The sequence below is a fragment of the Somniosus microcephalus genome, chromosome 20 (assembly GCF_052327205.1).
Source record: "Somniosus microcephalus isolate GS21.2 chromosome 20, FLI_Smic_1.0, whole genome shotgun sequence".
In the NCBI taxonomy this organism is placed as follows: Eukaryota; Metazoa; Chordata; class Chondrichthyes; order Squaliformes; family Somniosidae; genus Somniosus; species Somniosus microcephalus.
In genome coordinates, this window is record NC_141006.1 from 10472683 (window position 1) to 10542273 (window position 69591).

General features: G+C 51.7%; 1 protein-coding gene across 1 annotated transcript; it reads left to right on the forward strand.

Moving 5' to 3' along the window:
- The first annotated feature begins 8049 nt into the window (after positions 1-8049).
- On the forward strand, positions 8050-60743 carry nipal3 (NIPA like domain containing 3). Its single transcript, XM_085962326.1, has 11 exons — positions 8050-8153; positions 20697-20765; positions 29376-29547; positions 30244-30303; positions 31390-31535; positions 32329-32425; positions 36176-36311; positions 40207-40295; positions 41013-41076; positions 47376-47467; positions 59976-60743. The coding sequence occupies exons 1-11, from the start codon at positions 8109-8111 to the stop codon at positions 60149-60151; spliced, it is 1146 nt and encodes a 381-aa protein (XP_085818452.1). The 5' UTR covers positions 8050-8108; the 3' UTR covers positions 60152-60743.
- Positions 60744-69591: the final 8848 nt, after the last annotated feature.

The following is a 69591-nucleotide window of genomic DNA, read 5'->3' on the forward strand; positions in this document are numbered from 1 at the left end:
TGAAGATGGAATTGGACACTGGATCGGCATTGACGGTCATGAATAAGCAAGATTACAAAAGGTTATTCTCACACATTCCCCTGAGGGATACGGAGATTGTATTGAAAACATACATGGGGCAAAGAGTATACCCCATCGGAAAGATAAAGGTAAATGTGGTCTACAATGGTAAAGAAAGTCAGGAAATGGACTTGTATGTGTTACCTGAGGGAGGTCCGCCACTACTGGGACAGGAATGGATCCGGAGAATAAATGTGGACTGGCATTCCATACAAGCACTAACTGTAGATTCCTGTAAAGAGGACGACGTCAAACCTAAACGACTGTCCAAAATATTGGACGATGCTAAGGAGGTGTTCCAACAGGGACTGGGAACACTGAAAGGAATTACGGCAAACATCAAGGTTGAAGAACATGCAAACCCAAAATTTTTCAAAGCCAGACCGGTACCTTATGCGATACGACCTACTGTGGAAGCAGAGCTGGAAGGGCTAGAACGTTCAGGAGTACTGTCAAAGGTGGACTGGAGCGAATGGGCCACACCCATTGTTCCCGTCATGAAGCGTTCGTTGAGCAACAAGCCGGGGGAACCTGGGAAGGTTCGCATCTGTGGCGATTTCAAGATCACTGTTAATCCGGTTCATCACGCGGTGCAATATCCGCTTCCGCAGATTGAAGATATCTTCGCTTCGCTGTCTGGCGGGAAACACTTCACCAAGATAGACCTGGCGCAGGCGTACCTACAGATGGAAGTTGATGAAGCGTCACGCCAGTATCTCACGATCAACACACATAAGGGCTTATATCGGTATGATAGACTGGTTTTTGGAGTGGCATCGGCTCCAGCGATTTGGCAAAGGGCCATGGAGCAGGTATTGCAGGGAATTCCAGGCACACAATGCTACCTGGACGACATTCTGATTACAGGAGATGATGATAAGGAGCACCTCGCGAATTTGGAGCAGGTGCTCACCAGATTGAAAGAATATGGACTCAGAGTTAATCGCCAGAAATGTGAGTTCTTTCAAAAGCGAATCTCGTACTGCGGCCACGTCATTGACCAGGAGGGGCTCCATAAGTCACCTGACAAGATCGAAGCTGTTGTGAAAGCTCCCGCTCCGGAAAATGTATCCCAGTTGAGGTCGTTCCTTAGGTTGGTTAACTATTACCACAAGTTTCTTCCAAATTTATCCATGGTGTTACACCCGCTGAACACTCTTTTGCAAATGGGAGTACCATGGAAGTGGAGCGAGGATTGTAAGCGGGCTTTTCAAAAAAGCAAGGCACTGATCACCTCTAAGGAAGTGTTGGCTCACTTTAACCCAACGCTGCCTATTCGCTTAGCTTGTGATGCTTCTCCATATGGTATCGGGGCAGTGCTCTCACATAAGTTGCCAAATGGCTTGGAAAGGCCAGTCGCGTTCGCATCCAGATCATTGACCTCCGCAGAGCGCAACTATGCTCAGATAGATAGGGAGGCTCTCAGCCTCGTGTGGGGAGTTAAGAAATTTAACCATTACCTGCAAGGCCAAAAGTTTACGCTGCTGACAGATCACCAGCCGTTGGTTTCCATTTTTAACCCTAAGAAGGGTGTTCCGGTTATGACGGCGCAGAGGCTTCAGAGATGGTCCCTTTTCCTAGGGGCACATCAATATGATATCGAATTCAAAGGTACAAAGCAACATGGTAATGCTGATGGGCTGTCGCGCCTGCCACTACCTACAGCGGAAGAGGCACCGGCAGTTGACCCTGTCGAGATATTTCACTCGACCATCATCGAATGCTTACCAGTCACCAATGCGAGTATTGAGAGAGAGACCCGAAACGACCCGACACTGTCTCGGGTCTACGATTTGACAGTGAAGGGATGGCCAGCACATGGCGACCCACTGTTACCAGCATTCTCAGCCAGACGAGAACAGCTGTCCGTCTGTCAAGGAACATTGATGTATGGAACAAGGGTGATTATTCCTCCTAAATTAAGGGAGAGAGTTCTGAAGGAACTGCATGAAGGTCATCTGGGGGGAGTCAAGATGAAAAGCCTTGCTAGGGCTTATGTGTGGTGGCCAGGTAGCGACAAACAAATAGAGGATCTGACTAAAAGCTGCTCAGGGTGCCAAAAAGTTCAAAACGCACCTCCAATTGCACCACTGCATCCGTGGGAATGGCCTTCAACCCCATGGCAACGTGTGCATATCGACTTTGCAGGTCCATTCATGGATTCCATGTTTTTGATAGCGGTAGACGCACATTCTAAATGGCCAGAAGTGATTAAGATGTCGACCACTACCTCTGAAAAGACGATCGCAGTTCTAAGAACCATATTTGCAAGGAATAGGTTGCCAGAACAAATATGTTCAGACAACGGACCACAGTTCGTGTCAGAAGAATTCCAGAAATTCATGAAAAAGAATGGGGTGAAACACTATACATCTGCCCCATATCATCCGGCTACCAATGGGTTGGCCGAGAGATTTGTACAAACGCTCAAAAAGGCGATAAAGGCCATGAGCGAAGACCATATTCCACTACAACACAAGGTGGACAATTTCCTGATGGCATATCGAAACACCACGCATGCAGTGACAAATCAAAGCCCTGCCATAATGTTCTATAACAGGAGGTTGCGGTCCCGGTTGGATTTGTTAAAACCCAATGTGCGTTGGGAAGTCGAAAACAAGCAATTCCAGCACGTAAATAACAAGGCCACTCGGAGTTTTGAAATAGGACAACCAGTGTTGGCCAGGGACTATAGGAATGATAAATGGCAATCCGGAACAATTCGTGCCCGACAAGGACCCTTGATGTACACGGTAGACGTTGGAGAGAACGTAATACGACGTCATGCTGACCAACTTGTGGAATCAAGAACAAGGGTCGACCCCATGTCTACGGCAGAGACACCAGTTGAAGAAGTTATTGAGCCTGTAGCATCTACCTCAGACTCGAACGTACATGATGATGTTCAATCCATAGGAGATCAAATGGATGAGTCACCCCAGCAACGAGAACCAGAGACCCCTGAAAGGCGTTATCCGGCCCGGATCAGGAGGCCTCCTCAGAGACTGAATCTTTGAACAGTTTTGTGTGAAAGTTGTATATATGTTATCCATGTAATGTTTAAATTGGGGTGTACACTGTTAAGCTAAAAGGGGAGGAATTGTAGTGTATGTAACCTGTACCACCTTAAGAGGATACCTTAAGGTGATGGACTACTTTTTGATGGCTCCTGTACATTGTAGTACCGGTGGTGACCACACCGGTATATAAACCCTGTGGAGCAAAGTGTATTCCAGTTCAGCCCTGACCCTCAGTTACTAAAGACCTGTTTAAGTATTTCTGTAGTCTGTGTCCAGTTATTCAGCATAACTATATTTGAAAGCACAGACTCAACAATATTAGCATGGATAGAAAATTGGCTAACTAACAAAAAGCAGAGGGTTGGGATAAATGGGTCACTTTCTGGTTGGCAAACGGTAACTAGTGGGGTGCCACAGGGATCAGTGCTGCGGCCTCAACTATTTACAATCTACATTAATGACTTGGATGAAGGGATCGAGTGTAATGTAGCCAAGTTTGTGGATGATACAAAGATGGGTGGGAAAGCAAGTTGTGCAGAGGACTCAAAGAATCTGCAAAGGAATCTGCTAAGTGAGTGGGCAAACATTTGGCAGGTGGAGTATAATGTGGGAAAGTGTGAGGTTATCCACTTTGGCAGGAAAAATAAAAAAGCGAACTATTATTTAAATGGAGAGAGATGCTACAGTTCAGAGGGACCTGGGGGTCTTTCTGCATGAAACACAAAAAGTTAGCATGCAGGTACAGCAAGTAATCAAAAAGGCAAATGGAATGTTGGCCTTTATTTCAAGGGGGTTGGAGTATAAAAGCAGGAAGTCCTGCTACAACTGTACAGGGTATTGGTGAGACCACACCTTGAGTACTGTGTACAGTTTTGGTCTCCTTACTTAAGGAAGGGTATACTTGCATTGGAGGCAGTTCAGAGACGATTCACTAGGTTAATAAGGGAGTGAAGGGTTATGGGGAGCGGGCTGGGAAGTGGCTTTGAGCCCTAGATGAGCCAAGATCTTATTGAATGGCGGGGCAGGCTCGAAGGGCCAGGTGGCCTACTCCTGCTCCTATTTCTTATGTTCTTATGTCAGTGTACTGGGGGCCAGGAGCCAGGGTACTGGGGCTGAGGGCCAAGGGTCAGTGTACTGGGGCCGGGGGGTCAAGGGTCAGTGTACTGGGCCTGGGGGCAGGAGTCAGAGTACTGGGGCTGAGGGTCAGGGGTCATTGTACTGAGGCTGAGGGCCAAGGGTCAGTGTACTGGGGCCGGGGGGTCAGGGGTCATTGTACTGGGGTTGAGGGACAGGGACAGGGGTCATTGTACTGGGGCTGAGGGCCAGGGGTCATTGTACTGGGGCCGGGGGGTCAGGGGTCAGTGTACTGGGCCTGGGGGCAGGAGTCAGAGTACTGGGGCTGAGGGCCAGGGGTCAGTGTACTGGGGCCGGGGATCAGGGGTCAGTGTACTGGGGTTGAGGGCCAGAGGTTGAGGATATAGAATGCAAAATATGGTAACAACTTGCTTCGCGTAGCCAAGGACCCTGTCAATCTAAAATGGAGGATCCTGTCAGCATAAAATGTCGACATCGCTGAGTCACTTGCATATTGTAAGAAATGATCATGTTAACTCAAGAAACTGTGAAGGCAGCAGGAAGTAAAATAAAAGAAGCTAAACTGATCTGTGGCTGCTAATATGGCTGGCACCCACGATGTCACACCTTGCTGGTGGAAACAGTGTAGGGCGGAGTGCAGAGGTTATACAGACAATAGGCGATCAGAAAACACATTACCATGATTGCAAACGCATTACCATAATGATTAGGTGATCGTGAAACCATTACCAGGATATTTACTTAACTATAAACCATTCAGTGAAATGTGACTTCTTTGTTTCATACTGCCAGGCCAGGAAATCAAATTAAATGTATACGTGTACAGCTCGGGATTGGTGCAGACTGTACGATGTGTTAATGTCTTCTCAAATGCAAGTATAATAATGTGGCACACTGTATGAAAGATTGCTTGCTCTGGTTTAACCTGTCGGATTCTTCTGGAGTCAGGACTGTGCTGTATCAGAGTAAGTCTCCCGGGATGACGGAATAAAAACTGTTGAACTCAACCAGTATTCGACTCAGTGTTTGTACTGAACCAGATTGAGGACCAAAAGAATGCGTTTCAACAAGGTCAGCATACTGGGGCTGAGGGTCAGGGGTCAGTGTACTGGGGCTGAGGGTCAGGAGTCAGTGTACTGTGGCCAAGGGTCAGGGGTCAGTGTACTGGGGCTGGGGGTCAGGGGTCAATGTACTGGAGTCGAGGGTCAGTGTACTGGGGCTGTGGGTCAGGGGTCAGTGCACTGTGGCTGGGGGTCAGTGTAATGGAGCCGGGGCATCAGGGTTCAATGTAATGGGGCGGGGGGTCAGGGTTCAGTGTATTGGGGCCGGGGGCCAGTGTACTGGGGTTGAGGGCCAGAGGTCAGCATACTGGGGCCGGGTGTCAGGGGTTAGTGTAAAGTGGCCGGGTGTCAGGGGTCAGTGTATAGTGAACGGGTGTCAGCGGTCAGTGTACAGTGGCCGGGTGTCAGCGGTCAGTGTACAGTGGCCGTGTGTTAGGAGTCAGTGTACTGTGGCCGGGTGTCAGGGGTCAGTGTACAGTGGCCGGGTGTAAGGGGTCAGTGTACTGTGGCCGGGTGTCAGGGGTCAGTGTACTGTGGCCGGGTGTCAGGGGTCAATGTACTGTGGCCGGGTCTCAGGGGTCAGTGTACAGTGGCTGGGTGTCAGCGGTCAGTGTAAAGTGAGCGGGTGTCAGGGGTCAGTGTACAGTGGCCGGGTGTCAGCGGCCAATGTACAGTGGCTGGGTGTCAGGGGTCAGTGTACAGTGGCCGGGTGTCAGGGGTCTGTGTACAGTGTCCGGGTGTCAGGGGTTAGTGTACAGTGGCCGGGTGTCAGGGGTTAGTGTACAGTGGCCGGGTGTCAGGGATCAGTGTACAGTGGCCGGGTGTCAGGGGTTAGTGTAAAGTGGCCGGGTGTCAGGGATCAGTGTACAGTGGCCGGGTGTCAGGGGTCAGTGTACTGTGGCCGGGTGTCAGGGGTTAGTGTACAGTGGCCGGGTGTCAGGGATCAGTGTACAGTGGCCGGGTGTCAGGGGTTAGTGTAAAGTGGCCGGGTGTCAGGGATCAGTGTACAGTGGCCGGGTGTCAGGGGTCAGTGTACTGTGGCCGGGTCTCAGGGGTCAGTGTACAGTGGCTGGGTGTCAGGGTCAGTGTAAAGTGAGCGGGTGTCAGGGGTCAGTGTACAGTGGCCGGGTGTCAGCGGTCAGTGTACAGTGGCCGTGTGTTAGGAGTCAGTGTACTGTGGCCGGGTGTCAGGGGTCAGTGTACTGAGGCCGGGAGCCAGAGGTCAGTGTACAGTGGCCAGGTGTCAGGGGTCAGTGTACTGTGGCCGTGTGTCAGAGGTCAGTGTACTGTGGCCACGTGTTAGGAGTCAGTGTATTGTGGCCGGGTGTCAGGGGTCAGTGTACTGAGGCCGGGGGCCAGAGGTCAGTGTACAGTGGCCAGGTGTCAGGGGTCAGTGTACTGTGGCCGTGTGTCAGAGGTCAGTGTACTGTGGCCGCGTGTCAGGGGTCAATGTAATGTGGCCAGGTGTCAGGGGTCAGTGTACAGTGGCCAGGTGTCAGGGGTCAGTGTACAGTGGCCGGGTGTAAGGGGTCAGTGTACTGTGGCCGGGTGTCAGGGGTCAGTGTACTGTGGCCAGGTGTCAGTGTACAGTGGCTGGGTGCCAGGGGTCAGTGTACAGTGGCCGGGTGTCAGGGGTCAGTGTACTGTGGCCGGGTCTCAGGGGTCAGTGTACAGTGGCTGGGTGTCAGGGGTCAGTGTAAAGTGAGCGGGTGTCAGGGGTCAGTGTACAGTGGCCGGGTGTCAGCGGTCAATATACAGTGGCTGGGTGTCAGGGGTCAGTGTACAGTGGCTGGGTGTCAGGGGTCAGTGTAAAGTGAGCGGGTGTCAGGGGTCAGTGTACAGTGGCCGGGTGTCAGCGGTCAATATACAGTGGCTGGGTGTCAGGGGTCAGTGTACTGTGGCCGGGTGTCAGGGGTCAGTGTACTGAGGCTGGGAGTCAGGGGTCTGTGTACAGTGGCCGGGTGTCAGGGGTTAGTGTACAGTGGCCGGGTGTCAGGGGTCAGTGTATAGTGAACGGGTGTCAGCGGTCAGTGTACAGTGGCCGGGTGTTAGGAGTCAGTGTATAGTGGCCGGGTGTTAGGAGTCAGTGTACTGTGGCCGGGTGTCAGGGGTCAGTGTACTGAGGCTGGGTGTCAGGGGTCTGTGTACAGTGGCCGGGTGTCAGGGGTTAGTGTACAGTGGCCGGGTGTCAGGGATCAGTGTACAGTGGCCGGGTGTCAGGGGTCAGTGTACAGTGGCCGGGTGTCAGGGGTCAGTGTACAGTGGCCGTGTGTTAGGAGTCAGTGTACTGTGGCCGGGTGTCAGGGGTTAGAGTACAGTGGCCGGGTGTCAGGGGTCAGTGTACAGTGGCTGGGGGTCAGGGGTCAGTGTATAGTGGCCCGGTGTCAGGGGTCAGTGTACTGTGGCCGGGTGTCAGGGGTTAGAGTACAGTGGCCGGGTGTCAGGGGTCAGTGTACAGTGGCTGGGGGTCAGGGGTCAGTGTACAGTGGCCGGGTGTCAGGGGTCAGTGTACTGTGGCCGGGTGTCAGGGGTTAGAGTACAGTGGCCGGGTGTCAGGGGTCAGTGTACAGTGGCCGGGTGTCAGGGGTCAGTGTACAGTGGCTGGGGGTCAGGGGTCAGTGTATAGTGGCCCGGTGTCAGGGGTCCGTGTACTGGGGTCGGGGTCAGTGTACTGGGGCTGAGAACCCGGCTCACTTTCTGGGTAAACAGGTATTGCAGACCCGCCCCCGCGCTCTCTGATTGGCGGGTCAGTGCGCTGCGCTCTCCCCATTGGTCCGTTCCTCCGTGAATCCGCTCGCCCCAGTGGGCGGGGTTTGCGAGCCGATCGTTGATTGGCGGAGAGGTGGTGAGGCCCGGACCGGGGATCGGGACCATGGAGCGGGACAGCGGCGGGCCGCGTATCGACATCTCCTACAAGGTAAGCCCGGGCTGGGGACCGGGAATCGCCACCGGCTCTTCGTAATTCCAGGTCTGCCCGCTCGGTGACCGCGGGGGAGAGAAGCGGGAGAGGGAGAGGTGGTCCTGGCTCTGGCTCTGGGGCACCCTCTCAGTAAAGCTCCCTCTACACTGTCCCCATCAAACACTCCCAGAGCAGGTACAGCACGGGTTAGATACAGAGTAAAGCTCCCTATACACTGCCCCATCAAACACTCCCGGGGCAGGTACAACACGGGTTAGATACAGAGTAAAGCTCCCTCTACACTGTCCCATCAAACACTCCCAGAGCAGGTACAGCACGGGTTAGATACAGAGTAAAGCTCCCTCTACACTGTCCCATCAAACACTCCCAGGGCAGTTACAGCACGGGGTTAGATACAGAGTAAAGCTCCCTCTACACTGTCCCATCAAACACTCCCAGGGCAGGTACAGCACGGGTTAGATACAGAGTAAAGCCCCCTCTCCACTGTCCCATCAAACACTCCCAGGGCAGGTACAACACGGGTTAGATACAGAGTAAAGCCCCCTCTCCACTGTCCCATCAAACACTCCCAGGGCAGGTACAGCACGGGTTAGATACAGAGTAAAGCTCCCTCTACACTGTCCCATCAAACCCTCCCAGGGCAGGTACAACACGGGTTAGATACAGAGTAAAGCTGCCTCTACACTGTCCCATCAAACCCTCCCAGGGCAGGTACAACACGGGTTAGGTACAGAGTAAAACTCCCTCTACACTGTCCCATCAAACACTCCCAGGGCAGGTACAGCACGGGTTAGATACAGAGTAAAGCTCCCTCTACACTGTCCCATCAAACACTCCCAGGGCAGGTACAGCACGGGTTAGATACAGAGTGAAGCTCCCTCTACACTGTCCCATCAAACACTCCCAGGGCAGTTACAGCACGGGTTAGATACAGAGCAAAGCTCCCTCTACACTGACCCATCAAACACTCCCAGGGCAGGTACAGCACGGGTTAGATACAGAGTAAAGCCCCCTCTCCACTGTCCCATCAAACACTCCCAGGGCAGGTACAGCACGGGTTAGATACAGAGTAAAGCCCCCTCTACACTGCCCCATCAAACACTCCCAGGGCAGGTACAGCACAGGTTAGATACAGAGTAAAGCTCCCTCTACACTGTCCCATCAAACACTCCCAGGGCAGGTACAGCATGGGGTCAGATACAGAGTAAAGCTCCCTCTACACTGTCCCATCAAACACTCCCAGGGCAGGTACAGCATGGGGTCAGATACAGAGTAAAGCTCCCTCTACACTGTCCCATCAAACACTCCCAGGGCAGGTACAGCACGGGTTAGATACAGAGTAAAGCTGCCTCTACACTGTCCCATCAAACCCTCCCAGGGCAGGTACAACACGGGTTAGATACAGAGTAAAACTCCCTCTACACTGTCCCATCAAACACTCCCAGGGCAGGTACAGCACGGGTTAGATACAGAGTAACGCTCCCTCTACACTGTCCCATCAAACACACCCAGGGCAGGTACAGCACGGGTTAGATACAGAGTAAAGCTCCCTCTACACTGTCCCATCAAACCCTCCCAGGGCAGGTACAGCACGGGTTAGATACAGAGTAAAGCTCCCTCTACACTGTCCCATCAAACACTCCCAGGGCAGGTACAGCACGGGTTAGATACAGAGTAAAGCTCCCTCTACACTGTCCCATCAAACACTCCCAGGGCAGGTACAGCATGGGTTAGATACAGAGTAAAGCTCCCTCTACACTGTCCCATCAAACACTCCCAGGGCAGGTACAGCATGGGTTAGATACAGAGTAAAGCTCCCTCTACACTGTCCCATCACACACTCCCGGGGCAGGTACCGCATGGGTTAGATACAGAGTAAAGCTCCCTCTACACTGTCCCATCACACACTCCCGGGGCAGGTACAGCATGGGTTAGATACAGAGTAAAGCTCCCTCTACACTGTCCCATCAAACACTCCCGGGGCAGGTACAGCACGGGTTAGATATAGAGTAAAGCTCCCTCTACACTGTCCCATCAAACACTCCCGGGGCAGGTACAGCACGGGTTAGATACAGAGTAAAGCTCCCTCTACACTGTCCCATCAAACACTCCCGGGGCAGGTACAGCACGGGTTAGATACAGAGTAAAGCTCCCTCTACACTGTCCCATCAAACACTCCCAGGGCAGGTACAGCATGGGTTAGATACAGAGTAAAGCTCCCTCTACACTGTCCCATCAAACACTCCCAGGGCAGGTATAGCATGGGTTAGATACAGAGTAAAGCTCCCTCTACACTGTCCCATCAAACACTCCCAGGGCAGGTACAGCATGGGTTAGATACAGAGTAAAGCTCCCTCTGCACTGTCCCATCACACACTCCCAGGGCAGTTACAGCACGGGGTTAGATACAGAGTAAAGCTCCCTCTACACTGTCCCATCAAACACTCCCAGGGCAGGTACAGCACAGGTTAGATACAGAGTAAAGCTCCCTCTACACTGTCCCATCAAACACTCCCAGGGCAGGTACAGCACGGGTTAGATACAGAGTAAAGCTCCCTCTACACTGTCCCATCAAACACTCCCAGGGCAGGTCCAGCACGGGTTAGATACAGAGTAAAGCTCCCTCTGCACTGTCCCATCAAACACTCCCAGGGCAGGTACAGCACGGGTTAGATACAGAGTAAAGCTCCCTATACACTGCCCCATCAAACACTCCCAGGGCAGGTACAGCATGGGTTAGATACAGAGTAAAGCTCCCTCTACACTGTCCCATCAAACACTCCCAGGGCAGGTACAGCATGGGTTAGATACAGAGTAAAGCTCCCTCTACACTGTCCCATCACACACTCCCAGGGTAGTTACAGCACGGGGTTAGATACAGAGTAAAGCTCCCTCTACACTGTCCCATCAAACACTCCCAGGGCAGGTACAGCACAGGTTAGATACAGAGTAAAGCTCCCTCTACACTGTCCCCATCAAACACTCCCAGGGCAGGTACAGTACGGGTTAGATACAGAGTAAAGCTCCCTCTTCACTGTCCCATCAAACACTCCCAGGGCAGGTACAGCACGGGTTAGATACAGAGTAAAGCTCCCTCTACACTGTCCCATCAAACACTCCCAGGGCAGGTACAGCACGGGTTAGATACAGAGTAAAGCTCCCTCTACACTGTCCCATCGAACACTCCCAGAGCAGGTACAGCACGGGTTAGATACAGGGTAAAGCTCCCTCTGCACTGTCCCATCAAACACTCCCAGGGCAGGTACAGCACGGGTTAGATACAGAGTAAAGCTCCCTCTACACTGTCCCATCACACACTCCCAGGGCAGGTACAGCACGGGTTAGATACAGAGTAAAGCTCCCTCTTCACTGTCCCATCAAACACTCCCAGGGCAGGTACAGCACGGGTTAGATACAGAGTAAAGCTCCCTCTACACTGTCCCCATCAAACACTCCCAGGGCAGGTACAGTACGGGTTAGATACAGAGTAAAGCTCCCTCTTCACTGTCCCATCAAACACTCCCAGGGCAGGTACAGCACGGGTTAGATACAGAGTAAAGCTCCCTCTACACTGTCCCATCAAACACTCCCAGGGCAGGTACAGCACGGGTTAGATACAGAGTAAAGCTCCCTCTACACTGTCCCATCGAACACTCCCAGAGCAGGTACAGCACGGGTTAGATACAGGGTAAAGCTCCCTCTGCACTGTCCCATCAAACACTCCCAGGGCAGGTACAGCACGGGTTAGATACAGAGTAAAGCTCCCTCTACACTGTCCCATCACACACTCCCAGGGCAGGTACAGCACGGGTTAGATACAGAGTAAAGCTCCCTCGACACTGTCCCATCAAACACTCCCAGGGCAGGTAGAGCACGGGTTAGATACAGAGTAAAGCTCCCTCTACACTGTCCCATCACACACTCCCAGGGCAGGTACAGCACGGGTTAGATACAGAGTAAAGCTCCCTCTACACTGTCCCATCAAACGCTCCCAGGGCAGGTACAGCACGGGTTAGATACAGAGTAAAGCTCCCTCTACACTGTCCCATCACACACTCCCAGGGCAGGTACAGCACGGGTTAGATACAGAGTAAAGCTGACTCTTCTCACTTACAGCTAACTCCTAACTGCCTGGCCTTTTACTGTCTATTCCTGCAGCGGTTGATTTTCTCACTCACTCCCTCGCCTGCACCCCTGATGCCCTCGTCCCTTGCGATACCACTTGTTATTCTCCCAGGTCTGGCACTATCCTCGCTCCCTCAAATGCAAGGTGTGCAGACTCGAGCATGCACTCTGGCTTAGTATTCATCGTCTGAACCGGTGAGATTTGATGGAGCTCTGTCTGGCCTCAGTCTCCTGTAACAGTACCCGTTATTCCAGGCTCATCCTGGAGAGCAAAGATAACTTTTATCAGCCGTCTCCCTAAACCCCTCTCCCTGCCCACTCCACCGTCCTGTGCAAGGAAGATTTCCTTCATCACCAAGGCAGAGACTAGGTAGAGACTACCCGTTCATCTGCTGCTTTCCCTTGCCCACCAATCCACCACCTCCCTCAGCCTGTCCACTGCCTCTGTGTTGTCACACTGCTTGAGGTCATCCAAAACTCGGCTGCCTGTGTCCTAACTCACACCCAGTCCCGTTCACCCATCACCCCCTGTGCTCACTGCCCCGTGTCCTAACTCACGCCCAGTCCCGTTCACCCATCACCCCCTGTGCTCACTGCCCCGTGTCCTAACTCGCACCCAGTCCCGTTCACCCATCACCCCCTGTGCTCACTGCCCCGTGTCCTAACTCGCACCCAGTCCCGTTCACCCATCACCCCCTGTGCTCACTGCCCCGTGTCCTAACACACACCCAGTCCCGTTCACCCATCACCCCCTGTGCTCACTGCCCCGTGTCCTAACTCGCACCCAGTCCCGCTCACCCATCACCCCCTGTGCTCACTGCCCCGTGTCCTAACTCGCACCCAGTCCCGTTCACCCATCACCCCCTGTGCTCACTGCCCCGTGTCCTAACTCACACCCAGTCCCGTTCACCCATCACCCCCTGTGCTCACTGCCCCGTGTCCTAACACACACCCAGTCCCGTTCACCCATCACCCCCTGTGCTCACTGCCCCGTGTCCTAACTCACACCCAGTCCCGTTCACCCATCACCCCCTGTGCTCACTGCCCCGTGTCCTAACTCGCACCCAGTCCCGTTCACCCATCACCCCCTGTGTTCACTGCCCCGTGTCCTAACTCACACCCAGCCCCGTTCACCCATCACCCCCTGTGCTCACTGCCCCGTGTCCTAACTCACACCCAGTCCCGTTCACCCATCACCCCCTGTGCTCACTGCCCCGTGTCCTAACTCGCACCCAGTCCCGTTCACCCATCACTCCCTGTGCTCACTGCCCCGTGTCCTAACTCACACCCAGTCCCGTTCACCCATCACCCCCTGTGCTCACTGCCCCGTGTCCTAACTCACACCCAGTCCCGTTCACCCATCACCCCCTGTGCTCACTGCCCCGTGTCCTAACTCGCACCCAGTCCCGTTCACCCATCACTCCCTGTGCTCACTGCCCCGTGTCCTAACTCACACCCAGTCCCGTTCACCCATCACCCCCTGTGCTCACTGCCCCGTCTCCTAACTCACACCCAGTCCCGTTCACCCATCACCCCCTGTGCTCACTGCCCCGTGTCCTAACTCACACCCAGTCCCGTTCACCCATCACCCCCTGTGCTCACTGCCCTGTGTCCTAACTCACACCCAGTCCCGTTCACCCATCACCCGCTGTGCTCACTGCCCCGTGTCCTAACTCACACCAAGTCCCGTTCACCCATCACCCCCTGTGCTCACTGCCCCGTGTCCTAACTCACACCCAGTCCCGTTCACCCATCACCCCCTGTGCTCACTGCCCCGTGTCCTAACTCACACCCAGTCCCGTTCACTCATCACCCCCTGTGCTCACTGCCCCGTGTCCTAACTCACACCCAGTCCCGTTCACCCATCACCCCCTGTGCTCACTGCCCCGTGTCCTAACTCGCACCCAGTCCCGTTCACCCATCACTCCCTGTGCTCACTGCCCCGTGTCCTAACTCACACCCAGTCCCGTTCACCCATCACCCCCTGTGCTCACTGCCCCGTGTCATAACTCACACCCAGTCCTGTTCACCCATCACCCGCTGTGCTCACTGCCCCGTGTCCTAACTCGCCCCCAGTCCCGTTCACCCATCACCCCCTGTGCTCACTGCCCCGTGTCCTAACTCACACCCAGCCCCGTTCACCCATCACTCCCTGTGCTCACTGCCCCGTGTCCTAACTCACACCCAGTCCCGTTCACCCATCACCCGCTGTGCTCACTGCCCCGTGTCCTAACTCACACCAAGTCCCGTTCACCCATCACCCCCTGTGCTCACTGCCCCGTGTCCTAACTCACACCCAGTCCCGTTCACCCATCACCCCCTGTGCTCACTGCCCCGTGTCCTAACTCACACCCAGTCCCGTTCACCCATCACCCCCTGTGCTCACTGCCCCGTGTCCTAACTCGCACCCAGTCCCGTTCACCCATCACCCACTGTGCTCACTGCCCTGTGTCCTAACTCACACCAAGTCCCGTTCACCCATCACCCTTGTGCTCGCTGCCCTACATTGGCTCCCAGTCCAGCAACACCTCGATTTCAAAATTCTCATCCTTGTATTCCAATTAAGAAGGCAAATGGTATGTTGGCCTTCGTAGCAAGAGGGTTCGAGTACAGGAACAAGGATGTCTTGCTGCAGTTGTACAGGGCCTTGGTGAGACCACACCTTGAGCATTGTGTGCAGTTTTGGTCGCCTTATCTGAGGAAGGATGTTCTTGCCATGGAGGGAGTGCAGCGAAGATTCACCAGGCTGATACCTGGGATGGCAGGAATGACGTATGAGGAAAGATTGGGTCGATTGGGCTTATACTTGCTGGAGTTTAGAAGAATGAGAGGGGATCTCATTGAAACTTATAAAATTCTGACAGGACTGGACAGACTAGATGCAGGAAGAATGTTCCTGATGGCCGGGGAGTCCAGAACCAGGGGTCACAGTCTAAGGATAAGGGGTAAGTCATTTAGGACATAGATGAGGAGGAATTTCTTCACCCAGAGAGTGGTGAACCTGTGGAATTCTCTACCACAGAAGTGGAGGCCAATTCATTAAATATATTCAAGAAGGAGTTAGATATATTTCTTAAGGCGAAAGGGATCAAGGGATATGGGGAGAAGGCAGGGACAGGGTACTGAAGCCATGATCTCATAGAATGGCGGAGCAGGCTCGAGGGGCCGAATGGCCTACTCCTGCTCCTATCTTTTATGTTTCTATCCCTCCATAGCCTGACCCCTCCCTATCTCTGTAATCTCCTTCAGCTCCACAACCCACCCCCTTCTCCCTCCCCGAAATCTCTGCGCTCCCCTAATTCTGCCCTCTTGAGCATCCCTGATTATAATCGTTCCACCATTGGTGGCCATGCCTTCAGCTGCCTGGGCCCGAAGCTCTGGAATTCCCTGCCTAAACCTCTCCACCTCTCTTTCCTCCTTTAAGACGCTCCTTAAAACCTACCTCTTTGACCAAGCTTTTGGTCACCTACCCTAATTTCACCTTATTTGGTTTGGTGTCGGATTTTTTTGTCTTATGATACACCCGTGAAGCGCCTTGGGATGTTTTGTTACGTTAAAGGTGCTATATAAATACAAGTTGTTGTTGTTGTTGCTTGTCTGACATCCAGTCCTGATGAGCCGCAGTTTATTCCACTTGTATATCGGGAAGATCAAAGCCATTGTCTGCTCTCTCTATTACTTGAAGATTGAGAGAGAGAGTAGATAAAAATAATGCAGTAGATGTAATTTATCTGGATTTTCAAAGGGCTTTCGATAAGGTACCCAATAATAGACTGATGAACAAGGTCAGAGAATGCAGAGTCAGGGGACAAGTAGCAGAATGGATTCTGTTCTGACGAAGGGTTTGACCTGAAACGTTGACTCTGGTTTTCTCTCCTCGATGCTGCCTGACCTGCCGAGTGATTCCAGCTCTTTCTGTTGTTGTTTCAGGTTTCCAGCATTCGCAGTATTTTTGGATAGCTAGTTGGCTTCAAGACAGAAAGCAGAGAGTAGGAGTAAAGGGTAGCTATTCACAGTGGCAGATGGTAGGTAGTGGTGTTCCACAAGGATCAGTGCTAAGACCACTGCTGTTCACAATTTACATTAACGATTTAGCCTTTGGAATCAAAAACACAATTTCTAAATTTGTGGATGATACCAAATTGGGGGGATAGTCAATACTGAGGAGGACTGCAACAAGTTACAGGAGGACATTAATAAAGTTGCAGAATTGGCATATAATTGGCAAATGAAGTCCAACACAGATAAATGTCTGCTATAACATTTCGGTAGGAAGAATAGGGAGGTCACTGATCACTTGGAGGGTGCGAGTCTAGGTGGGGTAGAGGAACAAAGGGATCTCGGAGCACAAATCACTAAAAGTTGCGACACAGATTAGCAAGGCCATAAAAAAGCAAACCAAGCACTAGGGTTTATTTCTAGAGGGATAGAATTGAAAAGTAGGGAAGTTATGCTAAACCTGTATCGAACCTTGGTTAGACCACACTTGGAGTACTGTGTAGAATTCTGGTCGCCATATTATAAAAAGCATATAGAGGCACTGGAGAGGGTGCAGAGAAGATTTACAAGGATGATTCCAGAAATGCGAGGGTGTATCTATCAGGAAAGGATGAACAGGCTGGGGCACTTTTCTCTTGGAAAAAGAAGGCTGAGGGTGACCTAATAGAGGTCTTTAAAACTATGAAAGGTTTTGATCGAGTGGATAGAGAGAGAATGTTTCCACTTGTGGGGAAGAGCATAACTAGAGGCCATCAATATAAGATAGTCACCAAGAAATCCAATAGGGAATTCAGAAGAAACTTCTTTACCCAAAGAGTCATGAGACTGTGGGACTCGCTAACACGGAGGGCTAAAAATTCAGTTAGGGGCGCCCAGCTCGCCTGGGCGCTGGAATTACCGCTGCGCGCGGAGCCACTTGCGCCATCGGGATATTCAGTTTCAGCGCCCCAAGTGGAAGCCGGCCGCTAAACAAGGCTTTCGGCGCCCCGCTTGGGGCGCTGAAACTGAATATCGGCGTGTAAAGTGCCGCAGCGCCACCCGCTGCGGCACGGCAGCCTGCGGTACTGCAGGCCTTCCTCCCACTGTTAAGGGGGAGGTGCCTGCAACAGCGCAATCCCCGCTCGCGAGTGCCGGCAAATGAGCCCGGCACCAAGGAGAAGTGCCGGGCTCTCGGGGAAACAGCCGGCAATGCCGCGGGGGGGGGGTGTAGGAGGCCGGGGACGGAGGTGTGGGCAGGCGGCCGCCGAAAAACCGGCCGGCCGCACCTCCACCTTAACTCGCCCCACTACCGCCACAGGTAGGCCCCGTGTACCGGTCGCTGTTTGCGGCCGGCGCGGAAGAGGCGGCAGCGACCAAATATGGCCAGCGGGGTGATAGTGGGGCGTTGCGCACACCGATGACATCATCGGTGGCGGCGCAGCGCTACAGGCTAACGCCGCCATTAGCGCCCCGCTAAATATCGCGGTGGTTGTGGCCAGAGGCGCAAAAGCCCTCTTTGGGCGCAAACTGGTGGCGCAGGGCACTGAATTTCTAGGCCGGAGTGTTTGAGGTGAATAGTATCGATGCATTTAAGGGGAGGCTGGGCAACCATATGAGGGAGAAGGGAATAGTGGGTTACACTGATAGAGTTAGATGAGTAAAGACAGGAGGAGGCTCAAGCGGAGCATAAACGCCGAATGGTCTGTTTCTGTGTCATATATCCTATGTAATCCTGTGTAAAGCCATTGGCCCAGAAATTCGGGTCGGGGGGTTCCCGTGGGTGGAAGCCTCCGACCTGCACTTACCTCGCGCGCCGGCCGTTGAGCTGTGGGCCCGCGTGAGATTCCGATCCTGGGCCTGCTCCAACTGCCGGCGCACAGTGCTTGTGTATCCCAGGGGCGCAGTTAGTTCGAAACGTCCCCTGGGATCACGTGGGCCATGGAGAGCCAATCGGAGCAGGGAATGCTCCATTCATAAGTTTGACAGGAAGTGCTGTCAAACTTAAAAATACTATAAGCCCCAAAACATCACTAAATCTTCAAATACATTTTTAAAAAAGTCATATTTTTAAAAATAAATGATAAATTATATGAAATAACTATTTTAAACAATAATTTAAACTTTTGAATTTTTTTTTAAAATTTTCTAATGGGGCTAAAAATAAACTTACCTTTCTTTAAAGTATTTAAAAATAATAAACCTGTGGAAAAAATGTTTTAATTTTAATTAATTCACCATTTACCTTGTAAAAAGCGGGCCTTACGCCTGCTTTTTAAATGTCTAACTCCTGCAGACTTGCCCTCCCGGAGAAATCTGCAAAAAAAATGTAAGTTCGATGCGTACGCGCTGCCTCTCCTGCGCACGCGTTCAACCTTTGAACCCCTTCTTTCAGGGGAACGGAAGTGCCGGTTTCCTGTGCATGCAGGAAACCGGCACTTCCATTGGGCCTACAGGTGAGTACCCCATGCGTACTCACCCGTGGAGACCCGAAGTTCTGGGCCAATGTCTTGAGCCCCTGCTACAAACTCCGATGCAGGGGGAGGGGGGTGTGGGTGTATTGGGGGGGAGGGGCAGTAGATTGGGCCTATATTCTCCGGAGTTTAGAAGAATGAGAGGTGATCTCTTTGAAATGTATAATATTCTTAGTGGCCTCCGTTTCAGAAGGTTGTGGGTTCAAGTCCCACTCCAGACACAGCTCAAAAATCTAGGCTGACACTCCATTGCAATACTGATGGAACACTGTCGGATGGGACGTTAAACCGAGGCCCCGTCTGCTCTCTCAGGTGGACGTAAAAGGTCCCATGACACTATTTCGAAGAAGAGCAGGGGCGTTATCTTTGGGGTCCTAGCCAATATTAGTCCCTCAATCAACATAACAAAAACAGATTATCTGGTCATTATCACATTGTGGGAGCTTGCTGTGCGCAATTGGCTGCTGCGTTTCCTACATTACAACAGTGATTACACTTCAAAAGTACTTCGTTCACTGTGAAGCGTATTGGGACATCCCGAGGTGGTGAAAGGTGCTATACAAATGTAAGTTCTTTCTTCGATGCTGAGCAGCTGTTTCCCCTGCCTGGGGAGTGTAGCACTCGTGGGCAAAGTCTCAGGGTAAGGGATCGGCAATTTAGAACTGAGATGAGGAGAAATTTCTTTATTCAGAGGGTTGTGAATCTTTGGAATTCTCTACCCGAGAGGACTGTGGATGCTGAGTCGTTGAGTATATTCAAGGCTGAGATTGATAGATAAGGGAATTCAGGGCGATGAAGATAGGGGGAAAGTGGAATTGAGGGAGATGGAGATAGGGGGAAAGTGGAATTGAGGGAGATGAAGATAGGGGGGAAAGTGGAATTGAGGGAGATGAAGATAGGGGGAAAGTGGAATTGAGGGAGAGGAAGATAGGGGGGAAAGTGGAATTGAGGGAGATGAAGATAGGGGAAAGTGGAATTGAGGGAGATGAAGATAGGGGGAAAGTGGAATTGAGGGAGATGAAGATAGGGGGAAAGTGGAATTGAGGGAGATGAAGATAGGGGGAAAGTGGAATTGAGGGAGATGAAGATAGGGGAAAGTGGAATTGAGGGAGATGAAGATAGGGGGAAAGTGGAATTGAGGGAGATGAAGATAGGGGGAAAGTGGAATTGAGGGAGATGAAGATAGGGGGGAAAGTGGAATTGAGGGAGATGAAGATAGGGGGAAAGTGGAATTGAGGGAGATGAAGATAGGGGGGAAAGTGGAATTGAGGGAGATGAAGATGGGGGGAAAGTGGAATTGAGGGAGATGAAGATAGGGGGAAAGTGGAATTGAGGGAGATGAAGATAGGGGGGAAAGTGGAATTGAGGGAGATGAAGATAGGGGGGAAAGTGGAATTGAGGGAGATGAAGATAGGGGGAAAGTGGAATTGAGGGAGATGAAGATAGGGGGAAAGTGGAATTGAGGGAGATGAAGATGGGGGAAAGTGGAATTGAGGGAGATGAAGATGGGGGGAAAGTGGAATTGAGGGAGATGAAGATAGGGGGGAAAGTGGAATTGAGGGAGATGAAGATAGGGGGGAAAGTGGAATTGAGGGAGATGAAGATAGGGGGAAAGTGGAATTGAGGGAGATGAAGATAGGGGGGAAAGTGGAATTGAGGGAGATGAAGATAGGGGGAAAGTGGAATTGAGGGAGATGAAGATAGGGGGAAAGTGGAATTGAGGGAGATGAAGATAGGGGGAAAGTGGAATTGAGGGAGATGATCAGCATGATTTTGTTGAATGGCGAAGCAGGCTTGAGGGGCTGTATGGCCTCCTCCTGCTCTTATTTAGGTTCTCGTGTGTGGGTGGGGGCTCGGGGTGGGGGGAGGAAGTTTCTGTGGCTAGTTTTCATTCTGAGCACTGTGCTTGGTGTTGGAGCTGGTTTTCTGCTGTGATTTGCTAACTGCATTTTGTTTTTATTAACAGGAGAATCTGATTGGAACTCTGCTGGCCATCTTTGGAAATCTTGTCATCAGTATCTCTCTCAATGTGCAGGTGAGCTTCTGACGGGAGGGAGGAGGGGTTCCGACTGGAGCTGGAGCGAGGGTCTGGTTCTGACAGGAGGGAGGAGGGGTTCAGGTTGGAGCTGGAGCGAGGGTCTGGTTCTGACAGGAGGGAGGAGGGGTTCAGGTTGGAGCTGGAGCGAGGGTCTGGTTCTGACAGGAGGGAGGAGGAGTTCCGACTGGAGCTGGAGCGAGGGCCTGGTTCTGGCGGGAGGGAGGGGGGGTTCAGGTTGGAGCGAGGTTCTGGCGGGAGGGAGGGGGGGTTCAGGTTGGAGCGAGGGTCTGGTTCTGGCGGGAGGGAGGAGGGGTTCCGGTTGGAGCGAAGGTCTGGTTCCGACGGGGGGGGGAGGGGTTCAGGTTGGAGCGAGGGTCTGGTTCTGGCGGGAGGGAGGAGGGGTTCCGGTTGGAGCGAGGGTCTGGTTCCGACAGGAGGGAGGAGGGGTTCCGGTTGGAGTGAGGGTCTGGTTCTGGCGGGAGGGAGGAGGGGTTCAGGTTGGAGCGAGGGTCTGGTTCTGGCGGGAGGGAGGAGGGGTTCCGGTTGGAGTGAGGGTCTGGTTCTGGCGGGAGGGAGGAGGGGTTCCGGTTGGAGCGAGGGTCTGGTTCTGACGGGAGGGAGGAGGGGTTCCGGTTGGAGTGAGGGTCTGGTTCTGGCGGGAGGGAGGAGGGGTTCCGGTTGGAGCGAGGGTCTGGTTCCGACGGGAGGGAGGGGGGGTTCAGGTTGGAGCGAGGGTCTGGTTCTGACGGGAGGGAGGGGGGGTTCAGGTTGGAGTGAGGGTCTGGTTCTGACAGGAGGGAGGAGGGGTTCAGGTTGGAGCGAGGGTCTGGTTCCAACAGGAGGGAGGAGGGGTTCCGGTTGGAGCGAGGGTCTGGTTCTGGCGGGAGGGAGGAGGGGTTCAGGTTGGAGTGAGGGTCTGGTTCTGACGGGAGGGAGGAGGGGTTCCGGTTGGAGTGAGGGTCTGGTTCTGGCGGGAGGGAGGAGGGGTTCCGGTTGGAGTGAGGGTCTGGTTCTGGCGGGAGGGAGGAGGGGTTCCGGTTGGAGTGAGGGTCTGGTTCTGGCGGGAGGGAGGGGGGGTTCAGGTTGGAGTGAGGGTCTGGTTGTGGCGGGAGGGAGGAGGGGTTCAGGTTGGAGCGAGGGTCTGGTTCTGGCGGGAGGGAGGAGGGGTTCAGGTTGGAGCGAGGGTCTGGTTCTGGCGGGAGGGAGGAGGGGTTCAGGTTGGAGCGAGGGTCTGGTTCTGGCGGGAGGGAGGAGGGGTTCAGGTTGGAGCGAGGGTCTGGTTCTGGCGGGAGGGAGGAGGGGTTCAGGTTGGAGTGAGGGTCTGGTTCTGACGGGAGGGAGGAGGGGTTCCGGTTGGAGCGAGGGTCTGGTTCTGACAGGAGGGAGGAGGGGTTCCGGTTGGAGCGAGGGTCTGGTTCTGGCGGGAGGGAGGAGGGGTTCCGATTGGAGCGAGGGTCTGGTTCTGACAGGAGGGAGGAGGGGTTCCGGTTGGAGCGAGGGTCTGGTTCTGGCGGGAGGGAGGAGGGGTTCCGGTTGGAGTGAGGGTCTGGTTCTGATAGGAGGGAGGCGGGTCAGCAGGCAGCGATGGTTGTGCCTTCTGCTGTGCTTTTGTTGTCTGAACACCCAATATGTGTTGGTGCTTGCAGTGAATCCAGCAAACAAGGAACTCACACAGCACAAGCAGCCACACCCAGTGGGTTAACGTGTCGCAGCCAGTTAAAGCATCTTTCATTTGATGAGTGGGAGGAAGTGTTGAGAATGGCAATTTCTGAGAATGCATAACAGCACAAGGCAGAAAACAATATAACTGTAGCACCAATACAAATATAGAATCATAGAGCTTTACAATGGTTTATGAATTGAATAACGGATACCCAGGAGTGAGTTACTAGCTAGAATCTTCGAGGGGTTCAGGGAACTTATTTATAGAATAACGGATACCCGGGAGTGAGTTATAGGCTGGAATCTAATCTCCCTCAACGTCCAGCTGGTGTGTGACCATAGACAGCGCATCACGCACGTCAGTGCCCGGTATCCTGGCAGCAGTCTTTATGCATTCCGTCTGCGGCAGTCCTCTGTGCCAGCTGTATTTCAACCACCAAAGGGTGGCCAGGGCTATCCACTGAGATATGGCTCATGACTCCGGTTTGCACCCCATGCACATGTGGGCAGCAGGCATACAATGAGTGCCATGCTGCCACAGGAAATGCGATAGAGCAGACCATTGGCGTGCTGAAGCAACGATTCCGCTGCCTGGACTGCTCTGGAGGAGCCCTGTAGTACTCGGCTGGGCGGGTCTCAGGATTTGTGGTGATGTGCTGCACAATCTTGCCATCATGAGGGGACCGTCCTTGCCACCACCTGTCAGGCAAGAAGCAGAGACCGAGGAAGACGAGGAGGTGGAGAAAGAGAAAAGGAGACGGCATCCTAGACAGTCCCTTTCTGCCCGGGCTGTATGTGAACAACTGATTTGTGCGATACCAGTAACCTGAACCCCAATTTTCCATTCACCACCAGCCCCACACTCCTTACCTTCCTCATCACTGACCACCACATCCTCCTCTTGGCCACAATGCAAAAATAAAAGCCAACAAAAAATACACAATCCAATCCAAATTTATAAATTAACTCGTGATATTGCATACAAAAGTAAACAAATCACCCTTGTGCATTCCCTTCGTGCCAATTTAGAGTGTGCCTTCGCCTGACCTTGTGCTCCTATGAGGTGCACCCCCACTGGCTGCAGCATGGCTGGTGGAAGGCTGCTGACTTTCAGTGGGGGACACTGCAGATGGCCTTGGAGGACGGCCTCGAGCAGCTCTGGGCCTAGAAGGCCCGGCTTCAGACTGCACTATCTCAGCCTGGGCGGCAGCAGTCTGGGCTGGCTGGCTGACAGACAATAAGCAATGGCGCTGGCGGAGTGGCAGGGGTGCAAGCACAAAAGCTGGCATCCTGATCGAGGACAGCAGGTTCGTGCTCCATCGAGCCACTGCCATTCCCCCTGGGGCGGCGCCTCAGCAATCCTAGTGATTTGTTGGACTGTTGTGACACCCTGGAAACCCCTTGGAACACTGGTATCCAGAGCCACGATGGCAGCAGCCTGAGCTTCCGCTGCAGCACTCAGACGTTGGGTGGCTGCTGCTTGTGCTGCAATGGAAGCTGTGACATCAGCCATCGGATGGTGCATGATGGTTAGTTCCACAAGTGTGTTGAGGGAGTTGGCCATCAGTTCCATGCAGGAATGGATGGGCTCCGAGCTCTGCGCAAAACCCTGCGCCAAATTGGTGACGGATTCCTCCATGCTCCTTGACATTGAACGCAGGCTTTCTGGCAAGCTTCCCAATGCACCAAGCATTTTGTTGTGTACACCCATCAGCCTTTTTCTGTAGCCTGGCCGATCGAAGTCCTCATCTATGTCCTCTGTAGCAGAACACAGGCATGCTGGCACTTGCGCTACTTTCCCCCTGTCCTGGCTGCAGCACACTTGTGCCTGGTGTCTCACCACGTGCAGATCCCGCCTCTTAACATATCCTGTAAATTACATGCAGTGTCAGTATCTGAGCAGGTAGCTGCAAGAGCGAAATCGAGTGACGGTGTTTCTTCTCCATCACTGTCTTCCTGCTCTTCCACCACTGCCCGGGCAGGCTGCTGTTCTTGGGTATCTGAAATGAAAAAGGGACAAGGGTTGGGTTGTGAGGGGTGAGGAGAAATAAGATGTGCATGCTTGCACCATCTGCAGCTTGTAAGTCGGAAGAGCGTTAGGGATGAGGGAGAAGTGAGATGCGAGGAGGAGGATTAGGTATGAGGATACCATCATCTTCATGGCTTCAGCCCCGCTGGTGGCCGCGGCCTCAGCAATGGCCCTTCTCATAATGGCCAACACTGTTAGAACATGCAGGCGCGCCTCTCCCCCTCCGGTTAGCTCCTGCTGCCTCTGGTTGTGCGCAACCTTCTCCTGCAAGAGAGAGGGAAGTGTGTCAGTGACTGTGGTGCAATATGTTTGGGTAATGTGGCTGTCCTGGTTGAATAGCTGGCAGTGTGTGCAAGCTGTGAGATGTGGGTGTGAAGCTTGCAACTGTGCTAAGTGTCGCTTATGTTAGGTATGAGTCTTGACTGAGAGATTGTTGATAGGTGAGTGATGGGGGTGTGATGAATTGAGCAGTGGCTGAGGCTAGTGGTTCAGTTGGTAGGGGATGCATTCACTGACCTTGACCACTATTGTGAGGTCATTAAACTCCTTGCAGCACTGCACCCAGGTTCTTGGCGTTAAACTCCTGGCATTGACCTCTGCGGCTATCTGTTCCCACTGCCGTCTCATCATGTGTCTGGTGGGTGTCCTGGCCCCCCTGAGGAGACAGGACATCTCTCCTCTTTTCTAACTCCTTCACCAAGACTTCCGGTGCAGCGTCTGGAGCCTGGGAGCCTGCTCTCTCCCATGGTCAGCCATTCTTCACTCTTTCCCAGGTCAGATTCAGTTGCAGAACGACTCCCAGCACCTGCTCCAGCCACAATGCACTTCCCCTTTGAAGGGCAGGCTAGCTTTAAGTAGTGCAAGTTTGTAATGATATTGGGCCCCCTGCTGATGCATGCAGCCAATGAACAGCGCGGTTAGTGCTGGCTGCAGCTGAATTCATTATAATGAGCAGGCAGCAGGAAGTTTTTTTTTATTCGTTCCTGGGATGTGGGCGTCGCTGGCAAGGCCAGCATTTATTGCCCATCCCTAGATTCCCTCGAGAAGGTGGTGGTGAGCCGCCGCCTTGAACCGCTGCAGTCCGTGTGGTGAAGGTACTCCCACAGTGCTGTTAGGGAGGGAGTTCCAGGATTTTGACCCAGTGACGATGAAGGATCGGCCGATATACTTCTAAGTCAGGATGGTGTGTGACTTGGAGGTGGTGGTGTTCCCATGTGCCTGCTGCCCTTGTCCTTTTTAGGTGGCAGAGGTCGCGGGTTTGGGAGGTGCTGCCGAAGAAGCCTTGGCGAGTTGCTGCAGTGCATCTTGTAGATGGAACACACTGCAGCCACGGTGCGCCGGTGGTGGAGGGAGTGAATGTTTAAGGTGGTGGATGGGGTGCCAATCAAGCGGGCTGCTTTGTCCTGGATGGTGTGGAGCTTCTTGAGTGTTGTTGGAGCTGCACTCATCCAGGCAGGTGGAGAGTATTCCATCACACTCCTGACTTGTGCCTTGTAGATGGTGGAAAGGCTTTGGGAAGTCAGGAGGTGAGACACTTGCCGCAGAATTCCCAGCCTCTGGCCTGCTCTTGTAGCCACAGTATTTATGTGGCTGGTCCAGTTAAGTTTCTGGTCAATGGTGACACCAGGATGTTGATGGTGGGGGATTTGGCGATGGTAATGCCGTTGAATGTCAAGGGGCGGTGGTTAGACTCTCGCTCGTTGGAGATAGTCATTGCCTGGCACTTGTATGGCGTGAATGTTACCTGCCACTTATCAGCCCAAGTCTGAATGTTGTCCAGGTCTTGCTGCATGCGGGCATGGACTGCGTCATTATCGGAGGAGTTGTGAATGGCACTGAACACTGTGCCATCACCAGGGAACATCCCCACTCCTGATCTTATGATGGAGGGAAGGCCATTGAAGCAGCTGAAGATGGCTGGGCCTAGGACACTGCCTGCATTCCACTGAGGGGGCATGGATTAATCGAGCATCCCGATCCCTGGGCCCGTTTTTGGGGGGCTATCCAATATAACCCCCAATGTTTCCACTTGTAGGAGATTCCAAAACTAGGGGCCATAAATACAAAATAGTTAATAATAAAGCCAATAGGGAAATAAGGAGAAATGTCTTTACTCAGAGTGGTTAGAATGTGGAACTTACTACCACAGGAAGCGGTTGAGGCAGATAGCTTGGATGCTATCAACAGGAAACTAGACAAGCACATGAGAGAAAAGGAAATCGAAAGATATGCTGATAGGCTGAGATGAGGTAGATGGAATGGGAGGAGACTCGTGTAGAGTATAAACACCAGCAGAGACTGGTTGGGCCGAATGGCCTGTTTCTGTGCTGTAGATTCTATGTAATAATAGATACCCGGGAGTGAGTTACAGGCTGGAATCTAATCGAGGGGTTCGGGGGGTTATATATCGAATAACAGATACCCGGGAGTGAGTTACAGGCTGGAATCTAATCGAGGGGTTCGGGGGGTTTATATATAGAATAACGGATACCCGGGAGTGAGTTACAGGCTGGAATCTAATCGAGGGGTTCGGGGGGTTTATATATAGAATAACGGATACCCGGGAGTGAGTTACAGGCTGGAATCTAATCGAGGGGTTCGGGGGGTTTATATATAGAATAACAGATACCCGGGAGTGAGTTACAGGCTGGAATCTAATCGAGGGATTCGGGGGGTTTATATATAGACTAACGGATACCCGGGAGTGAGTTACAGGCTGGAATCTAATCGAGGGGTTCGGGGGGTTATATATCGAATAACAGATACCTGGGAGCGAGTTACAGGCTGGAATCTAATCGAGGGGTTCGGGGGGTTTATATATAGAATAACAGATACCCGGGAGTGAGTTACAGGCTGGAATCTAATCGAGGGGTTCGGGGGGTTATATATCGAATAACAGATACCTGGGAGCGAGTTACAGGCTGGAATCTAATCGAGGGGTTCGGGGGGTTTATATATAGAATAACAGATACCCAGGAGTGAGTTACAGGCTGGAATCTAATCGAGGGGTTCAGGGGGTTATATATCGAATAACAGATACCTGGGAGCGAGTTACAGGCTGGAATCTAATCGAGGGGTTCGGGGGGTTTATATATAGAATAACAGATACCCGGGAGTGAGTTACAGGCTGGAATCTAATCGAAGGGTTCGGGGGGTTTATATATAGAATAACAGATACCCGGGAGTGAGTTACAGGCTGGAATCTAATCGAAGGGTTCGGGGGGTTTATATATAGAATAACAGATACCCGGGAGTGAGTTACAGGCTGGAATCTAATCGAGGGATTCGGGGGGTTTATATATAGACTAATGGATACCCGGGAGTGAGTTACAGGCTGGAATCTAATCGAGGGGTTCGGGGGGTTATATATCGAATAACAGATACCTGGGAGTGAGTTACAGGCTGGAATCTAATCGAGGGGTTCGGGGGGTTTATATATCGAATAACGGATACCCGGGAGTGAGTCACAGGCTGGAATCTAATCGAGGGGTTCGGGGGGTTATATATCGAATAACAGATACCTGGGAGTGAGTTACAGGCTGGAGTCTAATCGAGGGGTTCAGGGGGTTTATATATAGAATAACAGATACCCGGGAGTGAGTGACAGGCTGGAATCTAATCGAGGGGTTCGGGGGGTTATATATCGAATAACGTACCCGGGAGTGAGTTACAGGCTGGAATCTAATCGAGGGGTTCGGGGGGTTATATATCGAATAACAGATACCCGGGAGTGAGTTACAGGCTGGAATCTAATCGAGGGGTTCGGGGGGTTTATATATCGAATAACGGATACCCGGGAGTGAGTTACAGGCAGGAATCTAATCAAAGGGTTCGGGGGTTATATATCGAATAACAGATACCCGGGAGTGAGTTACAGGCTGGAATCTAATCGAGGGGTTCGGGGGGTTTATATATCGAATAACAGATACCCAGGAGTGAGTTCCAGGCTGGAATCTAATCGAGGGGTTCGGGGGGTTATATATCGAATAACAGATACCCGGGTGTGAGTTACAGGCTGGAATCTAATCGAGGGGTTTGGGGGGTTATATATCGAATAACAGATACCCGGGAGTGAGTTACAGGCTGGAATCTAATCGAGGGGTTTTGTGGGGTTATATATCGAATAACAGATACCCAGGAGTGAGTTACAGGCTGGAACCTAATCGAGGGATTCGGGGGGTTTATATATAGAATAACAGATACCCAGGAGTGAGTTACAGGCTGGAATCTAATCGAGGGGTTCGGGGGGGTTATATATCGAATAACAGATACCCGGGAGTGAGTTACAGGCTGGATTCTAATCGAGGGGTTCGGGGCGTTTATATATCGAATAACAGATACCCGGGAGTGAGTTACAGGCTGGAATCTAATCGTGGGATTCGGGGGGGTTATATATCGAATAACAGATACCCGGGAGTGAGTTACAGGCTGGAATCTAATCGAGGGATTCGGGGGGTTTATATATCGAATAACAGATACCCGGGAGTTGTTTCCGTTGTGTTGAGCCAATATTTATCCCTCAATCAACATCACTAGAACAGATGATCTCATTGCTGTTGGTGAGACCTTCCTGTCTGCAAACTGGCTGCCCGTGTCCCTACATTACAACAGGGTGTGAAAAGCGCTATATAAATGTGTAGTTTTCGTTCCTTATTTCCTATTTACAATCCCTATGTAAGATCACCTCTTGGATATTTCCAATCCAGGCCCCCCTCCCCCCCCACTCATTAATATATATATCAAAAAGTGCAGTGGTCCCAACATCGACCCTTGGGGAGCACCACTGTATACCTTCCTCCAGTTCACAGCCATCTTCAGCCAGAAATGCCGAATGGGTGATCCATCTCGTCCCCCTGAGGTCCCCAGCCTCACTTCACTGTCGTATCCTTGTAACGTTCTTCCACCCCCTGTTGCAGAAGTACAGCCATGTGAAGTTATCGGGCACCAAAGACCCTCGATCGTACTTTCGGACGAAGACGTGGTGGTTGGGGCTGGTGCTGATGTTACTGGGGGAGCTGGGAGTCTTCACCTCGTATGCCTACGCCCCACTGTCGCTCGTCACACCGCTGAGTGCTGTCTCCATAGTCGGTACGAAAATGTCCTCGTGTCTCAGAGATTCGCAGAGTGCAGGGCGTCTTGGGTACCGCGATGGGGGGAGAGGAAGATCCCCTGGGGGTGGGGCAGACCCCAGAGGGAGGGAGGGTCCCGTGGGGAGGGGGAGGGAGGGTAGGTCCTGCGGTGGAGGGTGCCAGGGTGGTGGGGGGGGGGGGGGGACGGAGGGTCCTGCAGTTGGGGGAGGGGGCCGAGGGAGGGAGGATCCTGCGGGTAGGGGCTGGGGGACGGGGGCGTGTACTGCGCGGAGGGAGGGTCCTGCAGGGGTGGGGGGGGGGCAGGTGTTGGGGAGGGAGGATCCCACTGGGAGGGGGGGAGCGTCCTGCGGGTAGGGGACGGGGGAGGGTCCTGCGAGGGTTGGGGGGGCGGGTGTTGGGGAGGGAGGATCCCACTGGGAGGGGGGGAGCGTCCTGCGGGTAGGGGACGGGGGAGGGTCCTGCGAGGGTTGGGGGGGCGGGTGTTGGGGAGGGAGGATCCCACTGGGAGCGGGGGAGCGTCCCGCGGGTAGGGGACGGGGGAGGGTCCTGCGAGGGTTGGGGGGGCGGGTGTTGGGGAGGGAGGATCCCACTGGGTGGGGGGAGGGAGGCGGGTCCTGAGGGGGTGGGGCTGCGTGTGTGAGTTGATGGAAACTGAGCTTTATACCTTTTTATATTTGTATTTTTTTCTCGTCAGCCAGCTCAATTATAGGAATCATATTCCTGAGGGACAAGTGGAAGCCCAAAGAATTTTTACGTAAGTTTTTATCAAGTGAGAAAATGTCTCCGTACTTCAGAACCCGAGCTCTTGGTCAGTAAATGTTGGTGAGTTTTTGATATCCATTAAGGACGTGGACAGGGCACAATTTTGAAATTTGCAAATGACACGAAACTTGGAAGTGCAGTAAACAGTGAGGAAGATAGTAACAGACTTCAGGAGGACATAGACAGGCTGGTGGAATGGGCGGACACGTGGCAGATGGAATTCAACACGGTAAAGTGTGAGGTGATACATTTTGTTTGGGAGAATGAGGAGAGACTGTACACACTAAATGGTACAATTTTAAAGGGGGTGAAGAACAGAGAGACCTGGGGGTGTTTGTGAACAAATCTCTGAAGCTGGCAGGACAGGTTAACAAAGCAGTTAATAAAGCATCTGGGATCCTGGGCTTTATAACTAGAGGCACAGAGTACAACAGTCAGGAAGTTATACTGAACCTTTATAAATCACTAGCTCGGCCCCAGCTGGAGCATTGTGTCCAATTCTGGGCACCACTTTAGGAAGGACGGGAAGGCTTTGGAGAGCGATTTACTGGAATGGTTCCAGGGATGAGGGATTACAGTTACGTGGAGAAGCTGGGGTTGTCCTCCTAAGAGGAGATTTGATCGAGGTGTTTAAAATCATGAAGGGTCTGGACAGAGTAAATAAAGAGAAACTGTTTCCAGTGGCTGAAGGGTCGATAACCAGAGGGCCCAGATTTAAGGTGATTAGCCAAAGAACCAGAGGCGACATGAGGAAAACCTTTTTACGCAGCGAGTGGTTAGGATTTGGAATGCGCTGCCTGATAGGGAATTGGATAAATATTTGGAGGAGAAAAAATTGCAGGGATCTGGGGAAAGAGGGGGAGTGGGACTAACTGGATTGCTCTTCGAAGGAGCCGGCACAGACTCGATGGGCCAAATGGCCTCCTTCTGTGCTGTACTATTCCCTGATTCTATGAGTTGGTGTTCCTTCGCCCAGTAGTGCCTGTTCTTTTTGTGTAAGCAGTAATTTAGAGGAGGTTTGCAGCCTGTGTACTGCATGTCTGAGCAGCTGACTGTGTTCTCCTGTCCTGTCCTGCAGGGCGCTACGTGCTGTCGTTCCTCGGCTGCGGTTTGACGGTGATCGGCATCTATCTGCTGGTCACGTTTGGACCAAATGCTCACGAGAAGCTCTCTGGGAGGAACCTGATCCTGCACCTTCTGGGGTGGCCGTTCCTCCTCTACCTGGTAAGGACCGGGGTGGAGGTGGGGGAGAGAGAGGGTCGGGGTGGGGGGAGAGGAGAGGGAAGGGAAGGGGTGGGGGGGAGAGGGAGGGTCAGGGGTGAGGGTGGAGGGAGAGGGAAGGGCAGGGGGTGGGGGGAGAGGAGAGGGAAGGGGTGAGGGGGAGAGGGAGGGTCAGGGGTGAGGGTGGAGAGAGAGGGAAGGGTGGGGGGAGAGGAGAGGGAAGGGGTGGGGTGGGGGTGAGAGGGAGGGTCGGGTGGGGGGAGAGGAGAGGGAAGGGCAGGAGGTGGGAGGAGAGGAGAGGGGTGGGGTGGGGGTGAGAGGGAGGGTCGGGTGGGGGGAGAGGAGAGGGAAGGAGTGGGGGGGGAGAGGGAAGAGGGTGAGGGGGAGAGGGAGGGTCGGGGGGTGAGGGGGAGGAGGGAGAGGGAAAGGGTGGGGATGAGGGGGAGAGGGAAGGGAAGGGGGTGGGGGGCAGAGGGAGAGGGAAGGGGTGAGGGGGAGAGGGAAGGTTGGGGTGGGGAGAGGGGCAGGGGGGAGAAGGAAGGGCAGGGACTGGGGGGGAGAGGGAGGGTCAGGGCGTGGGGAGAGTGAGGGAGTGGCGGAGGGGAGATGGAGCGGGGCAGAGCCCGGGGGTGTGGGGCGAGCCAGGGATTTGGGTGAGGATGGTGTGTGCGTGTGAGAGAGAGTGCCTGTCTGTATCGCTGCTATCAGTGGTCGGAGTGGACAGCGTGTTTTGGGAATGGTTCTTGTTTAAATGTTCCACTTTAATGGCACTGACCTGTTCCTTTCTTTATCCCAGCTTGTGGTGATCATCATCTTCTGCCTTCTGCTGTATTTCTATAAAAGACGGAAGATGGCCTACCTTGTCATTACTCTGCTGCTGGTGGCCCTGCTGGGTAAGTGCCAGGGTGCAGGCTCACAGGGTACTGAGTGATGTCCTGGGCTCCCCTCCAGTAGGACAGTCTTCAGTCTGCACAAGAAATTAGTTCTTTTCCTCTCGTTTCCAGAGGTTGTGCAGCTGCTCAATGCTGTCTTTCCTGCCCCCTTGCGGGGCCAGGTACCCTGACGGTTGACATCTCAACTGGACAGTAGCTTTGCCGCGTGTCTCCAGCTGAGGTCAGACACTCGCTACAAGAGACAACACACGAGCTACTGCCCCTGGAGCATCTGTTCTCCCCACTCCTGACTCTCCCAGACTAGGCACCCCCCCCCTCCCCTCGGCAGATTAAAGCTGTCACTTGGACACTCCTTGCTGTAGCTTCCTGTCACCGACCGGTGTGAGTAGAGCTTGGTGACTGTGTGTTAACGTCCGTTACTCAAGAACTTCCTGTCTCATTCAGGCACAAGGGAACTACCCTCAGGGGGATTGTTACTCAGTCCCTCAGGGTGATTGTTACTCAGACCCTCAGGGTGTGTCACAGCCTCCTCGGGGATTGTTACTCAGACCCTCGGTGTGTCACCGCCTCCTCAGGGATTGTTACTCAGACCCTCAGGGTGTGTCACAGCCTCCTCGGGGATTGTTACTCAGACCCTCAGGGTGTGTCACAGCCTCCTCAGGGGATTGTTACTCAGACCCTCAGGGTGTGTCACAGCCTCCTCGGGGATTGTTACTCAGACCCTCGGTGTGTCACCGCCTCCTCGGGGGGGATTGTTACTCAGACCCTCAGGGTGTGTCACAGCCTCCTCAGGGATTGTTACTCTGACCCTCAGGGTGTGTCACAGCCTCCTCGGGGGATTGTTACTCAGACCCTCAGGGTGTGTCACAGCCTCCTCGGGGATTGTTACTCAGACCCTCGGTGTGTCACCGCCTCCTCGGGGGGGATTGTTACTCAGACCCTCGGTGTGTCACCGCCTCCTCGGGCGGGATTGTTACTCAGCCCCTCAAGGTGTGTCACAGCCTCCTCGGGGGATTGTTACTCTGACCCTCAGGGTGTGTCACAGCCTCCTCAGGGATTGTTACTCTGACCCTCAGGGTGTGTCACAGCCTCCTCGGGGGATTGTTACTCAGACCCTCAGGGTGTGTCACAGCCTCCTCGGGGATTGTTACTCAGACCCTCAGGGTGTGTCACCGCCTCCTCGGGGGGATTGTTACTCAGACCCTCAGGGTGTGTCACAGCCTCCTCGGGGATTGTTACTCAGACCCTCAGGGTGTGTCACCGCCTCCTCGGGGGGATTGTTACTCAGACCCTCGGTGTGTCACCGCCTCCTCGGGGGGGATTGTTACTCAGACCCTCAGGGTGTGTCACAGCCTCCTCAGGGATTGTTACTCAGACCCTCAGGGTGTGTCACAGCCTCCTCGGGGGATTGTTACTCAGACCCTCAGGGTGTGTCACAGCCTCCTCGGGGATTGTTATTCAGACCCTCAGGGTGTGTCACAGCCTCCTCGGGGATTGTTACTCAGACCCTCAGGGTGTGTCACAGCCTCCTTGGGGGATTGTTACTCGGACCTTTAGTGTCTCACAGCCACATGGACCTGCGACCTCCCTACACAAATCAGCACAAGTAGCAAATCTGAAACGTCAAAGTACTTGAATTTAATGTATTTACCTTCGGGCAAGGATGCCTCGCCTCTGATTTAATTGCATAATTAACTAGCAGGGAGGAGTTGTAAGATTTATTAATTAGGTAATTGTACAAAGTCAACGACAACAATTGTATAAAGTACTAATATGCCAAAGTGCTTCACAGAGGCATAAGAAGAAAATGGACACCAAGTGAAAGGAGGAGCTATTTGGAGAGGTGATCAAAAGCTTGGTCAAAGAGGTGGGTTTTAAGGAGGGCCCTGAAGGAGGAGCGACGGTAGGGTTTGGGGACGGAATTCCACAGTGGGGCCTACACAGCTGAAGGCACGGCCGCCAATGAAAGGAGGGGCGATGCACAAGACGTCAGTCAGAAGCAGAGCGTTTGGAGAGCGTTGTTCGGATAGAGGAGGTTACAGAGATAGGGATAGGAGAGGCTATTAAAGGATTTAAACATGAGGATGAGAATTAGTGGACTGGAGCCAGCGTAGGCCAGCGAGCACAGGGTGATGTGTGAACGGGACTTGGTGCGAGTTAGGGTACGGGCAGCAGAGTTTTGGATGAGCTCAATTTTATGGGGGGGTGGACGATGAGAGGCCAGCGAGGGGAGCATTAGAATAGTTGAGTCTGGAACAAAGGCATGGGTGAGAGTTTCAGCAGCAGATGAGCTGAGGCAGGGGTGGAGGCGGGCGATGTTACTGAAGTGGAAGTAGGCGGTCTTTGTGATCGAGAGAATATGGGGTTAGAAGCTCAACTTAGGGTCAAATAGGATGCCGAGGTTGTGAAGAGCCTGGTTCAGCCTCAGACAGTGGTTGTGGGTTGGAGTCAGTGACTTTGGAATGAGATTTTTGACAGGGGCCAAAAACATTGGCTTCATTCTTCCCAATGTTTAGCTGGTGGAGATTGCGGCTCATCCGGGACTGGATGTCGGACGAGCAGTCTGACAAGACGAAGACAGTGGAGGGGTCGAGAGAGCAATGTGGGCAGGGGTGAGGCTAGGGCAAGGGGGGGAAGTAGCAGAGTTGCTGAACGGATGGTCACAATCGGTGACTATGAAGTCCATGTACTTGTTGGCGGGGCAGGGAGGGGGGCTTTAAGGAGACAGTTGGTTGTGGAGAATAAAAGCTGGGGCTTATCTTTGCTCACCAGGGTGATGCTGGAGTAGTGGGCGATTTTAGCAGAGAGGAGTGCAGTCAGCTGTGGCTCAGTTGGCAGCACACTCGCCTCTGAGTCAGAAGGTCGTGGATTCAAGTCCCACTCCAGAGACTTGAGCACATAATCTAGGCTGACACTCCAGTGCAGTGCTGAGGGAGTGCACGCCGCTGTAGGGCATACACGCTGCTGTAGCTGTTACACACCACTGTCACATTGCACAGGTGCTTGAGGCGGGGTGGGGGGTGGGGGGATACCGAGTGCTGTGGCACAGGGGTCGAGGAAGCAAACAAGTCCGTCCTTGATGGTGTTGAGCCTCTTGAATGCTGTTGTGCCTGCACCCATCCAAGTGAGTGAGTATTCATCATACACCTGACTTGAGTCCTGTCGGTGGTGGGGAAGCTTTGTGCATTGAGATAGAGTCACTCATCGCAGTTGCCCAGCCTCTGACCTGCTCATGTAGCCCTGGTGGTGTTATGGCTGTGTAGAGTCAGTGTTAATCCAGTGGGATAATTATTCTGGCTGTGTAACTGCAGATCAAGCGTTAACTCAGCAGGGTAAGGATTACTGGCTGTGTAACTGTACAGATCAAGCGTTAATTCAGCAGGGTAAGGATTACTGGCTGTGTAACTACAGATCAAGCGTTAATTCAGCAGGGTAAGGATTACTGGCTGTGTAACTGTACAGATCAAGCGTTAATTCAGCAGGGTAAGGATTACTGGCTGTGTAACTACAGATCAAGCGTTAATTCAGCAGGGTAAGGATTACTGGCTGTGTAACTGTACAGATCAAGCGTTAATTCAGCACGGTAAGGATTACTGGCTGTGTAACTACAGATCAAGCGTTAATTCAGCAGGGTAAGGATTACTGGCTGTGTAACTACAGATCAAGTGTTAATTCAGCAGGGTAAGGATTACTGGCTGTAACTGTACAGAGTTATTACTCTCACTGATATTATGTCATTTGCTCCTCCAGGATCAGTGACCGTTGTTGCAGCAAAGGGTGTGTCGGGAATGATTGTTCTGTCGATCCAGGGGAACCTACAGCTGGCCTATCCCATATTCTATGTGATGTTTGTGTGTATGGTCGCAACAGCAGTTTATCAAGCAGCGTGAGTCAACGACTCCTTGGCTTTAAATGGGGGTTTTATTTTTTTTAACCATCTGCCGATACTGATTTGTCGCTGGGGTTTGGTTCCTCTGGCGCTGGGCACTCTCCTGTACCCCGCTCGAGTGTCGATTATTCATGGGTGAGCCTTGCCAACTAATGTTAGCAAGCTATTCCGCCACGAGGACATTACAGCTGAGCTGAGTCCTGTGATTGCGATAGACAGTAACCGGGAGTGATGTGTGAGGCAGCACTAAGCGATTCTAAGCATTCTGATTTTTTTTGTAGGAGGGGGGAAGATAACCAATTGCAAAACAATTTTATGGGGTGAAGGGTCGATTTTCTCTCCTCCCCCTGCTCCCCCTTCCCAGGGGTTTGACTTCTGGCTGAGATTTGCTAACTTGCCGCAGATTGGGGATCTGGTGGGACTTGAATAAACAGGTGGAGCAGTAAAGGTCCATGTTGTAGCTTTCTGCTTGTAAAGTCCCAGTGGATTAGGTCAGCGGGTCAGGTTGAAGGACCTCTTTTCAAATGGATTAGTAATCGAGGATCTCCACCCCATCTAAATTATAATACTGTAGACTCCTTGTACATTTACATTTCTGAGTGTAAAGTTCATCAGTGGCCTGTTAAAGGGACTTGCATGACATTTTGCCGGGGCTGTCAGATATAGTGAACATTGTGATTGGTGATGTGGAAACTTTTATCTTCCCTTCAGTTGAAAGGTAACCCTACAGGTTCAGCAACATGCCCGGTGAATTCTTCACCGCACGATACCTCCCTGCTCTTCCTGGAGTGGGATTAGGCTCGGTGGCTCCTGTTGAGAACACTGGCACTGCCCACCTACTCACTTCCCAGCTGCTGAGTGTTTCAGGGTCCCCCCCCCCCCCCACCCTCTGCTGTTTACAGGCCTGTCTGCGCTGGAATATCGCTGAGACGCTGCCTTGTGCGCGGCATTTCTGCCATTGGGACACCGCCAGTAACTGGGACCGCGGCTATAGTCCGGGTCCAGTCACAGGCCCTGCTGCTGTACTCTGTGAACGAAGCTTGATCGTCAGTCCAGGCCCCTGGACAAGGCCGATGTGGCGGCTCCTTCCTACCCTCCCCCAGCCCCAGCCCTGTGAATCCATTCTCAGTGTCTCAGGGGCCTCTCGCCTCCTCTCTTGGGACTCTCGGTCAGTCCGAGGCCTCGCTAATCTGGTTACGTGTCCATTTCCAGAGCTGCCTCGGCTCCAGTGCCCGCCCAGTGTCTCGCTGTGCGAGTGCACCAGGCCCCCGGACCTGACCTCAAACTCCCCGGTGCAACGCCACTCGAGTGGACGAAGGAAATCAAAATAACGGCCAACAGAGCGCCCCCGAACCATGGCATCGCAGCAACGGGTCCAGTTCGCATTATTCCGCAAATCCCCTGGAACGGACCCCAGTTTGAGAACCACTGGATTCGGTGCATCACTGTAACTTCACTCCTTCAGCGCTGCGCCGCACCACACCTGTTGCTATTGTAACAGCCAGGGCCCACTGTAGTGTGCTGACAGCCAGGCCTATCCAGGCAGAAAGAGAGAGTTCAGTGAATCACAAACATACTGCTTGAAGCTGCAGAGTTAAAAATGATAGAACCATAGAATTTTACAGCACGGGAGAAGGCCATTCGGCCCATTGTGCCTGTGTGGGCCCTCCCCTTGGTCCTGTTCTCTTTCCCCATACGCTTTTAAACTTTTCTTTTTCAAATATTTATCCACTTCCCTCAAAGGCTAATCTGGATTCTGCTCCCACGTGTTTCTGGTCAGATATTCCAGATCCTAATCACCCTCTGTGTAATAATGATTTGAACCTTTGTTCATTTCAGTGCTGACCTTCAATTTATTTCCTCTGTTTAGCAGCTCATTGACCAATGGAAATAGCTGTCCCCGATTTACTTTATCAAACCCACAACATTTTGAACTGATACCTTCTCTGTTCCAATGAATCGAACCCCATTTCTCATTCCTAGGATTATCATAGTCCATCTCTTACGCACTCTCTCTTACCCTAAAGTGGGGCACCCAAACTAGTCACACTGTTCTAAGTATTGATTGTACAAGTTTAGTGTTGCCTCTTTGACTTTCTGCTCTGTGCCCCTAGTTATTAAACCCAAGATTTCAGTTCTTGTTTTAACCTACTTTTTTCCATGATTTTACATAAAACTTTCACTGATAACATTATAGAAGTGAGCTGGGTGGGTCAGACACTGTCCTTTCACACTCTGGGACAGTGGGTCAGACACCGTCCTTTCACACTCTGGGACAGTGGGTCACACACTGTCCTTTCACACTCTGGGACAGTGGGTCACACACTGTCCATTCACACTCTGGGACAGTGGGTCAGACACTGTCCTTTCACACTCTGGGACAGTGGGTCAGACACCGTCCTTTCACACTCTGGGACAGTGGGTCACACACTGTCCATTCACACTCTGGGACAGTGGGTCAGACACTGTCCATTCACACTCTGGGACAGTGGGTCACACACTGTCCTTTCACACTCTGGGACAGTGGGTCACACACTGTCCTTTCACACTCTGGGACAGTGGGTCACACACTGTCCATTCACACTCTGGGACAGTGGGTCACACACTGTCCATTCACACTCTGGGACAGTGGGTCACACTCTGTCCTTTCACACTCTGGGACAGTCAGTCAGCCACTGTCCTTTCACACTCTGGGACTGGGTCACACACGTCCTTTCGCACTCTGGGACAGTGGGTCACACACTGTCCTTTCACACTCTGGGACAGTGGGTCACACACTGTCCTTTCACACTCTGGGACAGTCGGTCAGACACTGTCCTTTCACACTCTGGGACAGTGGGTCACACACTGTCCTTTCACACTCTGGGACAGACACTGTCCTTTCACACTCTGGGACAGTGGGTCAGACTCTGTCTTTTCACACTCTGGGACAGTGGGTCACACACTGTCCTTTCACACTCTGGGACAGTGGGTCAGACACTGTCCTTTCACATTCTGGGACAGTGGGTCAGACACTGTCCTTTCGCACTCTGGGACAGTGGGTCACACACTGTCCTTTCGCACTCTGGGACAGTGGGTCACACACTGTCCTTTCGCACTCTGGGACAGTGGGTCACACACTGTCCTTTCGCACTCTGGGACAGTGGGTCACACTGTCCTTTCACACTCTGGGACAGTGGGTCACACACTGTCCTTTCACACTCTGGGACAGACACTGTCCTTTCACACTCTGGGACAGTGGGTCAGACACTGTCCTTTCGCACACTCTGGGACAGTGGGTCAGTCACTGTCCTTTCGCACACTCTGGGACAGTGGGTCAGTCACTGTCCTTTCACACTCTGGGACAGTGGGTCACACACTGTCCTTTCACACTCTGGGACAGTGGGTCACACACTGTCCTTTCACACTCTGGGACAGTGGGTCACACACTGTCCTTTCACACTCTGGGACGGTGGGTCACACACTGTCCTTTCACACTCTGGGACAGTGGGTCACACACTGTCCTTTCACACTCTGGGACAGTGGGTCACACACTGTCCTTTCACACTCTGGGACAGTGGGTCACACTGTCCTTTCACACTCTGGGACAGTGGGTCACACACTGTCCTTTCACACTCTGGGACGGTGGGTCACACACTGTCCTTTCACACTCTGGGACAGTGGGTCACACACTGTCCTTTCACACTCTGGGACAGTGGGTCACACACTGTCCTTTCACACTCTGGGACAGTGGGTCACACACTGTCCTTTCACACTCTGGGACTGGGTTTGGCAGTGAGTCAGCTGTATGTGGTGGGAACACTGACGATTAAATGCCAGGGCGCCATGTTCTTGGTGAGGGGCGTGGGAGTTGCGGATCCTGAGACTGAAGCTATTTTTTGTTTTATTGAAGGTTTCTGCGAGAGGTCTCTGAGTTGTACGATGCGTCCCAGATTGCCAGCCTGAGCTACATTCTCTCCACAACCATCGCCATCATCGCTGGTGAGTATTTGTGCAGTCCAGTAATAGAGTAACAGCCCCCTTAGGTTAGTGAGGTGTCTACACGTGGGGTAACAGCTCCCTGGGGTTAGTGAGGAGTCTGCGAGTGGGGTAACGGCCCCCCGGGGTTAATGAGGAGTCTGCGAGTGGGGTAACGGACCCCCGGGGTTAGTGAGGAGTCTGCGAGTGGGGTAACGGCCCCCCGGGGTTAATGAGGAGTCTGCGAGTGGGGTAACGGACCCCCGGGGTTAGTGAGGAGTCTGCGAGTGGGGTAACAGCCCCCCGGGGTTAGTGAGGAGTCTGCGAGTGGGGTAACGGACCCCTGGGGTTTGAAGTGGGTGGTGCTGAATGGGTAGGGGGAGTGGGTGGGTGGGGTTGAGGTAGGGGGGCGTGGGTTGGGGATGGAGGGCGGAATGGGTAGGGTGGGTGGGTTGTGGGCAGGTGGGCGTGAGTTGGGGGTGGATGGTGGGGTGGGTTGGGTGTGGGTGGGTGGGTTGTGGGCAGGTGGCGGGGGTTGGGGGGTGGATGGTGGGGTGGGTTGTGGGCAGGTGGCGGGGGTTGGGTGTGGGTGGGTGGGTTGTGGGCAGGTGGGTGTGAGTTGGGGGTGGTTGGTGGGGTGGGTTGGGTGTGGGTGGGTGGGTTGTGGGCAGGTGGTGGGGGTGGATTGGAGGGATGGGATTGCGGTCTGACCCGTTCTGATTGATGTTTTTTACTCTCTAGGGGCCACGTTTTATTTAGAGTTTAGGGGTGCCGATGCTCTTCACATCTGCATGTTCATCTTCGGGTAGGTTGATGCTGAAACACACGTCCTGGGCACCAGCGGGATTAACTTGTGACTCTGGCAATGAGCACCAGGAACACTTGCCGAGTCCCAGTTCTCTTTTTCTGACCAAGTGATAACAGATTTCTGTGAGTTACTCTCGACCTTTGACCTTGACCCCTCCTTGCTACATCTTGTGCCGACTAAAGTCATCAGTAACAGTGGTGTGTGTCACTGCGGGACCCGAGCCTCCCCGCACAGTCATCAGTAACAGTGGTGTGTGTCACTGTGGGACCCGAGCCTCCCCGCACAGTCATCAGTAACAGTGGTGTGTGTCACTGCGGGACCCGAGCCTCCCCGCACAGTCATCAGTAACAGTGGTGTGTGTCACTGCGGGACCCGAGCCTCCCCGCACAGTCATCAGTAACAGCGGTGTGTGTCACTGCGAGACCCGAGCCTCCCCGCACAGTCATCAGTAACAGTGGTGTGTGTCACTGCGGGACCCGAGCCTGCTCACACAGTCATCAGTAACAGTGGTGTGTGTCACTGCGGGACCCGAGCCTCCCCGCACAGTCATCAGTAACAGTGGTGTGTGTCACTGCGGGACCCGAGCCTCCCCGCACAGTCATCAGTAACAGTGGTGTGTGTCACTGCGGGACCCGAGCCTCCCCGCACAGTCATCAGTAACAGTGGTGTGTGTCACTGCGGGACCCGAGCGTCCCCGCACAGTCATCAGTAACAGTGGTGTGTGTCACTGTGGGACCCGAGCCTCCCCGCACAGTCATCAGTAACAGTGGTGTGTGTCACTGTGGGACCCGAGCCTCCCCGCACAGTCATCAGTAACAGTGGTGTGTGTCACTGTGGGACCCGAGCCTCCCCGCACAGTCATCAGTAACAGTGGTGTGTGTCACTGTGGGACCCGAGCCTCCCCGCACAGTCATCAGTAACAGTGGTGTGTGTCACTGCGGGACCCGAGCCTGCTCACACAGTCATCAGTAACAGTGGTGTGTGTCACTGTGGGACCCGAGCCTCCCCGCACAGTCATCAGTAACAGTGGTGTGTGTCACTGCGGGACCCGAGCCTGCTCACACAGTCATCAGTAACAGTGGTGTGTGTCACTGCGGGACCCGAGCCTCCCCGCACAGTCATCAGTAACAGTGGTGTGTGTCACTGCGGGACCCGAGCCTCCCCGCACAGTCATCAGTAACAGTGGTGTGTGTCACTGCGGGACCCGAGCCTGCTCACACAGTCTGAGATGGGTTTGGAGTGCAGTTGTGTAAATAAGGTTGGTGCGCTGTGGGCACAAGTGGCCACATGGGACTATGATAGAATGGCAATAACACAGACCTGGCTCAAAGAAGGGGAGGATTGGAAACGTAATATTCCTGGCTACCAGGTATTCAGGAAAGATACGGAAGGAAAAAATGGAGGAGGGAGGTGGTAGTATTGATCAAAGAAACTATTACAGCGCTGGAGAGGGATTATGTAGTTGAGTCAAAGACAGAATCTAAAACAAAAGCAAAATACTGCAGATGCTGGAAATCTGAAATAAAAACAGAAAATGCTGGAAATACTCAGCAGGTCAGGCAGCATCTGTGGAGAGAGAAACAGAGTTAACGTTTCAGGTCGATGACCCTTCGTCAGAACTGGAAAATGTTAAGAGATGTAACAGATTTTTAAGCAGGGGCAGGGCAAGGGGGGAAGGGAGGAAAAAACAAAAGGGACGGTCTGTGATAGGGTGGAAGGCAGGAGAGATTAAGAGATGGTGCAAGGCAAAAGGAGATGGAAATGGGACAAGTGACGAAACAAAAGATGAGTCTAGATGAGGTGTAAATGGGAATGGCAGAGTGATCGACAACTGCCATGTGGAAAAAAAGTAGGGGCCGAGGTTATGGTCTGAAATTGTTGAATTCTATGTTGAGTCCAGAAGGCTGTAAAGTGCCTAATCGAAAGATGAGGTGCTGTTCCTCGAGCTTACGTTGAGCTTCCATGGAACAGTGTAAGAGGCCGAGGACGGTGAGGTCTGAGTGGGAATGGGGCGGTGAATTAAAATGAGAGGCGACCGGAAGCTCAGGGTCACCCTTACGGACTGAACGGAGGTGTCCTGCAAAGCAGTCACCCAATCTGCGTTTGGTCTCCCCAATGTAGAGGAGACCACATCGTGAGCAGCGAATACAGTATACTAGATTGCAAGAAGTACAAGTAAATCGCTGTTTCACTTGAAAGGAATGTTTGGGGCCCTGGACAGTGGGAAGGGGGGAGGTATAAGGGCAGGTGTTGCATCTCCTGCGCTTGCACGGGAAAGTGCCGTAGGAAGGAGAAGGGGTGCTGGGGGTGATTGAGGAGTGGACCAGGGTGTCGCGGAAGGAGCGGTCCCTTCAGAATGCTGAGAGGGGAGGGGAAGATGTGTTTGGGAGTGGGATCACACTGGAGGTGGCGGAAATGGCAGAGGATGCTACGTTCAAAGTGGAGGCTGGTGGGGTGAAAGGTGAGGACAAGGGAAACCCTATCGTGGTTCTGGGAGGGAGGGGAAGAAGGGGTGAGAGTCGAAGTGCGAGAAATAGAACGGACACAGTCGAGGGCCATGTCAACCACGGTAGAGGGGAATCCTCGGTTGAGGAAAAAGGCCAACGGTCAAAGACAGAATCTATTTGGTTAGAATGAAGGAACAATAGATGAGCTGTTATGCTGCTGGGTGTATACTATAGGCCATCAAATAGTCGGAAGGAGATAGAGGAGCAAATTTTCAAGCAAATTACAGAAAGATTACAGAGTAGTGATAATGGGGGACTTTAATTATCCTAATATAAACTGGGATAATGATCTGTATTTCCAGCCCAACGAGGAAGGACGCAGTGCTGGATCGAGTTCTGGGGAATGTCATGGGGCAAGGGGAGCATATTTCAATGGGGGAGCATTTGGGGAACAGTGATCATAATAGCATCAGGTTTACAATTGCTATGGAAAAGGACAAGGTACAATCAAGTGTAAAAATACTTAACTGGAAGAGGGCTAACTTCAGTGAGTTGGAAAGGGGTCTTTCCAGGTGGATTGGAATCAACAGTAACTGAACAATGGGAGGCCTTTAACGAGGAGATGGTTTGCGTACAGAGTAGACACATTCCCATGAGGGGTAAAGGAAGGGCATCCAAAGCTAGAGCTCCCTGGATGACTAACGATATAAAGGTTAAACTGAGACAGAAAAAGGAGGCTTATGACAAATGTAAGGTACATAATACAGTAGAGAACCAAGCTGAATATAGAAAGTACAGAGGATATCTAAAAAGAGGAACGAGAGGCAAAGAGTGAGTCTGAGAATAGATTAGTGGCTAACATAAAAGAGAACCCAAAAGTCTTTTATAAACACATAAATAGTAAAATGGTAGTCAAAGGAAGGGTGGGGTCGATGAGGGAGCAAAAAGCAGATCCTCCTGTGGAGGCAGAGGGCATGGCTGAGGTACTAAATGAGTACTTTGGCAGCATCCTCTCTAGTGAAGACAGATGCAATGTAGCAGTAAAGAGGGAGGTGGTAGCGATACTGGATAGGACAAAAATAGATAAAGAGCTTGTACTTTAAAGGTTGGCAGTCCTCAGTGTAGAAGTCTCCCAGTCCGGATGGGATGCATCCTAGGTTACTGAGGGAAGTAAGGGTGGAAATTGCTGATGCTCTGCCCGCAATCTTAAATATGGGGGTAGTGCCGGAGGACTGGAGGATTGCAAATGTTACACCCCTGTTTAAAAAAAGGTAGAGGGATAAACCCGACAACGACAGGCCAGTCAGCCTAACATCAGTGGTGGGGAAACTTTGAGACAATAATCCAGGACAAAATTAATTGGCACTTGGCAAAGTATGGGCTAGTAAATGAAAGTCAGCACGGATTTGTTTAAAGGCAAATCGTGTTTGACTAATTTGATTGAGTTCTTTGATGGAGAGGGTGGATGAGGGTCGTGCAGTTGATGTGTATATGGACTTTTCAAAGGCATTTGACAAAGTACCACAATAGATCTGTTAGCAAAATTGAAGCCCATGGGATTAAAGGGACAGTGGCAGCACGGATATGAAATTGGCTAAGGGACAGAACGCAGAGAGTCGTGGTGAATGGTCGTTTTTCAGACTGGAGGGAAGAATACAGTGGAGCCCCCCAGGGCTCGGTATTAGAACCATTGCTTTTTTTGATTTATATTAATGACCTGGACTTGGGTATACAGGGCATAATTTCAAAGTTTGTAGATGACACGAAACTTGGAAATGTAGTAAACAATGAGGCAGATAGAAGCAGACTTCAGGAGGACATAGACTGGTGAAATGGCAGACACGTGGCAGATTAAAATTTAACAGAGCAGTGTGAAGTGATACATTTTTGTAGGAAGAATGAGGAGAGGCTATGTAAACTAAATGGTACACTTTTAAGGGTGCAGGAATAGAGAGACCTGGGATGTATGGGCTAATAAATCTTTGAAGGTGGCAGGACAAGTTGAGAGGCTGTTAAAAAAAAGCATATAGGCTCCCTCCCTCCCTCCTCCCCACCCTATTCTGGCCGCTGTATATATTTATATTACGGCTAACATCCTCCAAGGGGACAATATTGAGCTACCATTGCAAAGAAGGGGCACTCACCTGGCGTTTCATTGAAGAAAGATAGATGGAGGATGTTCAGAAATTCTGGTGATAGTAACTTTTCCACGAGAGTTTGTTTCGCTTGACTGGCCTGTTTGCTCGACTTTGCCCAGCCCTCGTCCTGTGATTCTACTATCTGCACACAGATGGCGCTGTACTACCTTTTCCCCACAAATCGCTCATTGGGACAGCAGGAGGCCATTCAGCCCCTCAAACCTGTTCCGTCGTTCAATTAGAGCATGGCTAATCTGTACCTCAACAAAAATCTACCGATCTTCATCTTGAAAATTTCAGTTGACCCCCCCCAGCATCCACAGCCTTTTGGGGAGAGAGTTCCAGATTTCCAGCCCCCCCAGTGTGAAGCAACGCTTCCTGCCATCACCCCAGAGTGGCCTGGCTCTAATTTTAAGATCATGCCTCCCTTGTTCTGATGATTTCTGTCCATCTACCCTATCAAATCCCTTAATCAATTTAAAGACTTTGATTAGATCACTCCTCAACCTTCTAAACTCCAGGGAACACAAGCCAGGTTTATGCAACCAGTCATCGTAATGTAACCCTTTAATCCCTGGGGTCATTCTGCGGAATCTGTGCTGCACTCCCTTCAAGGTCAGACAATCCTTCCTGAGGTGCGGGGCCCAGACCTGAGCGCAGTGTCCAGATGGGGCTTGACCACGGCTCCGTACAGCTGGAGCATAACTTCCTCCCCTTTCTGTTCCAGCACTCTACTGCGGCTATGTTCACGCCCGTATGTCCCTGGAGAAGGAGTATGCAGTGTCCGCCGGTACGCTTGAGGCCTTCTGTGACCTGTGGGCACTGGAGGGACTGGAGGGCTTCATCAACACCCGCTGGTTTAATTTGCAGTTAAAAAGGGGCACCTGCAAACTCCTAAAATCAATGACATCCTCACGCTCCCTGAGCATAAAAGAGATGAAGGCCAACCTTCTATTAGCCGTTTTGATTGTTTTCTGTACCTGTCCACGAGCATTTAGTGATTTGTGTACTTGGCTCCCTAAATCTCTCTCTTCAGCTAGATTAGTCAGACATGACCTCCCCTTCACTAACCCACGCTGACTCTTTGATCAGCTGATACTGTCCACGTGCTCGGTCACCCTGCCCTGTTAATGGATTCCCGAAACTTCCCCACAACCGCTGTTAAACTGACAGGTCCGCAGTTTCCTGGTTTCTCCCTCCTTTCTTAAATAATGGAGTGACATTTGCAATTTTCCAACAATATGCTTCTTCTGTACTGTACACGGGGGCAGTGTTATCAGGAGTACAGGGGTGATATACTTATTCTGTACACAGGAGCAGTGTTATCAGGATTAAAGCTCAGTTTTCAATTACAATTAATTCTTCACATTGTGTGCTCTCTTTGTCTATTGCAGCCACATTGGCCAAAATGTTTCTCTCACGGTACCTAATCTCCAGTCATCTGTAAAGGAATGCCCCATTCCCAACCCCCTGCTTCCCTGTCTCTGCTCTCCCCGTCTCGTTCTCTGATTCCAGCTCCCTTCTCTCTGCTCAGCCTTGCCTTTGTCTGGCTCCATTCCCCTGTCTTTCTGCACACACTTAGCTTTCTTTCTGTTCCCAGGGGGAGCTGATTACTACCCTGGGCTCTGCTAGTAGTTTTTGAATAAGTTGATGACAAAAGAAACTTGTGTGAATCATTCTGGCTCTCGTTAATTATTCTTCCTATTCTCAGCTCCTGCATTGCTTTCCTGGGCGTAGCCTTGATTACACAGAGTAAGAAGAAGAAGGTGTTTGAACCGTACGTCCCGATGGATGTGTTTCCAGGTCAGTGACGGGGCTGCGAGAGAGAGAGAGAGGGGGTCTGTGCGAGAGAGAGAGAGGGGGTCTGTGTGAGAGAGAGAGAGAGAGAGAGAGAGAGAGAGAGCGGGTCTGTGAGAGAGAGAGAGAGAGAGAGAGCGGGTCTGAGAGAGAGAGAGAGCGGGTCTGTGAGCGAGAGAGAGAGAGAGAGCGGGTCTGTGAGAGAGAGAGAGAGAGAGAGAGGGGGGGTCTGTGAGAGAGAGAGAGAGAGAGAGAGGGGGGGCCGTGAGAGAGAGAGGGGGGGGGTCTGTGAGAGGGAGAGAGAGAGAGGGGGTCTGTGAGAGAGAGAGAGAGAGAGAGAGCGGGTCTGTGAGAGAGAGAGAGAGAGAGAAACCCAAGTCAACATCAGGTCACAGAAAAACTCCACACATTAGAAGCAACAATTAAAGACAACCAAAACCCTCTAGACTCCCCAATCACATGGAAAGAACTGGCCACAAAAACAAAATCTCTCCACCTAAAGAAAGCCTGTGGCCCAGACAACATCAAAAATGAAATGCTCAAGTTCAGCAATATGGAGATGCAGGGTGCGGTACTCAAATTATTCAACATCATATTACGTTCAGGCTGTTTTCCCGATATCTGGTGCCAAGGACTAATCTCCCCCATATATAAAAGTGGAAACAAATCAGACCCAAATAACTACCGCGGCATCTGTGTCAACAGTTGTCTAGGGAAGTTATTCTGCAGTATTCTAAATAGTAGATTACTTGATTTTCTTAACAAACATAATATCCTCAGAAAAAACCAAATAGGCTTTCTTCCAAAACACCGCACCGCCGACCATATCTATACCCTTCACACCCTCATTGAAAAACATATACACCAAACAAAAAATGGGAAAATATTCGCCTGTTTCATCGACTTCAAGAAAGCCTTTGACTCTATATGGCACGAAGGGCTCTATTATAAACTTCTTCAGTGTGGAATAGGGGGCAAAGTCTATGACCTTATTAAATCAATGTATCTGAAAAACAAATGCGGGGTCAAAATTGGAGACAAACGCACCGATTTCTTCACCCAGAGAAGAGGCGTCCGGCAGGGCTGCAATTTGAGCCCGACCCTGTTCAACATATACATAAATGAATTAGCAGACATGCTGGAGAAAAGCGAGTCACCAGGTCTCCGTCTCCTGGATGGAGAAGTGAAATCCCTGTTCTATGCGGACGACCTGGTTCTGCTGTCTCCCACAGAACAGGGATTACAGCAACAACTAGACCTACTCGACAAATACTGCCAAAATTGGGCTCTAACAGTAAATCTAAAGAAAACCAACATCATGATTTTTCAAAAAAGGCCCAGATGTCAGGAAAACAAATACCAGTTTACCCTCAGTGATACCACTATAGGACACACTATGAGCTACACCTACCTTGGTCTAACTATTACAGCATCAGGGAGCTTCAGCATAGCAGTGAATGCACTAAAAGAAAAAGCCCGAAGAGCCCTATATGCAATAAAAAGAAAATTCTACAACATCCAAATCCCAATCAAAATCTGGCTCAAAATATTTGACAGCATAATCCTGCCCATTGCACTGTACGGTAGTGAAGTATGGGGCCCGCTAAATCACCAAAGCTACACTAAATGGGAAAAACACACAATAGAAGCCCTACATGCAGAATTCTGCCGAAGCATCCTTCGCACCCAAAGAAAAACGCCAACAAATGCATGCAGAGCCGAACTAGGCAGATACCCACTGATAATAAACATCCAAAAACGAGCACTAAACTTCCTAAATCACCTCAAATCTAGCTCCCCAGACACCCTTCATTTCAAAGCCTTTCAGACCCAAGAGCTAAACCCAGAAAAGAGTCCCCTGAGTCAGCTGCTACTGAAACTAAGTACTCAGCCGGACCCTGACCAGCCCCAGACCAACACAGCCGTCCAAACACCAATCCGAGTGAACCAAATCATTAAACAATGCAAAGAAACCTACCTGGAACATTGGAACAAAATAACCGAAAGCCAAAGCAGATTAGAATGTTACCGGGCCCTAAAAAGAGAATATAAACTGGCAGACTACCTCACGACCATCAGAGACACAAAACAGAGACAGACCCTCACCAGGTACAGACTAAGCGACCACCAACTGGAAATTGAAAAAGGCAGATACAAGAAATCCTGGCAGCCTAGAGAGAATAGAATATGCGATCAATGTCTGGCCGGCGAGGTTGAAACAGAAATGCATTTCCTCCTAAAATGCAAAAAATTCAACACATCAAGAAACATATTATTCAACAAGCTAAGCCAAACAACCCCAGATTTCAAGGAATTGGATGACCTGTCAAAATTGAGATTAGTCCTAGGAGAAGGAGACAGACCATACCTTGGGGCCAAATATGTAACAACATGTCACAACCTGAGGACTGTTTAAAATTAAGACTGTTTAAAATTAATATTGAACGTACCAAATGAAGTACAAAGACTGTTTAAAATTAATATTGTTTAAAAGTAATATTGTATGTACCCAACAAATGTCATATCGATTGACACCTACAGAATGTTGGAAAACTGTACCTTTTTGCTATGTAAGCTTTGGCAATATGGTTCTCTGTAAACTTTCATGCCAATAAAGCATTTGAATTGAATTGAGAGAGAGGGAGGGGTGGTCTGTGAGAGAGAGAGAGAGAGAGAGAGAGGGGGGTCTGTGAGAGAGAGAGAGAGAGCGGGTCTGTGTGTGAGAGAGAGAGAGAGAGAGAGAGAGAGAGGGAGGGGGGGTCTGTGAGAGAGAGAGAGAGAGAGAGAGAGAGAGAGAGAGGGGGGTCTGTGAGAGAGAGAGAGAGAGGGGGGGGGGTCTGTGAGCGAGAGAGAGGGGGGTCTGTGAGAGAGAGAGAGAGAGAGCGGGTCTGTGTGTGAGAGAGAGAGAGGGAGGGGGGGTCTGTGAGAGAGAGAGAGAGAGAGGGGGGTCTGAGAGAGAGAGAGAGAGAGAGAGAGAGGGGGGTCTGAGAGAGAGAGAGAGAGAGAGCGGGTCTGTGAGAGAGAGAGAGAGGGGGTCTGTGAGAGAGAGAGAGGGGGGTCTGTGAGAGAGAGAGAGAGAGAGGGGTGCCGTGAGAGAGAGAGGGGGGGGGTCTGTGAGAGAGAGAGGGAGGGGGGGTCTGTGAGAGAGAGAGAGAGAGAGAGGGGGGTCGAGAGAGAGAGAGAGAGAGAGAGAGCGGGTCTGTGAGAGAGAGAGAGAGAGAGAGAGAGGGAGGGGGGTCTGTGAGAGAGAGAGAGAGAGAGAGAGAGAGAGAGCGGGTCTGTGAGAGAGAGGGGGGTCTGTGAGAGAGAGAGAGAGGGGGGGGGCCGTGAGAGAGAGAGGGAGGGGGGGTCTGTGTGAGAGAGAGAGAGAGAGAGAGAGAGAGAGAGCAACAACTAGACCTACTCGACAAATACTGCCAAAATTGGGCTCTAACAGTAAATCTAAAGAAAACCAACATCATGATTTTTCAAAAAAGGCCCAGATGTCAGGAAAACAAATACCAGTTTACCCTCAGTGATACCACTATAGGACACACTATGAGCTACACCTACCTTGGTCTAACTATTACAGCATCAGGGAGCTTCAGCATAGCAGTGAATGCACTAAAAGAAAAAGCCCGAAGAGCCCTATATGCAATAAAAAGAAAATTCTACAACATCCAAATCCCAATCAAAATCTGGCTCAAAATATTTGACAGCATAATCCTGCCCATTGCACTGTACGGTAGTGAAGTATGGGGCCCGCTAAATCACCAAAGCTACACTAAATGGGAAAAACACACAATAGAAGCCCTACATGCAGAATTCTGCCGAAGCATCCTTCGCACCCAAAGAAAAACGCCAATAAATGCATGCAGAGCCGAACTAGGCAGATACCCACTGATAATAAACATCCAAAAACGAGCACTAAACTTCCTAAATCACCTCAAATCTAGCTCCCCAGACACCCTTCATTTCAAAGCCTTTCAGACCCAAGAGCTAAACCCAGAAAAGAGTCCCCTGAGTCAGCTGCTACTGAAACTAAGTACTCAGCCGGACCCTGACCAGCCCCAGACCAACACAGCCGTCCAAACACCAATCCGAGTGAACCAAATCATTAAACAATGCAAAGAAACCTACCTGGAACATTGGAACAAAGTAACCGAAAGCCAAAGCAGATTAGAATGTTACTGGGCCCTAAAAAGAGATTATAAACTGGCAGACTACCTCACGACCATCAGAGACACAAAACAGAGACAGACCCTCACCAGGTACAGACTAAGCGACCACCAACTGGAAATTGAAAAAGGCAGATACACGAAATCCTGGCAGCCTAGAGAGAATAGAATATGCGATCAATGTCTGGCCGGCGAGGTTGAAACAGAAATGCATTTCCTCCTAAAATGCGAAAAATTCAACACATCAAGAAACATATTATTCAACAAGCTAAGCCAAACAACCCCAGATTTCAAGGAATTGGATGACCTGTCAAAATTGAGATTAGTCCTGGGAGAAGGAGACAGACCATACCTTGGGGCCAAATATGTAACAACATGTCACAACCTGAGGACTGTTTAAAAGTAAGACTGTTTAAAATTAATATTGTTAAAAGTAATATTGTATGTACCCAACAAATGTCAAATCGATTGACACCTACAGAATGTTGGAAAACTGTACCTTTTTGCTATGTAAGCTTTGGCAATATGGTTCTCTGTAAACTTTCATGCCAATAAAGCATTTGAATTGGAATTGGAAATTGGAGAGGGGGGTCTGTGAGAGAGAGAGAGAGAGAGAGAGAGAGGGGGGTCTGTGAGAGAGAGAGGGGGGTCTGTGAGAGAGAGAGAGAGAGAGAGAGAGGGGGGGGGGCCGTGAGAGAGAGAGGGGGGGGTCTGTGAGAGGGAGAGAGAGAGAGGGGGTCTGTGAGAGAGAGAGAGAGAGAGAGAGAGAGGGTCTGTGAAAGAGAGAGAGAGGGGGTCTGTGAAAGAGAGAGAGAGGGGAGGGCCGTGAGAGAGAGAGAGGGGGGGGTCTGAGAGAGAGAGAGAGAAAGGGGGGGGAGGGCCGTGCGAGAGAGAGAGAGGGGGGGGGGTTTGTGAGAGAGAGAGAGAGAGAGGGAGGGGGGGGCCATGAGGGAGAGATTGAGAGGGGGGCCGTGAGAGAGAGAGGGGGGCCGAGAGAGAGGGGGGCCGAGAGAGAGAGAGAGCGGGGGGGGCCGAGAGAGAGGGGGGGGCGAGAGAGAGAGAGGGAGGAGGGGCGCCATGAGGGAGAGATTGAGAGGGGGGCCGTGAGAGAGAGAGGGGGGCCGAGAGAGAGGGGGGCCGAGAGAGAGAGAGAGAGAGAGAGAGAGGGGGGCCGAGAGAGAGAGAGAGAGAGAGGGGGGGCCGCGAGAGGGAGAGAGAGAGAGAGAGAGAGGGGGGGCCGTGAGCGAGAGAGAGAGAGAGAGAGGGGGGGCCGTGAGCGAGAGAGCGAGAGAGAGAGGGGCCGTGAGAGAGAGAGAGAGAGGGGGGCCGTGAGAGAGAGAGCGAGGGGGGCCGTGAGAGAGAGAGCGAGGGGGGCCGTGAGAGAGAGAGAGGGGGGCCGTGAGAGAGAGAGAGAGAGAGGGGGGCCGTGAGAGAGAGAGAGGGGGGGGGCGTGAGAGAGAGAGAGAGCGAGAGCGAGGGGGGCCGTGAGAGAGAGAGCGAGGGGGGCCGTGAGAGAGAGAGAGAGAGAGAGGGGGGCCGTGAGAGAGAGAGAGGGGGGGGCGTGAGAGAGAGAGAGGGGGGCCGAGAGAGAGGGGGGCCGAGAGAGAGAGAGAGAGAGAGAGAGAGGGGGGCCGAGAGAGAGAGAGAGAGAGAGGGGGGGGCCGCGAGAGGGAGAGAGAGAGAGAGAGAGAGGGGGGGCCGTGAGCGAGAGAGAGAGAGAGAGGGGGGGCCGTGAGCGAGAGAGCGAGAGAGAGAGAGGGGCCGTGAGAGAGAGAGAGAGAGGGGGGCCGTGAGAGAGAGAGCGAGGGGGGCCGTGAGAGAGAGAGAGGGGGGCCGAGAGAGAGAGAGAGAGGGGGGCCGAGAGAGAGAGAGAGAGAGAGGGGGGGGCCCGCGAGAGGGAGAGAGAGAGAGAGAGGGGGGGGGCGTGAGAGAGAGAGAGGGGGGCCGAGAGAGAGGGGGGGCCGAGAGAGAGAGAGAGAGAGAGAGAGAGGGGCCGTGAGAGAGAGAGAGAGAGGGGGGCCGTGAGAGAGAGAGCGAGGGGGGGCCGTGAGAGAGAGAGAGAGGGGGGCCGTGAGAGAGAGAGAGAGAGGGGGGCCGTGAGAGAGAGAGAGGGGGGGGGCGTGAGAGAGAGAGAGAGCGAGAGCGAGGGGGGCCGTGAGAGAGAGAGCGAGGGGGGCCGTGAGAGAGAGAGAGAGAGAGGGGGGCCGTGAGAGAGAGAGAGGGGGGGGCGTGAGAGAGAGAGAGGGGGGCCGAGAGAGAGAGAGAGAGGGGGGCCGTGAGAGAGAGAGAGGGGGGCCTGGAGAGAGAGAGAGAGGGGGGCCGTGAGAGAGAGAGAGAGAGGGGGGCCGTGAGAGAGAGAGAGGGGGGGGGCGTGAGAGAGAGAGAGAGCGAGAGCGAGGGGGGCCGTGAGAGAGAGAGCGAGGGGGGCCGTGAGAGAGAGAGAGAGAGCGAGGGGGGCCGTGAGAGAGAGAGAGAGAGAGGGGGGCCGTGAGAGAGAGAGAGGGGGGGGCGTGAGAGAGAGAGAGGGGGGCCGAGAGAGAGAGAGAGAGAGGGGGGCCGTGAGAGAGAGAGAGGGGGGCCTGGAGAGAGAGAGAGAGGGGGGCCGTGAGAGAGAGAGAGAGAGAGAGAGAGAGAGGGGCCGAGAGAGAGAGAGGGGCCGTGAGAGAGAGAGAGAGAGAGAGGGGCCGTGAGAGAGAGAGAGAGAGAGAGGGGCCGTGAGAGAGAGAGAGAGAGAGGGGCCGTGAGAGAGAGAGAGAGAGAGGGGCCGTGAGAGAGAGAGAGGGGGGGGGGCCGTGAGAGAGAGAGAGGGGGGGGGCCGTGAGAGAGCGAGAGAGAGAGGAAGGGGGGCCGCGAGAGAGAGAGGGGGGGGGCCGCGAGAGAGAGAGGGGGAGGGGGGCTGCGAGAGAGAGGGAGGGAAGGGGGGCCACGCGAGAGAGAGAGGGGGGGTCCGCGACAGAGAGAGAGGGGGGGGTCTGCGAGAGGGGGGGGGTTCGCGAGAGAGCGAGAGGGGGGGGTCTGCGAGAGAGAGAGAGAAGAGGGGGTGCTGTGAGAGGGACGGGGGTGCTGTGAGAGGGAGACAGCGGGAGGGGGGACTGTGTGTGTGTGGAACATGTTAGAATCATATAGCGCACAAGGAGGCCATTCGGCCCGTCGTGCTGTTAGAAACAGCTGTCCAATTATTCCCATTCTCCTGCTCTTTACCCATAGTCCTGCATTTTTTTCATTTTAAGTATTTATCCAAATTCCCTTTTGAAAGTTACTATTGAATCTGCTTCCACCGTCCTTTCAGGCAGCGCGTTCCAGGTCACAACAACTCACTGCGTAAAAAAAATCTCCTCATTTCCCCCCGAACCTCTGACAATTTTAAATCTTTGTCCTCTGGTTACCAATCCTCTTGCCAATAGAAACAGTTTCTCCCTATCCTAACCCTCATAATTTTGAACACCTCTATTAAATCATCTCTTAATCTTCTCTGCTCTAAGGGGAACAATCCCAGCTTCTCTGGTCTCTCCACATAAATAAAGTCTTTCATCCCTGGAACCATTCTAGTAAATCTCCTCCGCACTCTCTCCAAGGCCTTGACATCCTTCCTAAAGTGCGGTGCCCAGAATTGGACACAATACTCCAGCTGGTGACTTATAGAAGATTAACATAACTTCCTTCCTTTTGCACTCTATGCCTTTATTTATAAAGCCAAAGATCTCGTCTGCTTTTTAAAACCGCTTTATCAACTTGTCCTGCCACCTTCAAAGACTTGTGTACATACAGTCCCAGGTCTCTCTGTTCCTGCACCCACTTTAACATTGTACCATTTAGATTATATTGTCTCTCCTCATTCTTTCTACCAAAATGCAGCACTTCACACGTCTCTGTGTTAAATTTCAGCTGCCACGTGTCTGCTCATTTCACCAGTCTGTCTATGTCCTCCTGAAGTCTGCTACTATCCTCTTCACTGTTTACTACATTTCCGAGTTTTGTGTCATCTGCAGACTTTGAAATATGCCCTGTATCCCAAAGTCTAGGTCATTGATATACATCAAAAACAGCAGTGGTCTTAATACCGAGCCCTGGGGGACTCCACTGTACACTTCGCTGCAGTCTGAAAAACGACCATTCATCACTACTCTGCTTTCTGTCCCTTAGCCAATTTCGTATCCATGCTGCCACTGTCCCTTTAATCCCACGGGCTTCAATTTTGCGAACAAGTCTATTCTGTGGTACTTTTATTAAATGCCTTTTGAAAGTCCAGATACACAACATCAACTGCACTACCCTTATAATATATTCAAGAAGGAGTTGGATATATTTCTTAAGGATCAAGGGATATGGGGAGAAGGCAGGGACAGGGTACTGAATTTGGATGATCAGCCATGATCTCATTGAATGGCGGAGCAGGCTCGAGGGGCCGAATGGCCGACTCCTGCTCCTATCTTCTATGTTTCTATGTTATCCACCCTCTCTGTTATTTTATTGAAGAGCTCAATCACGTTTGTCAGACACTATTTTCCTTTAACAATCCATGTTGGCTCTTATTTATTAACACTTGTTCTTCCGTGACAATTCATTTTGTCCCGGATTATGATCTCTAGGAGTTTCCCCATGTTAAGCTGACTGGCCTGTAGTTATCAGTTTTATCCCTCTCTTTTTTAAACAGGGCTGTAACATTTGCAGTCCTCCAGTCCTCTGGCACCACTCCCATATCCAAGGAAGATTGTGGCCAGAGCCTGTGCAATTTCCACCCTCGGCAACCTAGGATGCATCCCATCCGGAACGGGGGACTTTTCTACTTTGAGGGCTGCCAATCTTTTTAAGCACCTTCTCTTTAGCTATTTATATCCTGTCGGGTATCACTACTGCCTCCTCCTGTACTGCGATATTGGCACCATCCTCTTCGCCAGTGAAGACAGGTGCAAAGCACTCAATTAGTGCCTCAGCCATGCCCTCTGCCTCCACAAGAACGTCTCCTTTTTCATCCGTAACCAGCCCCACCCTTTGACTAGCCTGTTACTATTATTTGTTTATAAAAGATTTAGTGTTCCTTTTTATGTTGCCCCCCCACTAACCTTTTCCCATACACTCTCTTTGCCCCTCTTATTCCCTTTTCCAGTTCTCCTTTGCGCTTTCTGTATTCTGCTCGATTCTCTAACTCTGACATTTATCATAAGCCTCCTTTTTCTGTTTCATTTTAATCCCAATTTCTTCAGTCATCCAGGGAGCTCTAGCTTTGGATGCCCTTCCGTTCCCCCTCATAGGAATGTGTCGAGTCTGTACCCAAACTATCTCCTTCTAGAAGGCTCATTAACTGGTTTAGCTGCTGATCTTTGATTCCAATCCACCTGGGCCAGATCCCTTTTCAACTCACTGAAACCAGCCCTCCTCCAGTTGAGTGTCTTCACCTTTGATTGTTTCTCGTCCCTTTCCTTAACTACTTTAAATCCAATGACAAGGCAAAATACTGCGGATTTTGGAAATCTGAAATATAAACAGAAAATGCTAGAAACATTCAGCAGGTCAGGCAGCATCTGAGGGAAGAGAGAAACAGAGTTAACGTTTCCGGTCTGGGACCTTCCGTCAGAACTGGAAAATGCTGGAGATGTAACGGGTTTTAAGCAAGTGCAGAGGTAGGGAAAGGGGTGGGGGAGGAGTGAACGGAAGGCGAGGTCTGTGATAGGGTGGAGGGCAGGAGTGATTTAAACAAGAGCAGAATCATTACCAGCACCTGCTGGCCGAATAACTGGGGGCAGTGGTTATGATCTGAAATTGTTGAACTCGATGTTGACTCTGGAAGGCAGTAACGTGCCTGATCGAAAGATGAGGTGCTGTTCCTCGAGCTTATGTTGAGCTTCATTGGAACAGTGTAGGAGGCCAGAGCGGTCAGAGTGAGAGTGGGAGGGAGAATTAAAGTGACAGGTGACCAGGAGCTCAGGGTCATGCTTGCAGAATGAACGGAGGTGTTCAGCAAAGTGATCACCATTTATGTGTTTGGTCTCCCCAGTGTAGAGGAGACCGCATCGTGAGCAGCGAATACAGTATACTAAATTGAAAGTACAACAAGTAAATCGCTGTTTCACCTGGAAGGTGTGTTTGGGGCCCTGGACAGTGGGAATGGAGGAGGTGAAAGGGCAAGTGTTGCATCTCCTGTGCTTGCACGGGAAGGTGCCATGGGAAGGGGAGCGGGTGTGGGGATGACGGAAGAGTGGACCAGTGTCATGGAGGGAACGGTCCCTTAGGAATGCTGAAAGGGAGGAGGAGGGGAAGATGTGTTTGGTGGGAGCATTGCGCCGGAGGTGACTGAAATGGCAGAGGATGATCTGTTGAATGTGGAGGCTGGTGGGGTGGATGGTGAGGACACGGGGAATCCTATTGTGGTTCTGGAGTGGAGGGGAAGGGGTGAGGGCAGAAGTGAGGGAAATGGGACGCATACGGTCGAGGGCCCTGTCAACCATGTGGAGTGGAATCCTCAGTTGAGGAAAAAGAAAGACATCGGAAGCACAGATGCAATGGAATAGAGTCCTTGCAGGAAGCAGGGTGGGAGGGAGTGTAACCTAATGTTGTGATCACTGTTCCCCAAATGCTCTCCCACTGAAACCTGCTCCATTTGCCCCATTTCATTCCCCAGAACTAGACCCAGCACTGCTTCCTTCCTCACTGGGCTGGAAACTTACTGATCAAGAAAGTTCACTTGTACACATTTCAGGAATTCCTCCCCCTCTTTGCCCTTTACACTGTTACTATCCCAGTCTATATTAGGATAATTAAAGTCCTCCATAATCGCTGCTCTTTTTATTACATCTTTCTGATTTGCTCCTCCATCTCCCTCTCACTATTCGCTGCAAACCCGCCTTAGTCTGCTTAACATTGCTCCCGCCTGATCCCTCCTATTAGTCAGGATGCTCGGACCATTATGGCTTGATGGATTTTTTCCACCTGTAAATTTTGAATGTTCATATTTCTGAACTAATCTTTATTCTAATGCTGCTTGTCTCTCCCAGTCCTCTGTGTCTTCTATCTCCTCTCTAATGCTTCATCCTGTTCCCCTCCCCCTGCCAAATTAGTTTAAATCTCCCCCACAGTACTAGTTAACCTCCCTGCGAGGAAATTCATTCCAGCTCTGTTGAGGTGCAACCTGTTCCTCTTGTACAGGTCCCTCCTGCCCCAGAACAACAACAACTTGTATTTATATAGCGCCTTTAATGTAGTAAAACGTCCCAAGGCGCTTCACAGGAATGTTATAAGACAAAAATTCTCAGCCTCCCATATGCCCTGCAGACTTGTATTTATGGCCCCTAGTTTTGGTCTCCCACACAAGTGGAAACAGTTTCTCTACATCTGCTTTATCAAACCCTTTTATTATCTGAAAGACCTCTTTCAGGTCACCCCTCTGTTCCCATTTCTAGAGAAAAGAGCCCCAGCATGTTCAGTCTTTCCTGATAGGTATAACCTCTCAGTCCTGGTATCATTCTAGGACTGAGCGTGTACATCTCCGTCTCTCTCTCTCTCACTGTGTTTCCCTCCATCCTTTTATACTCCCCGGGTCTCTGGGCCGCCCCCTGCCCGGGTCTCTGGGCCGCCCCCTGCCCGGGTCCCTGGGCCGCCCCCTGCCCGGGTCTCTGGGCCGCCCCCTGCCCGGGTCTCTGGGCCGCCCCCTGCCCGGGTCTCTGGGCCGCCCCCTGCCCGGGTCTCTGGGCCGCCCCCTGCCCGGGTCTCTGGGCCGCCCCCTGCCCGGGTCTCTGGGCCGCCCCCTGCCCGGGTCTCTGGGCCGCCCCCTGCCCGGGTCTCTGGGCCGCCCCCTGCCCGGGTCCCTGGGCCGCCCCCTGCCCGGGTCCCTGGGCCGCCCCCTGCCCGGGTCTCTGGGCCGCCCCCTGCCCGGGTCTCTGGGCCGCCCCCTGCCCGGGTCTCTGGGCCGCCCCCTGCCCGGGTCTCTGGGCCGCCCCCTGCCCGGGTCTCTGGGCCGCCCCGTGCCCGGGTCTCTGGGCCGCCCCCTGCCCGGGTCTCTGGGCCGCCCCCTGCCCGGGTCTCTGGGCCGCCCCCTGCCCGGGTCCCTGGGCCGCCCCCTGCCCGGGTCCCTGGGCCGCCCCCTGCCCGGGTCTCTGGGCCGCCCCCTGCCCGGGTCCCTGGGCCGCCCCCTGCCCGGGTCTCTGGGCCGCCCCCTGCCCGGGTCTCTGGGCCGCCCCGTGCCCGGGTCTCTGGGCCGCCCCCTGCCCGGGTCTCTGGGCCGCCCCCTGCCCGGGTCTCTGGGCCGCCCCCTGCCCGGGTCTCTGGGCCGCCCCCTGCCCGGGTCTCTGGGCCGCCCCCTGCCCGGGTCTCTGGGCCATGTGCTGGGCCCTGATGGTGATCTGAGGCTTTTTTTTTTCCAGGACTCTGGAACATGTTTAAGAGGAGCCCGGTGCAGCCAGAGCTAAGTGGCTCCTTCTCCTATGGCACCCTGGAGAACAGCGCCAATCCTGCCGATAATCAGCAGCCAGAGGCCCTGCCTGATGCACAGCAGGCGCCTAACTCCCATCACTCAGTCAACGAGTCAAAGCAGGACTGAGCCCCGAGTCCGACAGGAGGAGGCCAAATTCTGCCCACTCGGGGCAACCCTGGTTTATGGGCTCCGCTGCCCCTCCGCTGGAGTTCTCTCAATTCCCCTTCTCGGACTCTGCACCCTGTGACTGACTGCAGCAGTGTGACTGGCTGAGCGAGCCAGCACTGTCCCTTGTGCCCCTGCTCGCCGCCTCCCGCCCCCTGGACCCGGAGCAGCAGGTACAATGTACATGAAAAATATACAGAATAATGGAGGTACATCACATGACGAGGGCCCGGTCCCCATTCCATGGGCTGGGTTACCTGATCTACTCCTGGCCCTCACTCACTTGGTTATCTGCTCTACTGCTGTGCTCCTGACTTTGACCAGCGGCCCCCCGAGCTCCTGCACTCGGTACGATTACCTATTGAAAATGCGAAGCTTCAGTTTATTTAATGACTATTTGTATTTGCTGTGTGTTATTGTGTGAAAGAATGGAGTTCCCGGGCGTCAGGGTGTTTCTTTGTGTTATTTCTATTTAAAGGGACTCATGTTCATTATTTCCTGCCGGACAGTAAATGTGCCTGCGATACTGTTAAATAAAGGAGACTGATCTGAAGTATCTCGCTGTGGTTTGGTCGGGGGCTGGAATAGATCTGAGTGAACACCAACTGCTCTGGACTTCCCGCTAATCCGATTCTGAGCTAGTGGCAGACTCCAGGTGTAGTCAGTCTAACAATATGGACTGGCATTCGCACAGCGCCTTTAATGTCCTAAAATGAACCGAGGTCCTGCAGAGTGGGAGGGGACGGTGAGGAGAGCTGACTGAGCATCCGGTCGGATTGAGAGCTTTCCAAAGGTTTAGGGAGAGTTGTGGAGCGTGCAGCTGAAGCAATCTCCACTACCAGGTGGCTTTGGAGAGAGAATGTTCTCTGGACCATGATTCAGTGACTCTGAGGCTGCCTGAAAGGTTGATGGAAGCAGTTTCAATAGTAACTTTCAAAAGGGAATTGGATAAATACTTAAAATGGGGAAATCTGCAGAGCGATGGCGGGGGAGTGGGACTAATTGGATAGCTCTTTCAAAGGGCCTGCTCAGACACGATAGACCGAATGGCCGCCTCCTGTGCTGTATGATTCTATGATTGAGAGCGACATGAACCAGGTCTCTAATGTAAATATAGGCAGTTCTTTAACTGGGACTCTGAGTAGGTTGAGACATTCTAGATCATCATCACTCGCTGCATAAAAAAAATTCTCATTTCTCCCCCTGAATTTTTTGCCAATTACCTTAAACCTGTGTCCTCTGGTTACCGACCCTCCTGCCAGTGGAAACAGTTTTTCATCTATCTACTCTATCAAAATCCCTCATAATTTTTAACACCATTATTAAATATTCCCTTAACCTTCTCTGTTCTAAGGAGTACAACCCTAGCTTCTCTAGTCTATCCACATAACTCAGGTCTTTCACCCCTGGAACCATTCTAGTAAATCTCTTCTGCATCCTCTCCAAGGCCTTGACATCCTTTTTTTAAAAATTCGTTTATGGGATGTGGGCGTCGCTGGCAAGGCCAGCATTTATTGCCCATCCCTAGTTGCCCTTGAGAAGGTGGTGGTGAGCCGCCTTCTTGAACCGCTGCAGTCCGTGTGGTGAAGGTACTCCTGCAGTGCTGTTAGGGAGGGAGTTCAAGGATTTTGACCCAGCGACGATGAAGGATCGGCGATATACTTCTAAGTCAGGATGGTGTGTGACTTGGAGGGGAACTTGGAGGTGGTAGTGTTCCCATGCGCCTGCTGCCCTTGTCCTTCTAGGTGGAAGAGGACACGGGTTTGGGAGATGCTGCTGAAGAAGCCTTGGCGAGTTGCTGCAGTGCCTCTTGTAGATGGTACACACTGCAGCCACGGTACACCTAAAGTGTGGTGCCCAGAATTGGCTGTAATACTCCATCTGGGGGCTAACCAGTGACTTATGTAGGTTTAGCATAACTTCCTTGCTTTTTTTTGGATTTATTCATTCATGGGATGTGGGCGTCCCTGGCAAGGCCAGCATTTCGTGGCCATCCCTAATTGCCCTTGAGAAGGTGGTGGTGCACTCATCCAGGCAAGTGGAGAGTATTCCATCACACTCCTGACTTGTGCCTTGTATGTGCTGGAAAGGCTTTGGGGAATCAGGAGTGAGACACTTGGCGCAGAATACAGTCTCTGACCTCTCGATTGCCACAGTATTTATGTGGCTGGTCCAGTTAAGTTTCTGGTTAATGGTGACCTGAGGATGTTGGTGGGGGATTTGACAATGGTAATGCCATTGAAAGTCAAGGGGAAGTGGTTAGACTGTCTTGTTGGAGATAGTCATTGCCTTGTGTGGCGCAAATGGTACTTGCCACTTAGCAGCCCAAGCCTGGATGTTGTCCAGGTCTTGCTGCATGTGGGCACGGACTGCTTCATTATCTGAGAAAGTGTGAATGGAACTGAAGACTGCAATCATCAGTGAACATTCCCACTTCTGACCTTATGATGAAGGGAAGGTCATTGATGAAGCAGCTGAAGATGGTTGGGCCTAGGACACTGCCCTGAGGAACTGCTGCAGCGATGTCCTGGAGCTGAGATTATTGGCCTCCAACAACCACAACCATCTTCCTTTGTGTATGGTATGACTCCAGCCAGTGGAGCGATTTCGCCCTGATTCCCATTGACTTCAGTTTTACTAGGGCTCCTTGATGCCACACTCCGTCAAATACTGCCTTGATGTCAAGGGCAGTCACTTTCGCCTCACCTCTGGAATTCAACTCTTTTGTCCATGTTTGGACCAAGGCTGTAATGAGGTCTGGAGCCGAGCGGTCTTGGTGGAACCCAAACTGATCCGCAAGCCCATCTGGCAGCTATTCCCATCATTTAATTTCATAGTTCCTTTTTGCCTTTCTAATTTGTTTTGAATTCTCTCCTAATCTTTTTGTATTCTTCCTTTTATCATGCTCTCCTCTGCTGTCCATGTATTTAATGAAGCCTTTTTCCTCACCCTCAATTTTTCCATTCTGTCTTTATCCATCCATGGTGTCTCAGTAGTGTTTAGCTTGTTCTTGGTTTTTTAGTGGAATATATTTTTCCTGGACTCTGTTGAACACCGTTTAAAATATTTCCCACTGCTGTTCTACATCATTGTTTGCCAATATTGTTCATTTTATTTTCCCAAATTCTATTCTCAGCCCTGCAAAATCGGCTTTTCTCCACTCTATTACCCTGGTCTTTGTCACTTATGTCCTTCTCAATTATTATTTTAAAGCGTATTATATGGTGGTCACTATTGCCTAGATGTTCCCCTAGTTTTACTACTTTAAACTGCTCTGGTTCATTCCCCAATACTGGGTCCAATAGCGAATCCTCCCTTGTTGGGCTTCTTACATACTGGGTTAGAAAGGAGTCCTGTACACATTGTAGGAACTCCATTCCCTTGCCCCCTTAACCTACCTCTTCTGGCCAATTAATATCTGGGTACAGGAAACTTTGTTATATCCGGCACCGACGGGACCGAGCTGTTGCCGATCTATCAAAACTGCCGGACATACAAAGTTACTGTTGAAGCATATGGAGGTTTTCATCTCTGTATCTGACAACAAACACTGTTGCTTAGCAACAGCTTGTAAACAGTTGGCCCCTACCTTGGAAGCATCTCTAGCTTAGCAACAGCTTCAGAGAGACTTTCCAGAGCCCGACTGTTGAAAACAAAGCCACGAGAAGAAAAACAACCTAACAAAACGGCTCCTGATTTCTGCCGGTAGATCGAGGTTGCCGGACATACAACCTCCGGATAAACCAAAGTTTCCTGTAGTTGAAATCCTCCAGGATTATTGTTTTTTTACTCATTTCCCTAATTTGTTTGCCTCCACCTCCCTTCCACTATTAGGTGGCCTGTAGACTACACCTATTAGTGTGATTGATCCTTTATTATCTTTTATCTCTATCCACATGGATTCTATTTCTGTCTTGCTGATAGCTGCGTAATTTTTTCTACTGCCATTATGTTTTCTCTAATAAGTACAATTACTCCCCCTTTTCTCTTACTAACTTTTCTAAATATGTTCTACCCTGCAATGTTTAATTCCCAGTCCTGATTTTTCTGTAACCATGTCTCAGTAAACCCTATGTCTGGTTCCTCGCAATGTATTATTGCCTCCAGTTCCCCTGTTTAATTACATGTGCATTTAGGTTCGGGTAAAGAGAGGGCATTGCTGTACAGAGAGTTTAACTCATTTTTAATAGCAGTTCCTCTCTTTATTGTAAAACATCTTTTTACACTCCTGTTCTATAACTCTATTCCCTGGCCATCTATGTCCTCCCTTAGCTTCGTCTGTCCCATGCTCTCTTTTACTGTTTTGTTTATATTTAAACCAAAATCATTTCTTGTAAATCCCTCCCTCCTCCACCCCCCCCCCCCCCCCCCAAACCACACACACTTTGGAGAGCCACAGTGCCCTGGTCTGCATTGTGGTTGTCCATCTCTTCCTTGAAGGCCTTCCATTGCTCATTTACTGTTTTACTTGCCAATTGTTGCTTCCAATCCACTTTTTTTTCATTTATTCATTCACGGGATGTGGTCGTCCCTGGCAAGGCCGGCATATATTGCCCTTGAGAAGGTGGTGGTGAGCAGTCTTCTTGAACCGCTGCAGTGTGGTGAAGGTACTCCCACAGTGCTGTGCGGTAGGAAGTTCCAGGATTTTCACCCAGTGACGATGAAGGAACGATGATATATTTCCAATCAGGATTGTGTGTGACTTGGAGGGGGACTTGGAGGTGGTGGTGTTCCCATGCGCCTGCTGCCCTTGTCTTTCTAGGTGGTAGAGGTCATGGGTTTGGGAGGTGCTGTCGAAGAAGCCTTGGCAAGTTGCTGCAGTGTATCGTGTAGATGGGACCCACTGCAGCCACGGTACGCCGGTGGCGGAGGGAATATTTAAGGTGATGGATGGGCTGCCGATCAATCAGGCTGCTTTGTCCTGGATGGTGTCGAGCTTATTGAGTGTTGTTGGAGCTGCACTCATCCAGGCAAGTGATGTTGATGGTGGGGGATTCGACAATGGTAATGCTGTTAAATGTCAAGGGGAGGTGGTTAGACTCTCTCTTGCTGGAGATAGTCAGTGCCTGGCACTTGTGTGGCGTGAATGTTACTTGCCACTTATCAGCCCAAGCCTGAATGCTGTCCAGGTCTTACTGCATGCGGGCACGGACTGCTTCATTATCTGAGGAGTTGCGAATGGCACTGTACACTGTGCAATCATCAGTGAACATCCTCACCGGACCTTATAAAGGAGGGAAGGTCATTGATGAAGCAGCTGAAGATGATTGGGCCTAGGACACTGCCCTGAGGAACTCCTGCAGCGATGTCCTAGGGCTGTGATGATTGGCCTCTGACAATCACAGTCATATTCCTTTTGTGCTAGGTATGACTCCAGCCAGTGGAGCGTTTTCCCCCGATACACATTGACTTCAATTTTACTGGGCTCCTTGATGTCACACTCGGTCAAATGCTGCCTTGATGTCGAGGACAGTCACTCTCACCTCACCTCTGGAATTCAGCTCTTTTGGTCATGTTTAGACCAAGGCTGTAATGAGGTCTGGAGCCGACTTGTCCTGGCGGAACCCAGGGCCATTATTAATTGCCAACGAGTGCTCCAGAACTAGCCGTGCTTCTAGCCAAGCTGTTCCAGTACAGCTACAACACTGGCATCCACCCGACAAAGTGGTAAATTGCCCAGATATGTCCTGTCCACAAAAAGCAGGACAAATCCAATCTGTCCAGTTACCACCCCATCAGCCGACTCTCAAGCATCAGCAAAGTGATGGAAGGGGTTGTTGGCAGTGGTATCTAGCGGCACTTACTGCTCACTGATGCTCAGTTTGGGTTCAGAAACTTAGACCAGACCAGAGCAGAAACTGGACCAGCCACATAAATACTGTGGCTACAAGAGCAGGTCAGAGGCTGGATTGTGGTGGAATACCATTCTGCTGCTGCTGACCCACAGAGCTTCATGGATGCCCAGTTTTGAGCTGCTAGATCTGTTCTGAATCTATCCCATTTAGTACGGTGGTAGTGCCACACAACACACTGAGGATACCCTTCATTGTGAAGACTTTATCGTAATGGTTTGAGACAACTGAGTGGCTTGCAGAGGGCAATTAAGAGTCAACCACATTGTTGCGGGTCTGCAGTCACATATAAAAGGATGAACAGCTCACTGAACATAGTAGAACTGAGGCGTGATAAATGTTGAGCCACTAATATTGCCGGCTGATTTTTAGACCTTTTAAGAAGGTTAATGCGCGTCGTATTAAGAACATTCCTATTGCATTGAAGGCAGGCTTCATAATGGGAAGCAGGAAGTGATGTTAAATGAAAGCTGTGTGGGTTTGGTGCCTCGTCGGGTTCAGTTCTGGGTCTGATCTCATCCCATGCTGTTCACACTAATGAAGAGAAAACTTACATTTCTACAGCACCTTTCACATCCTCAGCATGACACAAAACACTTCACAGTCATTGAATTACATTGGATGGGCAATCACTGCTGTTTTGACAAACTTGGCAATCAGCACAAGCAGCAAGGAGAACCTCAAATGATTTTTCATATGGATCATAAAATTTCCTGATCATGAGCCTGATTTTTAATAAGCACCTTGGAATGTTTTACTACCTTAAAGGAGCTATATAAATGCAAGTTGTTGGTGGTGAAAAGCGTAAAAGAAATTGACAGATTTGAGAGAGATCTGGACCAATAAACAGGTGACCCAAGGAATGGGCGACAGATTTTAACGTGGATTCATGGACAGTGGGCATGACTGGTTTATTGTGGCATTGGGCAGCGTGCAATCCACACCCCTTGCTATAGGGGGCAGCACTAACATTCGTCAACCTAACATTGACATTGAATTATAACTGTAAAATCTGGGTAATTATACAGAGTGCATCAAGCATTGTGCTCAATAATATTACCAGCAATCATTTTTAGGATTAAGCGTCTCAGGTGGAACTATCAAATGCCTTCTGAAAATCCAAGTTAATTGTCCGCCGTGCATAGCCATATCCAGGATTTGCGATGCTCCATCAAAGGGTTGTAGCAGGAATGTGAGGCGTCTGATCTGTTTCCAGATCCATGGTGCTCTTCAATTTTAATGAGTATTAAAGCACCTTGTGTTCTGCTGAGGGGCATCTTCCTGCGATTCTGGGATCAAGTCTCGGCTGTCTGAAGCCTCTCGCAAGACCTGTGTTTAAAGCTTCCTGTCGCATCAAAGTGCTGACTGATTCACATCAGCACGAGCTTTGGTATGGTTAATAGGTGCGGAGTTATACAGACTGATGTGTGGGACTGGGTCAGTAAATGAGTGATGTCAACAACGGCTTGCATATATATAGTGCCTTTAACGTAGCAAAACATCCCAAGGCGCTTCACGAGCGTTACCGAGCCACAGTAGGAGATAGCGGGACAGGTAGCCAAAAGCTTGGTCAAAGAGGTCGGTTTTAAGGAGCATCTTAAAGGAAGAGAGAGGTACAGAGGCGGAGAGGCTTAGGGAGGGAATTCCAGAGCCTGGGGCCTAGGCAACTGAAGGCACGGCCACCAATGTTGGAGTGATTAAAATCGGAGATGCACAAGAGGCCAGAATTGGAGGAGTGCGGAGATCTGAAGGTTGTAGGGCTGGAGGAGATTACAGAGATGGGGAGGGGTGAGGCCATGGAGGGATTTGAAAACGAGGATAAGGATTTTAAAATTAATGTGTTGCCGGACTGGGAGCCAATGTAGGTCAGCAAACATGGGTGATGGGTGAACGGGACTTGGTGCGAGTTAAGATACAGGCAGCAGAGTTTGAGATGAGCACAAGTTTATGGAGGGTGGAAGATAGGAGGGCGGCCAAGAGAGCATTGGAATCGTCAATTATAGCGGTAATAAAGTATTGGATGAGGGTTTCAGCAGATGATGAGCTGAGGCAGGGGCGGAGTCGGGCGATGTTACGGAGGTGGAAGTAGGCGGTCTTAGTGATGGAGCGGATGTGTGGTCGGAAGCTCATCTCCGGGTCAAACACAACACCAAGGTTGTGAATGGTCTGGCTCAGCTTCAGACAGTTGCCAGGGAGAAGGGTGGAAACGGTGGCCTGATAACCTGAGTTTGTGGCAGGGACTGAAGACGATGGCTTCGGTCGTCCCAATATTTAGTTGGGGGAAATCTCTGCTCATCCAATACTGGATTTCGGACAAGCAGCGTGACAAATCAGAGACAGTGGAGGGGTCAAGAGAGGTCGTGGTGAGAAAGCTGAATGTTGCCAGTGTTCATGTGGAACCTGACGCTGTGTTTTCGGATGATGTCACCAAGGGGCAGCATGTAGATGAGAAATCGGAGGGGACCAAGGATCGATCTTTGGGGGGCTCCAGAGGTAATGGTGCGGGAGTGGGAAGAGAAGCCATTGCAGGTGATTCTCTGGCTATGAATTGATAGATAAGAATGGAACCAGTTGAGGGCTGTCCTACCCAGCTGGACAACTAAGGAGAGGTGTTGGCGAAGGATGGGGTGGTCAACTGGAAGGCTTCAGACAGATCGAGAAGGATGAGGAGGGATCGTATACCACTGTCACAGTCACATAGAATGTCATTTGTGACTTTGATAAGAGCCGTTCTGGTACCGTAGCGGGGCAGAAATCTGATTGGAGGGATTCAAACATAGAATTGCGGGAAAGATGGGCATGGATTTGGGAGGCGGCAAAATGTTTAAGGACTTTGGAGATGGAGCAGACAGCTTGCAAGGACAGAGGGTCAAGGGTGGGTTTTTTTGAGGAGATGGGTGATGACGGCAGATTTGAAGGGGTGAGTGATGTGATGTCAGTAACTGAGTGATGTCAGTACCCGCCCGCAGCTCAGTATCTGCTGGTGTAGACTGGACATCTCCTGGTGTAGGCTGGGTTCCTGCTGGTGCAGATTGGATACATGCTGACATAACCTGGTTATCTTCTGTATTTTTAATATCTGTTGATTTAACCTCAGTATCTCCTGATGTAGGCTCGGTATCTGCTGGGCTAGGTTGAATATTTGAAGGCATTACCTTAGTGGCTGATGGTGTAGTTTCAGCATCTGATGGTGTAGGAATAGTATCTGCTGGAATAAGGTGGGCACCTGTTGGTGTAACCTCAACATCAGCCATAATAAGCTGGGTATCTGGTGGTGTAGTCTTGGTATCTTCTGGTGTAACCATGACATCTGCTGGTGTAGGCTGAGAAGCTGCTGGGGTAGGCTGGGTACCTGAAGGCATAGTCTTGGCACCTGTTGGTGAAGGATGAGTACCTGCTGGTGTAGCTTGGGAACCTGTTGGTGTAGCCTTGACACCTGATGGTGTACACTGGGTACCTGCTCAGTACCTGTTGGCGTAGTTTGGGCAGCTGCTGGTGTATCTTGGGTGCCTGCTAGTGTAGGTTGAGTATCAACTGGTATAAACTCAG

Bases quoted from the DNA above. Each gene is read 5' to 3' on its own strand.
- nipal3 (XM_085962326.1), top strand. From the start codon at position 8,109: ATGGAGCGGGACAGCGGCGGGCCGCGTATCGACATCTCCTACAAG. The intron at 32,426-36,175 runs GTAAGTGCCAGG...TTGCTCCTCCAG, and splicing joins GCTGCTGGTGGCCCTGCTGG to GATCAGTGACCGTTGTTGCA. The intron at 47,468-59,975 runs GTCAGTGACGGG...TTTTTTTTCCAG, and splicing joins CCCGATGGATGTGTTTCCAG to GACTCTGGAACATGTTTAAG.